Source organism: Manis pentadactyla, chromosome 19, assembly GCF_030020395.1.
Source record: "Manis pentadactyla isolate mManPen7 chromosome 19, mManPen7.hap1, whole genome shotgun sequence".
Lineage (NCBI taxonomy): Eukaryota > Metazoa > Chordata > Mammalia > Pholidota > Manidae > Manis > Manis pentadactyla.
The window spans coordinates 9,353,315-9,423,251 of NC_080037.1; the positions used below are offsets into that span (position 1 = coordinate 9,353,315).

At 51.6% G+C, this 69,937-nt stretch overlaps 2 protein-coding genes across 12 annotated transcripts; both read right to left on the reverse strand.

Moving 5' to 3' along the window:
* Nucleotides 1–2,490: 2,490 nt before the first annotated feature.
* On the reverse strand, nucleotides 2,491–19,098 carry LOC130678853 (SLAM family member 9-like). 11 transcript variants are annotated; one of them, XR_008994912.1, is made up of 6 exons: nucleotides 11,031–11,173; nucleotides 6,499–6,849; nucleotides 5,580–5,876; nucleotides 3,917–4,054; nucleotides 3,121–3,472; nucleotides 2,491–2,926 (listed from the first exon to the last, which is right to left on the reverse strand). XR_008994912.1 is itself a non-coding variant. In XM_036922617.2 (6 exons), exons 1-5 carry the CDS (start codon nucleotides 11,065–11,067, stop codon nucleotides 3,655–3,657), a joined length of 891 nt encoding a protein of 296 aa, XP_036778512.2. In that variant the 5' UTR covers nucleotides 11,068–11,172; the 3' UTR covers nucleotides 2,491–2,926; nucleotides 3,631–3,654. The 11 variants fall into 11 exon arrangements, 10 of the variants coding, with proteins under 10 accessions (XP_036778512.2, XP_036778511.2, XP_057350977.1 ...); XM_036922617.2 differs by lacking the exon at nucleotides 3,121–3,472 and adding an exon at nucleotides 3,631–3,722 and having other exon boundaries at nucleotides 11,031–11,172; XM_036922616.2 differs by adding an exon at nucleotides 3,631–3,722 and having other exon boundaries at nucleotides 2,491–3,472; nucleotides 11,031–11,172.
* On the reverse strand, nucleotides 5,298–41,945 carry LOC118930736 (uncharacterized). Its single transcript, XM_057494999.1, has 4 exons — nucleotides 41,844–41,945; nucleotides 33,165–33,515; nucleotides 31,216–31,571; nucleotides 5,298–5,530 (listed from the first exon to the last, which is right to left on the reverse strand). The coding sequence occupies exons 1-3, from the start codon at nucleotides 41,914–41,916 to the stop codon at nucleotides 31,228–31,230; spliced, it is 768 nt and encodes a 255-aa protein (XP_057350982.1). The 5' UTR covers nucleotides 41,917–41,945; the 3' UTR covers nucleotides 5,298–5,530; nucleotides 31,216–31,227.
* Between the last annotated feature and the right edge of the window lie 27,992 nt (nucleotides 41,946–69,937).

Genomic DNA, 69,937 nt, shown 5'->3' on the forward strand with positions numbered 1-69,937 from the left:
CATATGTGACTATATATTTAGAATACCAGCATAATCCTATACACACTATTCAACAACATAATATTTAATGCAAGCCTTTTAACTTAAATATGCAAAGTTGTTCTTTATCTTTTTTCAACATGTGGGTAGATTACAATTCATTAACTAAGTATACTGTACTGGTCAAGAGTCTGGGCTTTCTAACTTCACTTCCAGGTTGAACCCCAGCTCTGCCATTTATTACCTAGGACCTTGGACAAGTTCACTACCTTACTGGTGTTTCAGATTCTTGGGAATAATAGTGGTATCGGCACACTAGGATTTGCAGCTTACTCTCTGAGGCCTCAATTGCACATTGTCTTTCAAGGCCAGACCAGATCATATATACCCTGCCCCACATCCCTGTGTAAGTGCTATGGAGAAAATCGAGCAAGGAGGAGGAAGGTGGGCACAAGGAAGAGGATGCAATTTTAAATAGGGGTGTCAGGAGAGACCTCACTGAGAAGACAACATTAGCGCAAAGATCTGAAAAAGGTGAGGGAATGAGACACGCAGGTACCTGAAGGAAGAGCAGTCCAGGCAGCAGGCAAGGCTCTTTGGCAGGTGCAAGTCTGGCGTAGTGAAGGAATAGGCTAAAACCCAAACCCAGGTCCTAGGGTAGTTTAAGGGAAGAGAGCGGCACGGGAAATGATGCCGGATGATGCAGACCTCACAGGCCCTGGATGAATTTGGCATTTGCTCTAGGGGAAATGGGAGCCCTGGGGGAGCGCTGAGCTAAGGACCAATGTGCTGCAACTTACATATTAAAAGGATTACTCTGGATCCTATTTTGACAATGCACTTAAAGGGACTAGGTACAGAAACAGGGAGTCTGTGAGGATCTTGCAACAGTCCAAGTCATTCAGTCAGGCAGGTGGTGAAAGGTAGTTATATTATGAATTCATATATTGATTGGAAAAGATATCAATTTTGCTGATAGAGTGTAGGTTATGAGGAAATGAACGAAGCCATAAATGACAGCAAAATTATGTGGCTAAAACAAATGGAAAGATGGAGATGACAATTACTGGGATTGGAAGACTCTATGGGAAGCACGATTAGGGAGTTCAAATTTGGACATGTCAAGGTGGAGATGTCCGTTAAACATCCAGGTGGAGATGTCAAGTGAGGGGCTGGCTGTTTACAATGTGGAGTCCAGAGGAGGGGTCCCTGCTGGAGACTTCGGAACAGCCAATGTATTTACCCATGAGATAGTAAAGCTGTATTGGTTTTTCTATTGCTGTCCTAAGAAATCACCAAAAACATAGCGGCTTAACACAGATTTATTATCTCAGTTCTGAAGATCAGAAGGCTGGTGTGAGCCTCACTGGCCTAAAATCAAGGTGTCCTCAGGCTGTGATCCTTTCTAGAGGGTCTACTGGAGAACACAGTTTTTTCTCATTCTGGTTATTGCCTGAATTTTGTTCTTGGCAGTGGTAAGATGGAGGTCCTCATTTTCTGCTGGTTGTAAACAGTGCCTTCTGCAGCTTGCAGAGACCACTAAATGTCCCCTGCTTGTGACCCCCTTACTGCAGCTTCAAAGCAGCCGTGGTACATCAAGTCCTCACTTCATGTCTCTCTGATCCACTTTTCTCCCTCTTCTTCTTCCACATTTGTGGATTTATGTGATTAAAATGGACCCATCCAGATAACCCAGTTCTTAAGGACCTTTCCTTAAACACACTTATGAATTACTTTTGCCATAAAAGGTCATATAGTCACGGGATCTGGGGATTAGTGTATAACCATAACATCAGAAGGAGGATGAGTGCAGATAGTGAAAAGAGGTTGTCTGGTCTGAACCCTAGAATATTCCAGAATGCAGAGATTGGAGAAATAAGAATAAAAATGAATAGAGGCAACAAGGGCACTGCCACTGATTAGGAAGAAATGAATGGTGAGTAATGAATGCGAGGTGAAGAGAGGGATTCAAGCAAGGATAGGTCCATTGCTGTTGAGAGGTCCAAGGAGATGAGAACTGAGAAAGTCCTTTGGATTTAACACAGTGGAGTTTCTGGTGACCTGGACCAAAGCAGATTCGATGGCGTGGTGGAGGCAAAGCATGATGAGAGAAAATCAGAGAGAAGAAGATTAATCCAAGTAATGAATACAAGTGGTGAACATGCGTATGAGAAGATGCTCAGCATCATGAATCATTAGAGAAATGCAGTTCAAAACCACCATGAGATACCACTTCACATGCACTGGGATGGCTATAGTCAAAAAATAAGAGTCATGTGGAGAAATCCCTACATTGCCAGGGGAAATGTAAAAATACTGCAGTTGCAGAAGGAAAATAGGAATGAAAGGATGAGAGAAGGATGGGATATAAGAAGCATTGTGAAGGATAACCCAGTGGAGCATGTGGCTGCACCAGCATCTCGGATGACACAAAAGGAGTGAAAAGAGTGAAATTTCAATCTCTGTGGACCCAAATCATGCCTACTGTACTTTAACAGAGGAGTGCTAGTGTGAGGTGTTTAACATTTCTGGATTTTATTTTTCCGTCTGTACAATGGAATTTTTCAGTATTTTTCCATCTGTACTTCGGCCTCGCAAAATTACTGAAGGTTTAAATGTGACACTTATGTAAAGCCTGGTATTGATCAGAGTGTTGAATAATAATGCCAGAGGAGCTGGCTTGAAGAGGGTGATGCCGAAAGCCACACCACACCTTGTACACAGAGGAAGAAACTTCTAGAAGACCAAAGAAGGAGAAACTCGTCTTCTTGGAACATCTAATCTGTACCAGAGAACAAGGTCCAGCTATTCCAGGCCAGTCCACTGCAGGTATCCCATCCAACAAGACACATGGTCCTCTTAAGAGCTGATTTGTCTCTCAACCACCAGCTGATCCATCACCAGTGAGCTCAGCCCAACTTGGGGCTCCTGATCAGAGACCAGGCTCCTATGAAGAGTAATAAATGGAGGAAATGCCCATCGGAATATTCCAGGATTCCAAGATTTCCAGTGACCATGTAGAGAACTGATAAAATGTGAACACTGAAATCATTAGGGTGGGATGTAAGGTTTTTCTCTGCCATAAGTTATAATCTGGGGACCATAGTCATCTGTCCTATAAAATGATGAATAAATACCTACCCTAGAAGATGCTTGTAAGAATTAATAGCATTTGTAAAATGACCAGGACCAAACTTGGTCTGTCATAGGCTGTTAAAGTATGCTTCCTTTCCTTGTGGAGGTGAAGTCACAAGGGTCACAGCAGAGCAGCAGGCGCTGGACCAGAGCTGGATGAAGCAGGTGTCTGAAGGATGTCAGGATCAGCATGGAGGCATCCCATGATCGCCAGATTTCCCCACTTCCTCCAAATAAGTTATCTTCATGGCTGGCCTGTGTTCTGCTCCTCATCATAAACAGGATTGGGAGGCCACTTTTCTTCCAGATGTTGCCCCCTGGTACCCTGGCAATGGAGCCCAGAGGCCTCCTGGGGGAGCTGAGGGACAGACGCAGAGGGAGCCACATGGAGCCAAGCTGCTGGCACGCACTGCATGTGATTCCACAGAGGCCACAGCGCTCCACTGGCCGCAGGTGTAAATTCTCTCAGTTAATAGTTAATAGGTCCCCAGACAGGGCACCGATCCCAGCTCTCACCTCGACCCTGCCCTCTTGTGACTCCTAGCGGCTCAGCTCTGCCCAGTGGATGCCACCATGGTGGTCCCTGTGCTCCTCCTGCAATCCTGCACCTGAGTCACACACAGAGCAGAGCTTGAATCTGGACCCTGGAAACCTCTACCCTCCCCCACTGCTATGAACCCCAAGGTCATGGCCGCACCCACTCTTCCCTCTGCAGGAACATTCCCTGAGAAGCAAAATGCAGAAGGGAAGGTGAGGTGTGTGGGGGAAGGGAGGTACCCGGGCTGCAAGAAGTGCCACCCACCTCTCCCAGGCTCCATCTTCTGCTTCTTGTCACGGGTCTTCCAAAGGCACAGTCCAGCCCCCAGGAAGAACAGCACAGCTATGACAGCCCTTAGGAGGTGTGCCAGGAGGCCAGGACCAGTCACTGCATGGGAATCTGCTTCCCTCACACAGAGAGAATGAAGAAGGTAAGAACTCACATACCCATTGTCAAGGACACAGAGGGGGAGCAGGTGAGAAGCCTGATGGGTCCTGGATGAGAAGCAGAAGAGGGAGGAGCATGGAGCTTCGTGCATTCAGCCAGGTCCCCAGCTCCTGCTTGGTGCAGGGACGCTGAGATGTAGGCGATGGGCAGGTGCATGTCCTTGAGGAACTCATCACCCAGAGGGGGAGATGGAGAAAATACCAAAGTCTGCAGCCAGAGGGATCCCAGCACAACAGAGGCTTACTCCTTGTGCACAGGTCTTCAGGGAGGGCCTCCCAGAGGAGGTGATGGATAAAGTAAGTGTTGAGGGAGGAGTAGGAGTTCCCCAGATATTCAGGGCGGGCAGGCCATTCCAGGAAGGAGGAGCCGCCTGTCAGGGGATCACATCACCAGCCCTGGGAGCGGCAGCTCCCACTGGGGCAGGCAGGAGAGGGACGGGCAGGGGGAGCCAGGCCAGGGGATCAGAGGAGGCAGGAGTCTATTTCCAGGGCTTGTGGGTCAGGCTGAGTTTTAAACGTTATGTGAGACTCAGGATGGGGCTGCGGGGAGGGGAATGGGGGTTTTGCGTGCTGCTGACACATGAGGTGCCCCAGCAGCTGGTGGATGGGTTAGAGGAGGGGAGCTGCACGTGGGGAACCAGTCATTCATTCACTCAATGAACACTGACTGTGAGCAAATTTTGCCAGAAGCTGGGATTCAAAGGCGAACAAGACATGTCCCTAGTGTGCCAGGGCACAGAGGGGAGAAATCCATGAACAGAGCATTGCTCCTGAGTGTGGGATGACTCTGATGGCTCCTCAAAGGGGCTGATGCCTGAGGGTAGGGCGGCTACAGCGCCTGCAGGGCCCTGTGCAAAGGGAGGATGTGGAGGCCCTTGCTCAAAAATTATGAAAAATCTGAAGATACAACTGTAGGATTATGTGACAGCATGGGTCACACACCCATGAAGCCAGCCTTTCCTGAGGGGAATCCTACAATAAGAATAAGGAACTGGAGGACATGGGTGGGAGAAAGGAAGGTAGAGGAAACAGCGTGTCCTGAGACTCAACGCTTTCAGGGGCAGGACACCCTCAGGAGCTCCAAGCAAGCAGCCCAGTGTGCACTGTGGAGGTGAGGCCAGAGACACGGGCAGAGCACCTGAGCCCTGAATCTCACAAGGTGTCACTGGAGGTAGAATCAAGCAGACATCACAGGACAATGACACGATCCGAATTCTATTCCAAAAGACACAGTGAACACACTATAGACAATGGATGGACGTGGAAGGACTGGAGACTATAGCCGAGACAAAAAGGACAAGGGGTAGGTGAGGACAGAGCTGTGACAGACATTTAAAAGCAGCAGCAACTTAAACGTGCCTCCCAGACGCCTGTATGGGGTGACCAGGTGGAAATGGTGCTAATAAGCATGGTGGGGAGAAGAGCCCAGAGCCTTTTCCCCTGTGCTCCGAGAGTGCCCTCCCTGCTGGCAGGTGGCTCACCAGGGACACAGATGGCCCCAAGGTCTGTGGTGGCAGTTTTCTGGTCAAGCGGGTTGCTCAGCACACAGGTGAGCCTGGGGTTGGGCTGGCTCAGGGGCAGGCTCAGATCCAGGGTCCACGAGTTGGGGGCTGGTCCCGGGGTCCCTCTCTGCTCCAGCTCCTCGGGGAGGCCTTTGCTCTCCCAGGTCACCTTCAGGTCCTCCATGGCCCCCTGGGCCCTGCACTCCAGGGTGACATTGCACCAGCCTGCTGTGATGGATGAGGAAGTGACCCAGATCTGGGGAAGGGGCACGGGTGCTGGGAGGGAAGGACAAAGAACGGAGGCTCACATGAGTGGAGGACATAACAATTCCTATTGGTCAGGGGGATGCAATGTGATGACTCATCCCACCATCGCAGATTTAGAAGGTAGTGGAAGGTGGCCACATGCTAAGGAATGCAGGCAGCCTAGACATGGAAAAGGGAAATAAATCCCCAGATTCTCCAGAAAGGAACAGAACCATGCCAAACCCACAACCTTCCCTCAGAGACCCTGTGTGTGACTTCTGACCTGTGGAATGGTAAGATAATAAATGTGCTTATTTTGAAACCATGATTTTACAGTAATTTGTCATAACAGCAGTAGAAAACTGCTACACAAATTAAGTAAACTTAGCCCTATACAGAAAATAACTATTGCAATTATTCTAAATACAATAATTCCATTGCTCCAAATTTCCATTCACCTCTGCCAAAACACTAATTTGAGACCCCATGTGAACCTCAGCTCTGCTCTACATTTGTGAAAAATTGCCTTACTAAAAATTCCCTAACTAAAGAGGAGAAAGGAGTCTGAAGGTGGCATCAAAAAGGAATAAGTAACAATCTTATGGAAAAAGCAGGACATCACCAAGGAATGGGGTGAGGGGCTGTCACATACCATAGACAGTGAGGTGGAAATTCATGTTAAATTCTTTTCCTCCGGTGAAGCTGATCCGAGCCCGGTACTGCCCGCTGTCCCCGGGGGTCAGGTTGTCGATCCTCAGGGACGTCATGTTGGGCACGTGGACCCTCTGCTCATACTTGTCCTGCAGGCTGACCCAGGTGGGGGGGTCTGTGCTAGAGCAGACTGTCAGGATGACTCTGTAGTCGGACTCAGGGCCGAAGCCCCACGAGATCTCCTTGAGCTCAGCTCCTGCCTCCCGGGCCGCGTGAAACAACACACAGCCTCCCTGGGTCCTGTTCAGATACACGTGGGCTCCGGAGCTGTTGGCCACAGTGCTGCAGGCACCTAGGGCATGAACACGGGAAATGGGAGCTTTTTTTTTTTTTTCAGAAAAAATTTGTTTTAAAAACCAGAGAACCCATCTTCTTTTAGTGAAATCCACCCAGCACATTTTCTTTCCATAACAAGTGCTTATCTTCAGGAGGCAGCTGCTAATGTGGCCCCAGAACCCCTCCCTCCCCAGGGCCACACCCTCCCCTGGGGAGTGGGCAGCGCCTGGGGACTTGGCTCTAAGGAGCAGAACACAGCAAAGGGAGGGGACGTCCCAGCCGTGCAGGTCATACAGGCCCGGGACCTCCGTCTTGTTCCCTCGCCCTCTCCTTTACTCTCTCTTGCTCGCCCTGATGAAGCCAGCTGCCCGGGTGTCCGCTGCCCTAAGGAGGGGCCCACGTGACAGGCACTGCGGGCGGCCTCCTGCCCACAGCCAGGGGGGACCTGGGGCCCTCAGCCCAACAGCCACGGGCACCCCGCCCCATCAGCAGTCCCACCAGGGGCTTGGAAGCAGACCCTTCCCACTGCCCCGGGAGCTGCCTGCAGACCCAGACGAGACCTTGATTCAGGCTGAGAGACCCTGAGCCTGAGGCCCGGCTGAACTGCCCCGGGGACCCGACCCACAGAGGCCGTGAGACTGTCCGTGGTGTGGTTTGAAGGCACTAAGGAACTAAGGCACCGGCAGCGTCCCCAGCAATAGGTAACTAACGCAGTGGTGAAGGGGGCCCTCCTTGCCCGGCGCCCGCAGGCTGGGCCGCTGTAATAATACTGCAGGGACTTAGAACGAGGGGGTGACCTCCCCTCCACATGGCCCGTGACGGAGGGCGGGAGAGGTCCTGTCACCCATGGGGCTCCGCCACCTTGGGGCCGCACCACGTGGGCCCTCAGCCTCCTCACGGGCTCTCGGCCCCACAGCAGGGAGGGAGGCAGGGGAATCCCACACGGGGGTCACCTCATCGTCCAGAGGTAGCTGATCTCTGCTCCTGCTCCCTGGCCAGCAGCAGTCACAAGGTCCTGGCTCACTACCAGAAACAGAAAATGTTGGGGAGCAACCAACTGTTTGATGAGCTCCACTGGGCCCTCCACCCAGACAGCACTGTCCCCCTCCCAGGCCCTGAGAGGCCGGGAATGTCCCTCCTGGTCACTCTGCAGAACTGAGACCAGTGGACACAGCCCCTCAGGACCACCCCTCCAGAGCCCATCTCCCCTTCAGACACTGTCCTGGAATTGATACCCTCTGTCCCTCTAAGGACCAGGGAAAGGGCCCAGAACAACCTTACTCTGAAGGAGGAACAACCTCCGTCCAGCAGGTCAGGGTGAGCTGGGCTGCCAGGGCCCGAGGCTCCTCTCCACACCAGGGAGTCCTCCCCAGGCAGCCTGCCCCCCTCCTGCTGTGCGTGTCCCGTCCTGCCTCCCGCTGGACACAGAGAGCCGCCCACCCAGTGTGCATGGGCAGAAGTGTCTCAGGTTCCTCTTGCTGTTCACTTAATCACTAACTCATCAGTCGGGCGTCTCCTCCGGGTCAGGCCTTCACCCCCGTCCCTTCAGCTCCACTCACGGGACCAGGGCCCCCACACCAGGCTCAGCAGCCCCCAGGCCCGAGGCCACAGCCCTTCAGGACTGCCTCAGTGGGCAGGTGGACCCTCCCTGCCACCCAGGAGATAGGAGGCATCCCTCATCAGGCTCTAGCCCAGCTCCTCACAGCTCCTGCTCTGCCCCTTCCTTCCACACCACACCCCCGGACCCCAGCACCCCAGTGCAGGAAGAGGTGTGCTGCAGACGCCACTCTGTCCTGCAGACTCACACCTGGGGTGCAGGACCGACAGCCTGACCCGGCCCACAGGAGGTGGACACCAAGGAGCAGGACGAGACTGTGCCACCAGGTCCCTCTAACACGTCAGGACACATGGCATGGCCAGCAGGTCCCCAGGACACAGTGACTAGCCCTCTCTCACCAGAAACAGAACTGGGAAAAAATTTCTCAAACTCAAACTTCTCAGCCTTCATAACTGTGGGAAAACAAATTATGAGGCACCCAGTCTGTGCATCCTGTTTGGTAGCTCAAGCTAAATAATTCACTGCCACAAGTTTTAGGGGGAACAGGGCCTGCTCACACTGATTCTGGACTTCTGGCTCCAGAACTCTGAGAGGATAGATTTTGGTTGTTTGAAGCCACCCGGTGTTGGGTCCTCCTGATGAGACGAGAGCTCATGAGAGGAAGAAGGGACGAGTATCTCTGTCTCTCCACCTCTCTCCCTTCTGTAATCTTGAAAGACCAATGCTTATGGGGAAACTGAATTGTTTAGCATATTTCTGCAGTTACATACAATTGAAGAGAAGAGGAAGCCCACACGTCACTGTGACCCAGTCCCCAGGTCAAGGGGCCTTATGTCTTGCAAAGCTCCCTGTCATTCAGGCCGTCCTGTGCCCCAAGCCCTCGGCCCCATTCCATTTCACAGCCCCCTGCAGTCCCACAGGGGCGGGCGCACGAACACCACCATCCCCCAGTGAGGCTGACCGGCTTCCCCAGAATCATGATTCACGGGTCTTATTATTTTATTATACATAAGCATCATCTCCAATGAAGTCATAGACTGAAATTTGCCGTCCTTAGCACAGAAAGAAGCGCTTTGCCTTCTTTCTGCTTGTGCTCAGTCCCATCCTCTCACCATCCCTCCTCTCGCCTCCCCAGGTCACCCTCTCCTGGCCCCCAGGAGGCAGTCCACCCCTTCCTTCCACTTTTCTCCATCTCTTAGAACACGTGGGTGTATAGATACCCTTACATTTGGGAGGTGCTGTTCCTCTTACACAACTGGAATGTCATTGTGCAAAGGATCCCGCATCTCGCCCAAAAGCAGGCACTAGAGTTGTTCCAGCTGGGACGCGGGTGCCAGGTGGGCCCCTCCTCCACACCACAGCTGCAGGCAGTCAGGTCCCCTCTGAGCTCAGGCCAGGGGTGCGCTTTTCCCACCCTCTGTCCCAGGACCCGGCTTCTTTACCCCTCTCCATCGCTCCGCCAGGCAGCTCCAAGCCCTCCTGGCCTTCTGCGGTTGCTGCAGAAGCTGCCTCACCCCTGGTAATGGTCCCTTAATGCAGCCAAGGCTACAGGGCCCCAGAGCTCAGAGGTCCCAGCCCCCCAGAGCCAAAGGCCATTTTGTTCTTCTGGCCACCCTGGGGCTCTAACCCAAATGCACTACATTTGCTAAATCGTAAGAGTTGTCTTCTCTTTGTATTCACCAAAGACATCAGAAGGGCAAGGGGACCCCTGCCTCCCAGCTCCCCCAACAGCCCTCCTGCCGGCACCCCGGGCCACTCACTGAGGAGGAGGCTGGCGCATCACAGGAGCCAGGTGGCCCAGCAGAGGCGGGGGTCTCCTGAGCAGGACCCCATGGCAGGCTGCCTGCCCGCGAGCTCGGCTGCAGAGGAAACATTAGGAGGAAGAGGCAAGAGAGGAAGAAAAGCTTCGCCCGAGTGAGCTCCGGCTCTTCCCACCCCGAGGCGGGGCTAACCGTGAGCTCTGGAAGGACGCTCACCAGCGCAGCGAGGCCAATGGATCACGCATATTATCCCAACACCTACAATAGGATGCTATTAAGTCGTTGCAGAGAAAAGATGAACAACCACATTCCATGGTATGCCTGACGCTGTGTTGGAGAGGCCCCCTCCCTGTGGTCACAACCCCTTCCCTACACCCACTCATGTCCCGTTGCCCATTTCCTTGGGTTAACAGCTCGGCCCCAGGCAGCCCTCCTTACCAATGCCACCCTATTGTCAGGCACAGGGGTCCTGTTATTACAGCCTCGTGTCTGGTCCTTTCTTGTCTTTGGTGGCTGTCCTCTGTCCCTACAGCATCTACTAAACCAAATTTTCTTTCTGATCTTCCATGAAGTTCTAAGGTCATTTTCCCAAATAAGAAGTTGTGAGTGAAAAATAAAGCTCTCCGTGGGAAGTGTCGTCTCCCCACTTCTCCACTGTAAGTGTTGGCTTCACCTGTTGCTGGCCCTGCTGTGGCTTTCTCAGCCGCCTAGTGCTATTCATGCCCCCTGCACACAGGGCAAAGCCAAACCCCACAGAAGCTGCATCACACCCAGCCCTTCCCATGGCGCCTCTACCAGCCACGCTCCTGCCATCACTGAGCGGCAGGGGTGGGGATGTGCCCACCCCTCCCACCCCAGCCTCAGCTGCCTCACACTCACCACCAGCTACTGAGCATCCAGCCATGGCCTCTTCCATCCTGATTGGATACCTACATCTGGGACCTCTTACCTCCCATCCCTTAGGGGAACAACACCATCTGCCTAACACCTTCTCCTTCCCACTGGGGCTTCCCTGTTGGCTGCTCAGATGCCCAGATGGCATTCACAGGCCCGGCCCATGGCCATGCACTAAAAGTAGTCAGATCTCTGCACATTAACCCAGTTTTGTGGTTATGAAACCTGGGACAAAGATGGGTTGTGCAACCTGTGAAAGGTCAGTCAGCAAATGAAGAGTCATGTCTGGACTCTTAAAAACACTGAAGGATTACCCAACATCTTTTTCCCACTCTGTAGCATCAAGCCAGTCACCTGGGTCCAGTCTGTGCAATGTCTCTGCAGCATCCTAGACAAGAGAATGTTCGACAATGGCTTATTCCTATGACCCCATCTGGTAACAGGGAAATCGTCTGGAAGGTGGTGCAGGAGTCCTATGACCAGGAACTTCTCATATGGAGTCAAAATCCTGGCAAATCACCCACTGCCCTCTTTCTGATGATAAGGAGGAAATCTGGTACACTGCCCTCCCCAATATCCCTAGTGTGAGCATTTTGTGGGCATCTTTGTGTGAGGACTGTATGATTTATGGAAACTATTTCCTTAGTGGGGTGGAGAGGTGAAGCCTAGAGAGGGGACCACGAATGCTGAGTAAGCAGAGACACTGGGAGACCCAGCCAATGGACTTTCCATGCTGGAAAAACACTTTAAAAAATCCAGGCAACTACCTCATTTCAACATGACAGCCACCCTGTGCTAAACAAAACACATGATAAGGACTCACACCAGCTGGAGACACATTGGTAAGAGTCTCCTGCTCACAACTTCCAGGTGCCAGGAATACTTGAGGAATTCAGGGAAAGCATGGTTGGATCTTGTGCTTTAGGAAGAGCCAGAGTAAAGGTCAGTGAATGCAGAGGTCAATGGAATGGAGAGAAAGGAAGGAATTCTGAGAAGAGACCGGGAGGACAGAAGCTCCTGGGAATTCACTGAAATGCCCCAACTCTCTGGAGCTCCATGGGACTGATGGGTGGTCCTTTCTACTTTATTTGAATTCCAGGGAAAAGTGCACAAATACTGTCCACTTTAGCCGTAATTAGAAAACAACAAATAATTGAACATGTATATTACATTTGAAGAGTAGAAAATGTCAAGTAAGGATATTCAAAAATTATCTCCATGAAAGCAGGGAGAAAACCTGCCTACGTTTTAGAGAACTTTTTCAGAACTTGAAACTAGCTATAACTTGCAGTGATGTGAAGAAGCACGTAATCAAGAAAAATGACTGAACATCAGTAAGAACTGGGAGTTTTTGGGGGTTTGAACTTAGTTAATTCCCTATTCTCCAGCAGCACTAGAGGCTTGAAAAATGATGGCCATATTACTGGTGAACATGAGAAGCATTATAGCCATTGGAGGGAGCCCTGTCAATGCCTTGTTCCCAATAAGCTGTCATGGTTTGACATGTCTGGTGGTAATTACTCAAGGGTCCACTAGCAACAAAGTCTGTATCGCACCTAACTTTGTGTTCTCCCGCCATGAATAGCCCTTCACCTAGCAGAATTTGACAAAATCAATTACAGGTAATTGTTCAACTTTGGGGCTGTGGTGGGTAGGGGATAACAGTTCATACAAACAATAGGCTAGTTAAAAAAATTATAAGGAAAACTGGGGAGTGAGATATCCATAAAAGCTTTGGAAGTTCTGACATATTCCTGGGAATCTAGAAATCTCAGCATACAATTATGGCTGAATATACAGTCTCAAAGAGGCCTGGGAAGACAGTAAATAGAATCCATATATAGAACATGTAGAACAAATACCATATTTGCTCCAATGAACAAATGACACCCCTAAGGTCATTAAGTAGAGGCTCTGTGCAAGCAGAATTCAAGCCAAAGGCACAATCATCAAATACAAGGATGAGTGTGGGACACAAGGCCAATATGTACACACAGACCCTCAGCAGAGACTAGCAGACTTACGAAATCCGTACATTTAAGGAAATACCCACCACCATTAACTGATTACTAACTTCAGGAGATACACACATCAAAGAATCCAAATGACCAGAATTAGTTCAGAAATATAACTAAACAAACAAGAAAAACTACGACAAACAGCAATAACTACAAGCCCTAGAAAGGGAAAGAATCTGATCCAGAGTTGCCACATTATATTATTTTAAATGACCAGTTTTAAACAAAAACTTACAAAATATGCAAAGAAACAAGACTGTGTGATACATGACCAAGAAGAAAAAGGCAAAAGCCCTGGGGAAACACAAAGTCTTACTTGAAAGACTTCAAATCATCTATTTCACACATGTTCAAAGAGCTAAAGGAAATTATGTATGAAGAAATAAGGAAACAAAATCAAAGTATCCCCAAATAGGTAATATCAATAAAAGATATAGAAATTATAACAAAAAAATTAAAAGTCTGGAGTTGAAGAATATAATAACTGAAATGAAAAACTCACTGGAGAAATTCAACAACAGATGTGAGCAGGAAGAAAAACAAACAGTGAACTTGTAGGTATGTCAACTTAGATTATCCATGTTGAGGAACAGAAAGAAAAAATAATGAAAAAAAATAAAACGACATTCAGAGATCTGTCAGACACTATCAAACACTTCACACACCTGATCATCTACATTTGCTCTCTTACAACACTAAACTATGTTTTCTACCTTTATCTTGTATCTACCTACCACTTCAGCATTTTATTAGAAATAATAATAATAAAGAGAGAAATGTGGTATCCACATATAAATCAAGTATAAAAACCAAATGAGTATTCATATTTGAACTGACTGTTTATAGTTCATAATGCATGAGCAAAACCGAAAGTTTCTGTGATGACTGCCCTTGTACTGTTCACTATGTAACTTATTCATTATGTAAGAATTTGTTCTCCATGTAAGAACTTGTTTGTTATGCCTCAGAAGATTGGAGACTGACGAAAATTAGGCTTGGGGTGTATTAATGATTGTGCATTGAGCATTGACTCACCTATACAGAATTTTATTGTCGTTAACAACCATTTGATCAATAAATATGAGAGATGCCCTCACAAAAAATAAATAAATAAATAAATAAATAAAAATAAATAAATAAATAAATAAAGACAGACTTCCAATGGTAAAATAAATAAGTAACCGGGATGTAATGTATAGCATAAGGAATATAGTCAAGATATTGTAACAGCTTAGTAGGGTGATAGCTGGAACCTAGAATTATGTATATAAATGTTTTATCACTGTGTTGTACACTTGAAACTAATGTAATGTAATACTGTGCGTCAACTACCCTTCAATAAAAAATAATTATTAAAAAAAAAAAAAAAAAAAACACTTCAACATGTATGTAAAGGATTTCCAGAAATAGAGGACAAAGGAATAAGAAAAAACTGCGAAGAAATATTGGCAGCATATTTCGTAAGTTTCATTTAAAATAATAATAAACACTCACTGCAATGCACAGTCTAGATACTCAACGAACTGCAGTTGGGTTAAACTCAAAAAAATCCACATTTAGGCATATCATAACTAGATTATCAAAAAAAGCAAGACTAAGAGAGAATCTTGAAAGTAGAAATAGAGAAGTTGCTCATCACATACAAGGGATCCCCAATAAGACTAACAGCTGTTTCCAGAAACCATGGAGGCCAGAGGCGCTGAGATGATATATTCAAAGCTTAAGAGAAAAAAAAACTGTCAAATGTGAATTCGCTATCCAGTAAAACTATCCTTCAAAAATGAAGGATAATTTAAGACATACAAAGATAAACAAAAACTAAGAATTCATCCCCATCAGACTTGACCTATAACAAATACTAGTGGGAGTCACTCCAGCTGAAATGAAAGAGCATTAGACAGTAAATAGAATCCATATATAGAACATATAGAATAAATACCATAGTTGCTCCAATGAACAAATAACACCCCTAAGGTCATTAAGTAGATAAATAAGAAAGAAAATATGAATCGTTTTTTGTTTTTATTGTTTGTAAGAGTTTTTCTCCCAACTGACTTAAAAGAAACTTACTCCAAAAAAGACATATAAGTGGCCAAAAACCACATGGAAAGATGTCCCACATCATCAGTCATTAGAGAAATGCAAATCGAATCCACTTGAGGTAACACTTCATACACACTAGATACAGTCTATTTGTATTTTGAATCCAAAAATCAGAAAATTAAAAGCATTGACAAGGATGTGGAGATGTTAGAACCCTCATTCATTGCTGACGGGAATGTGAAATGATGCGGCCACTTTGGGAAATAGTGTGCCAGTCTGTCAGAATGCTCATCGTACATCTGTCATATGACCTAACAATTCCACAGCTGGGCACACTCTCAAGAACATTGAAAACATGTTTACACAAAAACTTGGTATTGTTTATAACAGTCAAAAAGTGGACAGGAGCAAAATGTTCATCAACCAGTAAGTGCACAATCAAAATATTATGTATCCATACAATGAAATACTTAATTTCCTGGCTTTGTATTTGGTTTGCTCTTCTTTCTCCAGTTCTTAAGCTCAAATTTAGATTACTGGTTTGAGATCTTTCTTCTCTTTTAATATATGCATTTATAGCTATAAATATTCTTTTTTGTGCTACTTTCAATATACCCCATTAGCTGGAGAGTGTTAATGTTTCCAGTGTTTTTCAACTCAAAGTATATTCTAATTTCCTTGTGACTTATTCTTTTACTCTTTGGTTTTTGAAGAATGTGTTATATAGTTTCTGCATATTGGTGAGTTTGCTAAATTTCCTATTGTGGTTAGTTCTAATTTCATTACATTGAGGTTGAAGAACAGACTTTGCATGATTTCAAAACTTTTCACTTTCTTGAAGCTTGATTTACAGTCTAATATATTGTGTTTTCTGGAGACTCTTCTACATACACAAAAGAAGAACGTGAAAAATGCAAAACAGTGAAAAAATTAATAGACGAACTGTGGAGAGTTCACTAGATATCTGGAGATTCAATTATTTTATAGTACTCAATTGTTTTTTATTTCCTTGATGATCTCTCTAGATTTTCTATCCACTAAAATTAGGGATGAAGTATTCAACTACTATTGTTGAATTATGTACTTTAACCAATTCATCTGTCATCTTTTGCCTTGTGTGTATGTGCATGTATGTTTATAATTGTTATATCTTCTTGATAGATAATTCATTATCATTATAAAATATATATCTTCTCTAGTTACAATTTTTTTGTCCTAAAGTCTATTTTGTCTGATATTAGTATAGCCACTCCAGCTCTTTTGTTACTATTTCCATTGCATATTTTTCCATCTTTTTGTTTCCAGTCTATTTGTATATTTGACTGGAGGGTGTGTATCCCCTGATGGCAGCATACAGATGGATCTTGCTTATGTTTATTTATTCTGCTAATTTATGCCCATTAAATGGAACATCTAATCCATTTACAGTTCATGTAATTATTGATAATTAAGATTTACCTCTGACAATTTTAAGATTTACATCACCATTTTCCTGTTCATTATCTGTATCTTATGTATTTTTTATTTCTCCAGTCTGCCATCTCCATCTTCTTCGTGTTAAATAACCATTTGCTGTCATACCATTCTAACGCCCTTGTCATGTCACTCTTGAAACATTTTCTTTTTAGAGTATCTATGGAGAATATGAATTTCCAAGTAAAAACTTTGACAAAGACAACAAATATCAAAAACAGTTTCTGGCAAGAGAATCCAAAGGCAAATTCAGTACATCATTCTCTATTTCAAAAGGGTAGATTTGAAGCCCAGAAGCATGTACTATATCTTAGTTTACTTATTTTCCATAATATCTGAAGAGAACATAAAAACAGCTGCATCATTCTAGGTAAAACAGGGAACTACAACTATTTTATAAGGCTGAACAGCTTGTTGAAACCATTCCGGTGAGGGAAGGGCCCCCACGGTGGTCAACAGAAGGACCTGTGTCCAGGTCACTGGACAGACACCTGTCCCCATAACACTCAGTGGGAGCTCTGCCTGGGGGGATCCTAAAGGGCAAAGACAGGAGAAGTCTGACCCGTGGATAAACGGGACACCACGTCATGTTTCCTGCGACATAACTAATTACACATAGTTTCCCATGGTCTCCAGTGTGTCGGGGCCGCTGGAGAGCTCAGTCATCAAAATACTTCCCACTTATCCAGCACTTTCCAGTAAAAAAGTATTTTGACCAATGAGGATAGATCATTATGACTATCTTCCCATCATACAAATGAGGAAAAGGAGGATCCAAAGCAGTTAATGAATAAACCCAGGCGGGGAAGCCAGCGCGGGTCAGGGCGGGCCGAGGAGCAGCTCCCAGGCCCCAGACCACGGCCTCCGGCTCCCAGGCCCTCACAGGCCAGTGACTCTCCCCCACCAAGAGGGCCTCAGACCCTGAGAAGCCACACTGAGGGGAGGGGGGCCGGCCTGTCCAGGGCAGACGCTCGCCTCCCTCACACACCCCACGCAGAGGCCTGGGGCTGCATCTCGGGTGCCTGTGAGCCCCAAGGCGGCCCTTGTCCAACCGCAGCCACCTCCCCTGCCCTCAGGGCCTCACACACGGGCCTGCGCCCCCAGCCAGGCCCAGGCCTGCAGAGGCTGCTGCCTGAGAGCCTCAGCTGGGCTCCCAGCGGGGCCCGGGGACCCTGCCATCTGCGAGGGAGCCTGGGCAGCCTGCCCCCTCCCTGGGCGGTGAGCGCTGACACCCCAGGGAGTGTCCTGGTCCAGCTGTCCCAGGGCCGCTTCATCCTAGTCACCCACCATCCGTCACTCATTCCAGACACACTCCCTCTAACCCTGAGCAGCCCCGCTGGTGGGGAGAGGGCTCCCCCATGCCTGTGCCCAGCTCCCGGCAGGGGTCCTGCCCCTCAGCTTGGGGTGATGCTCACCCCCACAGCACCGCCCCTTCCCTGGGCTTCCGTCAGCACCAGGGTCCCTGTGGCTGCTGGCTGGACAGGTGCCCAGCCTCTCCCTTCCGCCCCGCGGTGGGGACAGACCACAACCCACAGCACAACCGTCTGCCCACCCTTGGGCCTCAGGACACACACTGCACCCCACAGGGAGGACGGTGGGCCCTGCAGATCCCCCTGCAGCCCCTGAGAACAGCCCACCGGCCTTTGGGACCCTCCTCAGGGGGGCACCGGGGGCAGGGGGGCCCCGGCAGGAGCAGGTACCTGGAAATAACTCCCCACCTACAGGCGTCAGTCCCCTCCCCTCACATACCCAAGGGCCCCCGGCCCCCAGCCTGCACACCTGCTCCCAGACCCGGAGTGAGACACGCCCTTCCGGCCCCTGTCCCGTGTCTGCTGAGCCCCCACACGCAGCCCGAGTGGCCGTCCCTTCCCCTCCTGGTCACCACCTGCTGCAGTCACTGGGCCAGGAGGTGGCTTCACACAGAGCATGACGGACACCCGGCCCAACAGGCCCAGTAGCACAACGTTCTGTGGGAACACAGAGGAGAGCTCCTCTCTGCCAGGCGTGCCCTGGGCCCTGAGCAGTCTCGGGGGTGCCTCCCTCCGTAGCTAACCCTCAGCCCGCTCTGCCCGGTGTTGGTGCCCCACATCTTCAGGGCCCAGGCAGAGCCCACTAAGGCTCGGACCCACAGGAAGGTACCAGTGCAGCTGGACTGCTTCCAGTGGAGGCTCAGCATATGCACGTTTTACGATTCAAATGCAATTACTGGCCCTCAAAAATAAAAGAAAAGAGAGAAAAAAAATATCACTTAAACTGCACAGCAGTTGTTCTCTAGTAGAATCTACCCTTTCATCTGAGGCGCCTGGAGTGAGCTGCGCTGGAGGCCCTGAAGCCGCGGCTCCCTCGGGCCCCTGGTCCGCCTCCCGCTCCCGCCTGCTGCCCGGGGGCAGTGCTGGGCTGGCACCTGCCCCACAGCTGGCTCTTCAGGAGGAGGGGCCCTGCTCTCCAGCATTTGCCAGTCCCGTGGCACGCACTCCCACTGTGGCGTATTTCAAACCAGCAGCGTGATGACACGGGACAGAGGGCAGGGAAGGGCACACAGGCCAGGGCCCCAGCTGGCTGCAGTGCGCCGCCGTCCGCGGGAAGCTAGTGCTTCTATGCGCAGGACACGTGTTCAGGCACCATGGCCCCAAAACACGAGCCAACTGCCTCGTCAGAAACAAAAGCCCGTCTCCTCCAAAGCAGGAGGAAGAACTTGCCGAGGGGGGCGTGTTGCTCTGCAGAGCAGCGGCTTCCTAAGGGAGTCACAACAGCAACTTCAGCTGTATTTGATTGGCACCTTAAACCTGACAGTCCCTCAATAACTAAATCAAAGGCTTGGTAACTCCCCACCCACCCTCCTCCTTCACTAAATGGTACCTGGGCTGGTTTAGACCCTAAGTGGCGTCTCCCCACCACCATCTACCTGCCCACCAGACTGGGCACCCGAGGGCACAGAATGACTTCCCTTGGCAGCCCAGCAAGCTTGGAGGCAGGACACTGGAGAGAGACAGACATTGATGCCACCCCTGCTTCCTCCACTGAGCCCTGTAATCATGGACAGATCATTAACGGCTTCATTGGTGAAATGGGCTCACACCCACTGTGCAGGGTTGGTGGGAGGCCTAAATAAATGCTGTGCAGAAAGCACCCGGCCCACCGCAACAGCAAGAACACAGCACCTCCTCCCTGCAGCCACCTTCCCAGGGGCGTCACCCTGAGCCCCAGGCAGACAATGGCGCCTCTTAGTGGCCATGCTCAGAATTGCCCAAAAGGCCTGCAGGTGTCCTGGATTTGAGGCAAACAGGGAAACTGCTAAGAGAAAGGAGACTTGGTGGGGATCAAGACCCCGGCGTCTGAGAGGCCATCTGGGATCATGGGAAGAGATTGGGCACTGCCATCAGGCCAAGTCCCAGCTTTTCCAAGTATTAGCTGTTTAACCTTAAGGCGAGTTATTTAACTTATTCAGAACTCATTTCCCTCATCTGTAAAATGGGGATAATGATTTCTGTGTCATTAGATAGACTCTCAGTGAATGTTTCCCTGCTCTTTAGCCTGATCCTCTTCCACCCATTTTTCCCCAAGTCCTAATAAATATCCCCTTCCTGCCTCAGCAGCTCCCTTAGTAATTCTTCCACGTGCTCATCTTCACACCCGGTTTTCACAGTTTCTCACATTCTCTCCGGATCCTGCCACCCCCAGAGGAATCTCTGGGTCCACAATCCCAAAGTCCACAATCTTGTCCTCAGTACTCCACATCCCAAACTACAAATTTTAAAATATTTAACGACATCCAGACTCGGTGTACACTCATTCTGACAGATGACGTCAAGGACAATCCATAGGGTAGAATGCCAGCTTCTCTGTAATAAAGGACAATGGTCGCAGGTCCCAGAGAGCAGCGCAGAAAGAGCCTGAGCCCACCCGCTCCACACACACCAAGACTGCACATACACACGAGCAGCTCAGAGGAAGAATCGAGGCCTCAGTGAACACCTTCTGCCAAAAGGAAGATAAAAAGACCACATAAAAAACAGCAGAAAATACAGACACACGGTAGTGGAGGGATCCCCACACCCAGGGCTGCCCGGCCATACATAGTAATATCATGGAGTTATCTGGACACACACTGACCCACCCTGGGCACAGAAAGAAAGCTGCCAGTCAAGGGGGTTAAAGCAGATCACAGCTCTAATCGAAGGACACTGCCCTTCAGAACTGAAGCACCCACCAAACAGCAGGGAAACTGCTGGAACTCTGTCTGGGACCAAAGTTATTAATGAGCACCACTGTGTACATTCTCCCTGGACACTGCTAGGGCACTCAGAAGAGGGGTGAGCACCACCATTTACATTCCCAGGGATCCTGCTATTGCAGACAGAAGCTGGGTGAGCTGCATGGCTTCTGTTATCCAAGCACATGGCTAGTGCTGAGCGGAACAAAGGGAGTATTACTGTGTACGTTCCCACATGCATCAGCTGTGTGGATAGGAGCAGAGTCCAGGTAAACACACAAGCTCCAGGTGTGAGGGTGGCAACCCCCAGCCACCACCCACATCCAGACATGCCTGGCAGAGATCCCGCCATCCCACCAGGACGGTGCCATGCTCCCTGACAAGCTTGGGGATCCGTCCTGCCTGAGCCCCTCTGCCTCCAGCCACCTTGTATGCGTGGCCCCAGCTCAATGCTGGCCCAGGAAACCCCAGATGGAGCAATCCGACCATAGCCACTCCATTAGCGTGGCCCTGGCTTGTGCCCTCCCAGGGGGCCCAGAGATGGTGCTCCTCCCTGCCAGCCACACAGCCCAACAGGCCCCAGCCTGATGCCCAGTCAGGGGCTCCCTGGACCATGCCCATGTGACACTGACCAGCCCGCCACCCGGCAGCCACACGGGAGACCCTGACCAATGCCCTGGGAAGCCTGACACTGGGACCCCTTAGTCCATGCCCACCTGGCCTCCTGCCAGACAGACAGACCCACACCACATATGCCAGTCTACCCAGGGGGTGCCCCTACACAAGGGACAGGCAGCCTTTTCACCTAACCTACAGACACAAACAAAATGAAGAGATGGAGGAATATGCTTGAAACAAAAGAACACAACAAACTTCAGATAAAGAACTAAATGGCAAACAGTTGAACAACATACCTGACAAAAAGTTTAAAGTAAATGAGCCTGTGTGATAACCTGGACTTGCTGGACAGGCGAGGAAACGAGGGGGCAGGGAAGGGAGCGCTCCCCAAAGGGCACTGGAATGGAGTTGGGCTCCTGAGGAGTCTTTCCCAAACCCAGCTCTGGCTGCAGCGGACCTTGCCTGGGCGCTGTGCAGGGCTGCGCTCTCCCCTCTTCCCCAGGGCCCAGGAACGACTGCCCACGTGGCCACAGCAGCAGGCCCGGGAGACCCGGCTCAGGGCGGCGGCCGCCGCAGCACTGCCCGCCAGGGGGCGCTGTCCCAGCGCAGCCTCTCCGCCCGGGAAGCTGCCCGTCCTGGCTCCCGGAGCGGCCCTCTCCCCACCTGCCCCTGCCTCCAGCCGCTCCAGGCTCCTGCCCACCTGTGCATGCCCTTTACTTTAGGTACCCTTACCCAGGCTATGGAGTGGGAGATCCCAGTACCCGATCAGCTCCAAAAAAGGGGCTTCAGCTTTAGTTTCAAGGGGCAGAGGTGGGAGTGTTACCCAGTCCAGGCTCCTGCCACTCACCACATGACATGCCAAGAAGCAGAGACAAGGCGCTGGGGCAAGGAGAGTGAGTTCATTGGAAAGCAGCCGACCCAGAAGATGGAGGACTGTCCTAAAGAACCACCTGTCAGGGTTGATTTCCAGCTTCTTTATGTTACGAAATGGGGAGCAGGTTAGGAGGTGACTGACAGTAAGGGGTTATGTGCCAAAATCTCAAACTGTAAGCAAAACTCCTTTTGATGATTAACAAGCCTAAGACTGAGCCGAAGCCCTGTTCCCTTTTTTCCCTTTTGTTCCAAAGGTTAAATCAGCAACAACGGAGACAAATACATAATGGAGGCAGATGCCAAACTGCTTCTGTCTGTTAGAGGAGGGGAGATGAGGAAAGGATGGGCTGAGAGCCAGGATGTGGGCCAAGGTGTGGAATATACAGTCATGGGGCGAATCCCCGCTGTCCAGCCTGGGTCAGCCTCCAGGACAAAGTACCGCAGAGGTTCCAAGTGTCCAACAGGCCATCCTGACGACTGAGAACCTGGCCTGTGGGGACAGTGGGCAGGACCAGCCTCCAGCAGGTGTCGCTGGAGAAAAACAAGTCAAGTTTCCACCTCGCTGCCCGTGGTAAGTGACGTCCACGCTGCCCTTCCAGGACACCCCCCTCCACCCTGCCTCCGCTGGGGGGCCCAGGCCTACGGGGGGGCGGGGAGGGCAGCTGCTCTGGCTCTGCTCCTGCTGCGGCTCTTGCTCCCCTTCCTCCTCACATCATGTGGAGCTCAGCCAGGCCGGAGTTCCTCTCCTGTCTCTGGCTCCACATCAATCCCTCTCTCTCTCTCTCTCTCTCTCTCTGCCTCTCTGTCTCTCTGTCTGTCTGTCTTTGTCTCTCTCTGTCTCTGTCTCTATGTCTCTGTCTCTCTATGTCTCTGTCTCTGTCTCTCTGTCTGTCTCTGTCTCTCTCTCACACACACACCCCACACATTTTTGCCTGCTGCAATATCCTACTGATGCAATCGGAACTCTCTCTTTAGACCTCAAACATGTTGTGATGTGTCTCAGAACACTTCTTGGAGGTAATCTTGTTTTGAGTCTTTTGCCCTTCATGTACCTGGATGTCCATATCTCCCTGCATTTGGGATGTCTTTGCTTATTAATAATTTAAGTAATCTTTCTGTTCCATTCTCTCTTTTCCTTCTAGAATTCTCATAATGCACATGCCCCACGTTTAGGCAGCCTTTCTTCACTCGTTTTCATTGTTTTTTCTCTTTGTTCCTCCAACTGCCTGATTTCAAGTGACTTGTCTTCCAGCTCGCTGATTCTCTCTTCTGCACCTCAAGCCTGTTGTTGGCTCTCTACTGAATCACTCACTGCTGTCACTGTATTCTCAGCTCCAGAATTCTGTTTGGTTCCTTTTCATGGTTTCTATTTCTTTATAAGACTTCTCGTTTTGTGCATGCCTTGTTTTCCTGATTTCATTTGGTTGTCTATGTGTCATCTTACTTCTTAAGACGATTACTTTGAATTCTTTGTCAGGTAATTCATAGATCTCTGTTCCTTTGAGATTGGCCACTGGAGTTTTACTGGTTTTTTTTGTGTGTCTTGCTTGCCTGAACCTTCATGGTCCATGTAGCCCTGTATTGGGGTCTGTGTTTAAATGAGCAAACACCTTTTGCAGTCTCTACAGAATGTTTTCGGAGGTAAAACCCTTCTCCTGTCTGTTCCCTGGACTGATGGGATTGGCCCCGGAATCAGTCACACTATGCTGGAGCTGGTTATGAGGCTGTTCCTGGGTTCACAGTGGGACTGTGGTTGGCAGTCTTGTCACCAGAGGATCAGGCCAGCATGGATCTTGACTGGGCCTTGCGGGGACAAAACTACCTTGTTCAGTAGGGTGGCATGGGACAAGCATCCATGCCAGGGTCCAAGTTGAGGCCTCAGAAAGGAGCGTATTACAGGGGCATGGCAGGTCTCTCTCCTGCCAGGTCCCTGGGAGGGCTGCTATCTGGACACAAGATGGATGCTGGGTAGGCAGGACTGGCCTGGACCATGGCTGAGAGGGTCTGGAACCAACCCCCAGGGATTTTTCAAGTTAGATGACCAGGCTTGAGGTCAGCAGGTCATCTCTGGGGGCACAGATGGATGTTTCTCCTGCCAGGTCCCTGGGAGTGGGAGGGCAGCTGACTTGGTGGTTCCCTAGCCACGAATGGAGGGGCCAGAGTTAAGTATTTGTCCCTCCAGTATCTCCTGGCTGGGGAGTGGGCACAGCTGGGTGTATCTCAGCTGGGTTCTGTGCCAGCCAGCAGGACTGTTCACAGACTGGGAGAAAGGAGCTGAAGCCTGAATAGGGTCCTTTCAGAATTTCCGAGGATGCAGGCAGGACTGTGTCCCATTGGGACCCTGGACCTTCAGGACTGCTGGCCCCCCGGCCAGTGGGGCTATGAGGTGGCCGGAGCCCTATATGTATAGGGCCTTTCAGGATCCGGTGAGTGCAAATGGGAGTTTCTCCTGCCTGCTTGGTCCCTTTGCCAGCAGGCCAGCTCCCGTACGGCAGCATGGCGGGCGGCAGGTGGGGGAGCAGAGGCCTAGCACAGCACCCTTTCAGGACCTCCGGGGCACAGACAGGAATCCTCCCGCTGAGACTTTGGGCTGCTGGAAGCCTGTGGATGGGGAAACTGGAGCTGCATACAGGAGGACCTCTGGAGTGCAGACAGGAGTGTCTCTTTCTGGGTCCTTTGCCATCAGCACTGCTGTCTGACTGCAGCTGGGCTGGGCTAGAGCCCAGTTACAGGGCCCTTTCATAATCTACATTCGGAATGACTTTGGCAAGCTCACCTCAAGGGGCTCCCATACATCAACAGGTGGGAACAAGGTCTTTATATTTATTACCCAATACAGGTGGGCAGGGCTCCTCCCTACATGTCTTGGCATATGGTGTTGATAACAACCCTAAAGCCATATGGGGCTCCATCTAATTTGCAGGGATACATATTCTGCAGCCGGGACGAGAGTGGGTGAGTCAGCCGCAAGGGTGCAAGCCGACCCCCTCAAAACACCACTCCTCAGTCTTGGATATGCCAGGGCTCCACAGTCTCCTGCCTGGATAACAAAGTTCCCAGGAAGACAGTTTGAAGAACAACACTAAATGATTGTTATTGAGTTGAGGAAATTCATGCTGGTCTTATTCAAGCATTTGGTGACACCTCTCTTCTATAAGATTATAACTTCATTTTTTTCCCCAAATATTTGGTCTTTTTACCCAACATCATTTATTGAAAAATTCACCTATAAACCAATAACTTCCAAATTTAAATCTCCAGCTCACACTTCCTTTAAGCTCTAGGTGTAGAGATCTTTGAGTTCTAGATTTGCAAACCCAACTTGTAACTTGACACCATAATATGAAAAGGAGAATGAGTGGAGATAGTGAAGAAAAGTGGTCTGGGTGACTGGGTCCCAACCCTGGGCTATTCCAGAATTTAGAGGTTGCAGACAGGAAAAAGAAACCCACAAAGGCAATTAGGAGTGGCCACTGAGCAGGGGAAGTGGTGAATGCAAGGAGAAGATAGTGATTACACCATGGGTCCACTGCTGCTGAGAACTAGGGAGAAGATGATTGAGAACTGACCACGGGACTTAACATCATGGAGCTGCCTCGTGACCTGGACAGGAGTGGTTTCATTGGTATGGTGGGGACAATTCATGACAGGAGAGAATTAGAGAGAAAAGGAGATTAATCCAAATATTCTAAATAATGGTCAGTATGCACGTGAAATAACGTTAAACATCATCACTCATTGAGGAAATACAACACAGCACCACAGCAAGACGCACCACTGCACAAGCACCAGGGTGGTTCTAATGAAAAAATGGACAAGAAAAAAGTAACAAGAGTTAGAAGTATGTAGAGAAATACACATAGATGTAAAGTCGGTGCAGCTGGAGCTGTGTGGATAAAGTGATTCTCACCTGGCCCTGGTCGGCTAGCTCACTACACATGTGTGGGCAATGCATTGTTATTGATTCTATATAAAGAGCTCTGCCCAGTGCTCTGGGCGACACGGTGGCATGGCTGCAAGGCTGCAGGAGAGCCGAGATGAGACTGGAGTGGCCGTAGCACCGAGGACAGAGACTGAGATGGCTGTGGGCAGAGGGGCCCAGACGCAGACCAGCTTGCTGCCTGCAGACTCACTCTGAGTGGACGGGATTCTAGTGTCTGACTGGCCACCGTGGGAATAAAGTTGGGTATGACCCTTTCACCCCAAGGATGTTCTACTGTCATTTCTTTGGTCACATTGAATCCATAGTGGACTCTCCTGGGGCTGAAGCCCATTGGCAAGACAAGCTGGGAAGCTGGACGCAAGGAGGAGAGGATACAAGACACGTTACGAAGGACAACCCAGTGGAGCGTGGTGACTGATTCGGAGTCCGGGGTGAGAGAGAAGGATTCAAAATGGGGGCGACGATGATTCTCGATGGGCCCAAGTCATGCCTCGCCACTTGAATTTGGGAGAGCTTGTCTGGGATATTGAGCATCTCTGCATTTCATTTTTCCATCTGTACAATGGTTCTACCTCACAGAATTCTAAGAACTGTACATGAGAAACCTATGTAAAAGCTCATTAAGTAATACTATGGACACTAATGAAAAGAGGGAGCTAATTTGATGTAGGGGTGCTGATATTTGCAACACCCCTTGCAGGAGAGTAACAACTTGGAAAAAGACCCCCGAGGTCTCTGAATGTCCCATCTGCACCAGAGGGCAAAGTCCCTCACTCTCCACCTCCCGCCCACCACGTCCCCACTGAAGGGAAAAGGCTTCTTTCCACCACAGCTGCTCCCGCCATCGCTGGATGCGCTTCCTGCAAGCTGGGGCTCCTGAGTCAGAAGACCCGGCTCCTGGGGCGAGGAACCAACGGAGGCTGTGCCCGTCTGAACACTGCAGACTTCCGGGGTCCTCAGCGACGATGCGTGAAGGGGTAAAACATGATCATGGGAGCCTCCAGTGTTGGATCTAAGGCTTTGCTCTGCCACCAGCCAGCCTGGGAAGCCAGTTACCCGTCCTGCAAACTGGGGATAATAATGCCGACCCCAGAGTGTGCTTGTAAGAATTAGAACAAAGAATATTTCTGAAGTGCCAAGAACAAAATTTGGTCCAATACAGGCCCTTGGCAAAGTTTCCCGTCTTGCTGGTTTCTTTGTTTCCTTAGGGGAAGAGCACTGGGTGGTCCCTTCTTACACTGCTCCGGGGCTCATGGGCTTGGTGCCCAGTGTGACCAGTCACCTGGGAGCCAGAGATGGCATCCTTCCCCCCCTCAGCGATATGCTCGGCCTGAGGGGGAAGAGGGCACCCATCCGATCAGCCAGCAGGATCCTAGCAATGACTGACAACGCTAGAGCCTCACAGGGACTCTGTTCAGATATTTCGCTCTCTGAGCTCAGGGAGGAAGCACCTGAACTGAGCTGGGAGGGGAACAACCCTCAGGAAGCCAGGCGGGCAGGCAGACCGTGAAAGCTCCCGGCACAAGAGGGAGGGCATCTCTCACCCAAGAGCTGGGACCCGAGGCGGGAGGCACAGGCTTTGAGGCCTGAGGACCCCAGGAGGGCGAACACTCCCGCACCCCTCAGTGCAGGCCGCTCAGGTCCTCAGGCAACCTGCGGCTGCAGGAGGGGCGGGGAGAGCCCACCCGGGACCTCGGGGCCAGGCAGGGTCACGAAGGTCATCCCATCCACCCCCGCCGACATGAGGGCTCACGAGACTCTCAGCAGCCTCTGTGCGCTGGGGCTCCGTCTGCCGAGGCCCCCGGGGAGTGGGAGGGGGGCGGCCCAGCCACTGGGTGCTGGTCTCCTTGACCATGGCTGTCATCAGCCTTCTGGGGAGCCCCGGGTGCGTCCAGCAGGGAGACGGGTGGCCAGTGCAGGGCAGACTGTGGCCTCGGTTATGCCCCAGGTGCTTGACCCACTCCGATGTGGGAGAGACCAGTTCCAAACCCTCGGGAACTAGATGGCATCCATGGAATGCAGCGCTTGGAAGAGGTTTTGGGCAGGATGGTAGGATTCCAACAGAAAAGGGTGGGAGCAGAGTATACAGTGAGGGAACCTTCACTCCAGGCGGAGGGACGCGAGCGAGCAAAGAGGAGGCTGACCGAGGGTCTGAGGCCAGCAGGGCTGTGGGGGCCGAGGGTCAGCGGAAGGGCTGGCGAGGGCTGGCTCACACCCTCCCCAGGCTCACCCTCACACCCACAGCAGAGGCAGGAGGACACCCCACATCCATCCGCACCACCAAGTGTGCATCCCAACAGGGGAACGTCTGAGGCTCTTTTCCTACAGCTACTACGGACTCTGAGCTCCTGGGCTCATTCTCTGAGAAGGCTCAGCAGACCCTGAGAGCAGACGCATCCCCCACGCACTCCGCAGGAGGGCGGGCTGCGGCCGAGGCCCGGAAGGAAGGCCGTGGCCTGTGTACAGTGTGCACTGGACACTCCTCCCAACGCAGACACTGCCCCCCCTCCCCGGGTTGCTGTGCACAAGGGGCAGAGCGATCCCGGGCCAGTCCCCATGGGGGCCCCACCTTCCCATGCTGCCTCCACGGACCCCCAACTCTGCATCCGGAAGCCACGTCCCACCTCCCTCCTCTGTGGACAGTCAACATCTCTACAGTGCCCGTGCCTGGGCTCACGTTCTCAGAAAGACACGCAGCAGAGGCCGTGGGGGCTGCCATGTGCAGTCAGGAGGGTCCGCATGGGGAGCTGCAGGAGGACAGGGGCCAGGAGCCGAGTCCACGACAGGAAGAGCCCTCGTCCTGCAGGGCTGAGAACGCTGAGGGAAGGGCAGCTTGGAGGGATCAGAGGAAGTGGCCGGGCCACATGCACACAGGGATCTGAGGACTCCAGGGTCACAGCACACAGACCAGGAGCAGCTGGAGCTGGACCAGAGCTGGGAGAGGCAGCGTCTGCAGGGATCAGCTCAGGGTGCAGGTGTCCCAGGAGGACTGGATTCTCCTGCATCCTCCCCTTAACTCATCTTCATGGCCTGGCCTGGCTTATGGACCACACTGTAGATAGGAGTGAGAGGACCATTTTCTTCCAGATGTTGTTCACCAATAGCCTGGGAGTGCGAGTGTTCCCAGAACAGCTGCATGGTGCAGGGGCCGCAGAGGGGCCCACCTGGAGCCTGGGCTGCTGACCGCACTGCATTCGTTCCCCCGGAGCGCCCAGCACTCCACCAGCCCCAGGTGTGAATTTTCATGGTTCTACTATGTTGTCTAGAAACAGTTAAGTGTGGTGGGGACAGAAACAGCAGGTGGTTGGCTTTGACAAGCCCAGGCCCACTCAGTGAGGGGCGGGGAAGCCCCAGCGGGGCACCACTCCAGCTCTCACCTTCTCCCTGCCCTCTTGAGACTCCTGCTGGCTCAGCGCTGCCCAGTGGATGCCACCACCGTGGTCCATGTGGTCCTCCTGCAGTCCTGCACCTGCATCACACACGGAGTGGAAGGTAACCTGGGCCTTGGAGATCTGTGATCTTCCCCATGGCACTGAACCCCAAGACCATGGCCAAGCCCGCCCTCCCCACTGCAGGGACAGTCCCTGAGCAGCAAAATGCAGGAGAAGGGGAGGTGGGAGCCCAGTGGGGTGGAGGAGGCATCTGGGCTGCACCGAGAAATCCCACTTGCCTGTTGCAGGCTCCATCTTCTACTTCTTGACCCACATGCGGCAAAGGTACAGTCCAACTCCGAGGACCAGCAGGACAATCACGGTGGCCCCCAGGAGGCCTCGCAGTGGGATGTCAATGGTCTTTCCACTTGAATCTGCTTCCCTCACAAAGAGAGAAGAAAGCTCACACAGGAGAATTCACATACCCACTGCCAAGGGGAGAGAGAGAGCAGAGAGGTCTAAAGGGTCCTCCTGTGTCACTTCACCAGCCCTGGGAGCAGCTGCACGCACAGCGGCCAGCAGGAGAGGACAGGCAGGCAGGAGCTGGGCAACAAAGGTCAGAGGGGGGCAGAGTCTGTTTCCAGAGGGGCTTGTGGGTCAGGCTCAGTTTTAAATGTTATGTGAGACTCGGGATGCAGCTGAGGGGAGGGGGACAGGGGCTTCATGGGATGCTCACATCAGATCCCCCAGCAGCTGGAGGACCGTGGGTCAGAGGAGGGGAGCTGCACACAGGAACCAGGTCATTCATTCATTCAATGAACATGGTGAGCAAACATTGACAGCAGCTGTGCTTGGACAGGGACTCAAAGGAGAACAAGACAGGGCCATTGTGTTGTAGGTGACGTAGGGGACACATCCATAAACAGAGCATTGCTACTCAGCGAGCCAGGACCCCGGGCAGCTCCTGAACGGAGCTGATACCTGAGGGAAAGGTGCCGAGAGCACCAGCAGGGCTCTGTGCAAAGTGAGGATGCAGAGACCCCTGTTCAAAAAGTAGTAAATTTCAAGATGAAAATTATAGGGCCCTCCTAAGCACAGGGCCCTAGGTGTCAGTGTGGGCCACACAGCCATGAGGTCAACGCTTCCTGATGAGGATCTTACAGTAGGAATAAGGTGGGAAGTGGAGGCCAAGGGCGGAAAGGGCAAGAAAGGAAGGTAGAGGAAACAGCGTGTCCTGAGGCTCAACACTTTCAGGGGCAGGTCACCTTCAGGAGCTCCAACCAAGCAGCCCAGTGCGCAGTGTGGAGGTGAGGCCAGAGACAAGGGCAGAGCACCTGAGCCCTGAATGCACCAGGGAGTCCCTGGAGGCCAAATCCAGCAGACATCACAGGACAATGACAGGATCTGACTTACTCTATGAAAGTCCAGTGATGATGGATAGGGGTACAGAGAGAGAGACAGAAGGTCCTGTCAAGGCCAGGGTTAGGGTGGGGAGGTAGACATGGCTGTGACAGGCATTTAGAAGCAGGAGCCATGTGGATGTGACCCCCCGACTCTGTGTGGGGTGACCAGGTGGAAGGTGAGGCTAACACGCATGGCAGGGAGAAGAGCCCAGAGCCTCACACCAGGGCTACCTGTGCTCCGAGAGTGCCCTCCCTGCTGGCAGGTGGCACTCACCAGGGACACAGATGGCCCCAAGGTCTGTGGTGGCAGTTTTCTGGTCAAGCGGGTTGCTCAGCACACAGGTGAGCCTGGGTTTGGGCTGGCTCAGGGGCAGGCTCAGGTCCAGGGTCCACGAGTTGGGGGCTGGTCCCGGGGTCCCTCTCTGCTCCAGCTCCTCGGGGAGGCCTTTGCTCTCCCAGGTCACCTTCAGGTCCTCCATGGCCCCCTGGGCCCTGCACTCGAGGGTGACGTTGCACCAGCCTGGTGTGATGGATGAGGAAGTGACCCAGATCTGGGGAAGGGGCACGGGTGCTGGGCGGGAAGGACAAAGGAATGGAGGCTCACATGAGTGGTGGACATGACAGTTCACACTTTCCCATCCTGGTTCTCCCTGGGCTCTGACCTCCACCCTCTAAGGATGGTAAGTACATTTTAGATAAAACCCAATTCACCCCAGAGCCAAATATACAACAGGGACAAGGAAGGGAGCCACTGAGTTAAGGCCTATGATTTCCCTAGTTTGAGCAAGACTTTAAAAATCTCCCACAAGAAAATAAATACTGGGCCTCACCTTCCAGGAATGATTGTTACAAAGAACCTGGGTCTTTCCTGCAAGGGACACGTCTGGCTCTGAAGGCCCTGTGCTGGGGCAGGGCCCTGCCTGTCCTCCTTCTGGGATGATGCCCGTGGCTGCACAGCCCCCAGGCAGGAGCATCAGCAGGTCTGGGAGCCCAGAAGGGCCCTGGCGCCCAGCAGCTGTGGGAGGCGCGGCGGCAGCGACCAGGAAGGACAGCCCCGAGTGCGTGAGCACGGGCCGCTGGGTGAGCCTCACACACAAGTGACAGACGGCAAGTCACTCTTAGACATCACTCGGGGACCTACAGCTGCAGCTGCCATTCCTCCAAACAGGAGGCCGCCCTGCACAGAGAGGAACCTGAGGGACAAGGAGCCACTCTCCGAGGCTGGGCAGGACTGCAGGGTAACCTTTCCTGCTACTGAGGGGCTCAGAGCTGGGCTGGTGGGGTCCCCGTGAGTGAGGGGCTCAGAGCTGGGCTTGTGGGGTCCCAGGGAGTGAGGGGCTCAGAGCTGGACTGGTGGGGTTCCCATGAGTGAGGCCACCTCAGGCTGGTGTGGAGACAGGGGCGGAGACTGGAGGGCCAGCTGCAAGCGGGTCCCAGCTGGGGTGGGTGAGCAGTGGCCCAGAGATGCCCACATCCTTGTCCTCAGAACCAATATCTTAGGTGACACGCAAAGGGGAACTGAGGGCGCAGGTGGCACTAAGGCTGCTGATCAGCCGACCTTAAAACAGAGACTCTGGATTATGAGGCTGGCACCCAGGGAACCACAAGGGTCCCTAACAGTGGGGACGGAGGGGAGGGGGGCAGGCCTGCAGGGGGAGGAGGGCTGGTCCGCCATCTCCGGCTTGAAGACAGGGAGGCAGCCCCCAGGTAAGGAGCACAGGCAGCCCCGAGAAGGCGGGCAGGACAGAAGCCGTTCCCTCCCCTGGAGCCTTAGCCCAGGGAGCCTGTCTGACCTCTGACCTACAGGAAGGTAGGATAAGAAGTGCTGTTTTATACTCCTAAGAACATGGTAATTTCTTATAAAAGCACTAAAAAATCATTAATCAAATTGGGTAAACTTAGTCCTGTAGACAAAATTAAATGTTATGGCAATAATTCCATTGCCCCCATTTTCCATTCTGTTCTCCCAAAGCACTGTGGTTTTCTCCCGGGTTGAATCTCATCTCTGCTCCCCATTGTGGTGACCCCACTCACCTTAACCTCAGGGGAGGGATAGAGTCTGAAGGCCTGTTCTGGAGGGAATCCCACAAAATGCGGCCTAAGTGACACTCCTGGGGACAAAAGCAGGACATCGCCCTGGGTGGGTTCAGGGGCTGTCACATACCGCAGACAGTGAGGTGGAAATTCAGGTTAAATTCTCTTCCTCCGGTGAAGCTGCCTCGAGCCCGGTACTGCCCGCTGTCCTCGTGCGTCAGGTTGTCGATCCTCAGGGACGTCATGTTGGGCACGTGGACCCTCTGCTCATACTTGTCCTGCAGGCTGACCCAGGTGGGGGGGTCTGTGCTAGAGCAGACTGTCAGGATGACTCTGTAGTCGGACTCAGGGCCGAAGCCCCACGAGATCTCCTTGAGCTCAGCTCCTGCCTCCCGGGCCGCGTGAAACAACACACAGCCTCCCTGGGTCCTGTTCAGATACACGTGGGCTCCGGAGCTGTTGGCCACAGTGCTGCAGGCACCTAGGGCATGAACACGGGAAATGGGAGCATTTTCTCAGTAAGAATAATAAAGAAAAACACATGACCCATCTTCTTAATGAAATCAAGGCAATATATGCCCTTAATTCTTGGAGGCGGCAGAGTACAATGAATGTGAAGCAATTCTGTAGTAAAGTCCTGGGTCTACTGGTCTGTGACCTTGACCAGGTTACTCACAATGGCTGATCTGCAGGCCCCTTCCTGCCTCGTATGCATAGTGGGAATTAAATGAGGTCACGGAATAAAGGCTCCCAGCACACCAACTGTGTAACTATAGGAGGCAGCTGCTAAAGTGGCCGCAAAACCCCTCCCTCCCCAGGCCCACACCCTCCCCTGGGGAGTGGGCAGCTCCTGGGGACTTGGCTCTAAGGAGCAGAACACAGCAAAGGGAGGGGACGTCCCAGCCGTGCAGGTCATACAGGCCCGGGACCTCCATCTTGTTCCCTCGCCCTCTCCTTTACTCTCTCTTGCTCGCCCTGATGAAGCCAGCTGCCCGGGTGTCCGCTGCCCTAAGGAGGGGCCCACGTGACAGGCACTGCGGGCGGCCTCCTGCCCACAGCCAGGGGGGACCTGGGGCCCTCAGCCCAACAGCCACGGGCACCCCGCCCCATCAGCAGTCCCACCAGGGGCTTGGAAGCAGACCCTTCCCACTGCCCCGGGAGCTGCCTGCAGACCCAGACGAGACCTTGATTCAGGCTGAGAGACCCTGAGCCTGAGGCCCGGCTGAACTGCCCCGGGGACCCGACCCACAGAGGCCGTGAGACTGTCCGTGGTGTGGTTTGAAGGCACTAAGGAACTAAGGCACCGGCAGCGTCCCCAGCAATAGGTAACTAACGCAGTGGTGAAGGGGGCCCTCCTTGCCCGGCGCCCGCAGGCTGGGCCGCTGTAATAATACTGCAGGGACTTAGAACGAGGGGGTGACCTCCCCTCCACATGGCCCGTGACGGAGGGCGGGAGAGGTCCTGTCACCCATGGGGCTCCGCCACCTTGGGGCCGCACCACGTGGGCCCTCAGCCTCCTCACGGGCTCTCGGCCCCACAGCAGGGAGGGAGGCAGGGGAATCCCACACGGGGGTCACCTCATCGTCCAGAGGTAGCTGATCTCTGCTCATGGCCAGAACTAGTCACAAGTCCCCAGCTCAACGCCAGAAACAGAGAATGCTGGGGAGCAACCGACCCTTTGTGCGCTCCACTGGGCCCTCCACCCAGACAGCACTGTCCCCCTCCCAGGCCCTGAGAGGCCGGGAATGTCCCTCCTGGTCACTCTGCAGAACTGAGACCATTGGGCTCAGCCCCTCAGGGCCACCCCTCCAGAGCCCATCTCCTGATTCAGGCACAACATTGGAACTTGATACCCTTTGTCTCTCTAGGGACATGGTAGGACAGGACAGGACCAGGGATAGGGCCACAGAACAACCTTATCCTGAAAGCCTCCTTCCAGAAGGTCAGGGTTGGCTGGGCTGCCATGGGTGCCAGGGCCCCAGGCCCCTCTCCACACCAGGAAGTCCTGCCCAGGCAGCCTGCCTCCCTCCTGCTGTGCGTAGCCTGTTCCTGCCTTTCACCGAACACAGAGAACCGGCCACCCAGTTTGAGTCGGCAGAAGTGGGTTGCAATTTAAGCCACCCAGTCTGTGCGTTGTTTTTAGCAGCCCGAGCTAACTCACCACCACAGGTTTTAGAGGGATCAGAACATGATCTTGGCGACACCTAAATTTTGGACCTGTAACCTATAGAAATAGGAGACAATAAATTCCTGTTGTTTAAAGCCACCCAGTTTTTGAAGCCTGTTATGACAGCCTTAGGAGCCCAGGATAAGTGGCTCCCACAGTCACATGATGACCCACGGGAGCGTCCTGATGCTCGGGGCTGGGCTTGTGGCCAACAGATCAATGAGATGTAAGCTCTGAAGTGAAGCAGACCTGGGTTCAAGTTCCACATCCACCCTTTACTGGCTGAGGGATCTTGGCAGGTCCCTAAACTGTCTGAAGGCTACCAGGTATGAACAGCTGGGATGGACTGTGAGTGTTCACGATTCCTGGGAGGATTAAGTGAGATGATATACACAAAGCCCCAACACTGAGTATTTAGCTGTTATTATTACAGGTAGGGACTCTTATGAGGGCCCACCTGCTATGGAAGTGCCAGTCCTCCGGCTTTCACCTGGTGTTTGCACTGCCACGGGGAGAGGTGCAGCCCAGCCCCCATGAACACACACCCAGTCCCTACGTTCCAGCTGCTCGGGCAGGTACCCAGTGTCCGATGATCCTCAGGACAGCCATCGGTGCTGGAGCTTAGAGAGTATTATCCCCATTCAAAGGACGAAGAGATTTCATTTCAGCTACATTCACTGGCTTTTAATTTTTTTAATTTTTAAACAGATTATAAATTCATATGGTTTAAATTAAGAAATGGAAGTAGAACAGTCAATCTCCTACTGCCTCCCACTTTCCAGGCCCTTTCCCACAGGCAGCATCATTACTAGTCTCATATATCCAACCAGAGATAATCTGGGCACATAACAAGCCCACACATGCGTCTCCACGTACAGGTACACACCCCGCATGCACTGCCTGCTCCTTGCCTTTTCTCATAACCACACACGCAGAGCCCGCTCTGGGTCTGCCCACCCAGAAGGGTCTCACTTAAATACGATTTCATGTGGGGCTCTAGTTCTGGCCCACTTCTCACAGAGAGTTAGTTTGCTTCTTGCCACTACAAACAACACTGCTATGAACAGCCTTGGATCTGAGTGTTTGCAGACATGGGTGTGTGTATATTAGGATGAACCACGGGGTGGATCTACTGGATCAAAGGCATGTACGTCCAAGATTTGATATTATTGCTAAATTGTCCTCCTGAGAACATTCCTAGCTATACTTCTACCAAAAATATTTAGGTTTCCCACCGAAAGGCAATGTATAATGATCAAACATTTTGCCCCTCACCAAATTGTTAGGGGAAAATTATATTATTTTTTAATGAGCATTTCTTATATCAATGAAGTTCATCCTCACTGCATACAATTGTTGTTGTGATGTCCTTTCTGTTAAGTGTGAACTACCTACTTATGTCCATAGTCCACACAGGGGTTTTTGCTATTCGTTTATAGGAGTTAGACATATTTTAAGAAAATTAGCTTGTTTCTTGTACAGTCTTCCAGCACCAACCAAGGAAGAAACAGCAAATCTGAACAGACTAAATGCTAGTAATGAAATTGAATTGGTAATCAAAAAACTCCCAATGACCAAAACTACAGCACTACATGACTTCACAGGTGAATTCTACCAAACATTTAAAGAAGAGCTAATACCAATCCTTCTTGAAGTGTTACCAAAAATAGAAGAGGAAACAATACTTCCAAACTCATTCTATGAGGCCAGTGTCACTCTAAACCAAAAGAAACAAAGAAATACAAAAAAGGAAAATTATACATCAATGCCCCTGATGAACATAGGTACAAAACTCCTCAATAAAATATTAGCAAGTCAAATTCAAAAATATATCAAAAGGATTATCCATCATGACCAAGCAGGATTTATTCCAGTGATGCAAGGCTGTTACAATATTTATAAATCAATTTGATACATCACATTAACAAAAGGAAGGATAAAAACCATATGATCATCTCAATAGGTGCTGAAAAAGCATTTGACAAAATTTAGCATCTAGTCATGATTTAAAAAAAAAAGCTCTTAACAAAATGGGTGTAGAGGGAACATACCTAAACATAATAAAGGCCACATATGACAAACCCACAACTAACATCATACGCAACCAGAAAAGGCTGAAGGCTTTTCCTCTAAGACCAGGAACAAGACAAAGGTGTCCACTCTCATCACTTTTATTCAACATACTACTGGAAGTTCTAGCCATGGCAATAAGATAAGGAAAAGAAAGAAAAGGCATCCAAATTGGTAAGGAAGAAGTAAAACTGTTACTACTTGCAGATGACATTTTACCCTATATTGAAAACGCTAAAGAAACCACCAAAAAACTTTAAGAACTAATAAAAGAATTCAGTAAAGTCACAGAATACAAAATCAATATATGGAAATTCTGTTGCATTCCTGTATACTAACAATGAATTAGTAGAAACAGAAGTCAAGGAAGCAATTCCATTTACAACTGCATCAAAAAAGAATCAAATACCTAGGAATAAACCTAACCAAGTAGATGAAAGACCTCTACTCTGAAAACTATAAGGCACTAATGAAAGAAATTGAAGAAGATGCAAATACATGGAAATCTATCCCATGTTCATGAAGAGGGTTCTCTTCCCAGGAACAGGATAGGTTCCAGGGAGTCACAGCCCCACGGGGGACGTCCCCCAAGAGGTGCAGGGAGTTGGGTGCCCTCCTGTTTCCCAGAGCCCTGACTGAAAGGAAGCTCAGTGCTGTGTCCACAGCTGCAGGCTTCCCCGGCCACTGTCCCCTCTTCTGTCACCAAGTCCCTGAGGCCATCTGTGCCACTGGGGAGAGTGGAAGGGATGGAGGGAAGGACAGGCTACAGGCTGTCCCAAGCTTGGGCTGGAAAAAAATATTATGGACTCTATTTGGTATGGGCATTTTCCCATTTCTTTAGTGGGTTGCTTTGTAATAATCAAAGTCTCCTGTGTTCATAAAAACTGTTCTATGGTCATGGAGTTGATTCAAGTCAAAGGTCTAAGTGTGTCTCCTCCCAAAGGTAAGCAGTGTGAACCATGTGAATCCTTCCAGACCTGTATCTGTGATTCCACAAACACCCCACACCCACATCAGCGCAGACTCCATTTGTAAATGCATTTCAGCATTCCTGATGAGCCAAGAATGTGTGGACTTGGTTCTTTTGAAGTACTTGTAACATCTTACTGGTCCCCTCATTAATTTATGGGCAAAATAAAAGTATCCTTTAAGACCCAAAGTCATCCTCAGAATCAACAGTCAGTGATAATCTAATGTTGAAATATGCAATTTTTGCACAACAAAGGACACTAACTGTTAAATAAAAGAAACAGCCCTTTGTCCCAACAGGCGGAAATGTGAGTCAGCACCGACTGAGGGACAGCATTCAGCCTGCAGCGCGGGGCCTCCCTAAGGGCTTTTCACCACTAATTCTGACCACTGTCTTATTTCTGCCCGGCGCTGGTCAGAGTGGCTCAGCACCAGGAAAAGGAGAAGAAAACTGATATTTTCTGCAAAACAGACATGACCAGCAAACCTCCGGCCGAGGCTGTTGGTTAGCACTTTTCAACAGCAGAGCTGCGGCACCTTTGTGAGCGCTCTGCAGACCCAGGTGCACACTGTGGGGAGGAGAGGACGGCCTTCAGCAGGTGGGCTGAGCGCTCCTCTCAGGAGCAGGGACAGAGGAAGCAAAGGGCCAGGTGGGGGAGGCTGGAGGGGCAGGAGTCCCCTCCCAGTGGAGGGCTGAGGAAGTGCCAGGGGGCTGCAGGGTTCTTCCCATTCCAGGGGTCCTAAGGCTCAGCAGCCGGCAGTCCCGCCAGGACCCAGGAGTGGGACAGGACAGGGCGAAGACACAGAGAGCAGGCCTTGAAGTAGCCCAGGGAGTCCTGTCTGGGGAATCCCAGGATGTCACCCCAGGGAGGGCCTGAGAGGGGATCCCCCAGGTCCCTCCTTTCACAGGGGAGGAGGCTCCCTAGGGGAGAGCTTCTCCTGGGTCACAGGCCGAGGTGTCCCCTGCAGGGAGCCCCCCACCAGCCTCCCCCTTTCCCTGCCCCTCCCCCGGGAGCAGCCCCCTCCAGCGCTGCTGTCTGTCACCAGGACCTGAGAGGTTCCTGGACTCTCAGCCTGCAGCCTCCCTCCTGGGAAAGGGGACCAAGTTCTCAGAGGGCTCAGCAGGGCAGGGGCTCCCAGCCCCCTGAGGGCCCCACCGCAGCCCAGCCAGACCCCCACCCTGCTGGGCAGGAGGGAAGCAGGCAAACAGGGGGCTCAGCCCTCAGGCTGCAGGGGAGGGTCCCCCAGGAGCTGAATGGGGAGCAGCAGCTGCGAGGAAGAGAAGAGCCAGAAAGAGGAGGAAGGCAGCACGGGCTTCAGATCTGCAAAGATCTAAGCCCAGAGGAGAGAACAAAGCCAGGCGAGGGCATGTGTGTAAGCAAGGGAGTGGAAAAATTATTCAAATAATATAAAATTTAACACTCAATAATCATAATTTTGTCCCATTTTCTGACTCTGTGTCTCTTTCTTATGTAATCTTCAAACCTGAGGGCCTTTGGAAAAAGCTCTATATAATTTAGCATATTTCTCCAGTTACATAAAACTGAAGAGAAGAGGAAGCCCACATGTCACTGTGACCCCGTCCCCAGGTCACGGGGCCTCGTGCCTTGCAAAGCTCCCTGTCATTCAGGCCGTCCTGTGCCCCAAGCCCTCTGCCCCATTCCGTTTCATAATGATGGAGGGCAGAGACAGGAGACAAGCATCATGGTTAATTTTCTAAAAAAGCTGAGATATAAATAGTATAGTAAGAACAGGAAGGACTCCATCTTAAAGCTAAGATTCCATTTCAAAACCAGGAAGTTAGGAAGTAAGATTCCTAACATATTCTTTAGCCAACAGACAATAACTCCATCCACTCTGGGGGCAGGGCAGGCGGTCTTGATCGGTATGTTCCCAGAGGGAAGTCGCTATCCTGGAAAGGAACCAGATCAGTAAATTTCTTGTGTTAATTTTGCAGAATTACCTGGAGGACTGATAATAGAAGAGATTTACTGTCTCTCACTGGAGATAAGCATTTTAAGAGCACTTTACAAGTTTATACCCCCTGGCCCTTTGGAAAATCCTTAAAAGAGGGAACCCCCAACCTTTTAGGACCTCCTCTCTGAGGGCACCCACACTTTTTCTCTCTTTAAGTGCATAACTTTAAATAAAGCTTTCTCACTGCTCAACTTTAACTGCATTTTGTCTCTCTGAGCTTTTCCACTGGTAATATCTTTGCGTCTTTGCTACTTCATTCTATTTCTAAGTCTTCACTTAGTCTCCGCTTTACTCCTGATAAGTAAGGAGAGGCTGCTGAGAGCTCAGTTGTGGGCCTGCATGTTCCTCTTGTCTGGATGACCAGGACAGAACTGCAGCTACAGGAGCCTGCCTGAACACCTCCCTTCTTTGGGAAGTTCTCAGAATATAATCTCACTCCTCCCCATGCTCCGCAGCTCCCCAAATCCTGGGGTGGTAGGGGCTAGCCCCCATGCAATGCAGATCCAAGCAGACACGGGGTGCCAAGTGACCCTGGCTTTAAGAGATGGCAAGGGAATCTGCCCTATACCAAGAAAATGTTCAGCGAACTTTCTCTCTTTCCCTCTGCACTTTCCTGTTATCAGCTGCCTACAAGGCCGCTGCCACTCATTTCTACTCTGGCTCTAATGAATTCCTTCCTTACATACAGGCATCAGACCTGCTCGAGAATTCTTTCTCATTCTTAGTCAAGAACCCTCCCCTGTCCAAGTTAGGGTTTCACCCGGTGCACAGGGAGAGACGTTCCAGACGCAGCTGCCCACAGGGGCAGGTGCATGAACACCACCATCCCCCAGTGAGGCTATCCAGCTTCCCCAGAACCCACGATTCATGGGCCTTATTATTTCGTTATACATGAGCATCATCTCAGATGAAGTCATGGATTGAAATTCGCCTTCCCTAGCGCAGCCTCTCTTTCCCTTTGTGCTCAACCCCCATCCCCTCCCCTCCCCTCCTCTTGCCTCCCCAGGTCACCCTCTCCTGGCCCCCAGGAGGCAGTCCACCCCTTCCTTCCACTCTTCTCCATCTCTTACAACATGTGGGTGTACGGACACCCTTACCTTTTGGAGCTGCTGCTCCTTTTACACATTTAGAATGTCATTTTACTAGGATCCTGCATCTTGCCAAAAAACAGGACCTAGAGTTGCTCCTCCATCTGAGACACAGGTGCTCGGTGGGATCCTCCACACCACAGCTGCAGGGCTGTCAGGACCCTCCAAGCTCAGGCCACGGGTTTCCGTTCCCACCCTCTGTCCCCGGACCCGGCTTCTTTGTCCCTCTCCATCCCTCCCCCAGGAGGCTCCAGGCTCTCTGGCTTCCCTGGTGTTGCTACAGAAACTGCCTCACCCGCCCCCCAGCAATGGTCCCCTTAATGCAGCCAAAAGTGCCCACGTCAAGGGTTCCATGTGTCCACAGTCAAAGAACATTTTGTTCTTCTGGCCATCCTGGGGCTCTAAACCAAATACACTACATTTGCTAAATAATAAAAGTTGTCTTCTCTTTGTATTCACCAAAGACATCAGAGGGGCAAGGAGACCCTGCCTCCCAGCTCCCCCATCAGCCCTTCTGCCCGCATCCCGGGCCACTCACCGAGGAGGAGGCTGGTGCATAGCAGGAGCCAGGTGGCCCAGCAGAGGCGGGGGTCTCCTGAGCAGGACCCCATGGCAGGCTGCCTGCCCGCGAGCTCGGCTGCAGAGGATGCGCAGGAGAAGATTCACCCGAATGAGCTCAGGCTTTCCCCACCCCGAGGCGGGGCGCAGCTCTGCAGTGACAGCTGGCCAGTCTAGATAAGCCATTCGGTCCCTCATATCATCCCAGCGCCTACAGGAGGACCTCCAGGAGCAGCTTCAAAGTAAACATGCAAACAACCTCCCTCTGTGATAGGCCTGGCACTGTGCCGGGGAGACCCCGCCCCTCTGGACACAACCAGCCTGGGGGAGTCTCCCTCCCATCCCTCCGCCCTCAGCCGGCTCCCTGGGTTTACAGCGCTGCCCCAGAAGCCCTCGTCACCAAGGCCAGTGGGTAACACCCAGGCGTGTGTGCCAGTCACACTATTACAGCCCGAGCAGGCAAGGCTCCCGCTCTGGGTGCTGTCCTCTCTCTTTACACCACTTAATGAATGAGTCAAATTTCCATTTTGATTTTCCATAAACATCAACTGTCATGTTCCTAACTAAGAAGCTATGAGCAAATAAACAAAGCTCTTTGCGGGAAGTGTCCACTCCCCACATGCCCAGTGCAAGTATGGGCACTGGCCCCTTGCTGGCCCTGCCATGGCTTTCTCAGCAGCCACTAGTGCTATTCATGCCCCCTGCACACAGGGCAAAGCCAAGCCCCACGGAAGCTGCATCACACCCAGCCTTCCCGTGGCACCTCCACCAGCCACGCTCCTGCCGCCACTGAGCAGCAGGGGTGGGGATGTGCCCACGCCTCCCACCCCAGCCTCAGCTGCCTCACACTCACCTCCAGCTGCTGAGGGTCAGGTCTGGCCTCTTCTCCCCCAACTGGGTACCCCACAGTATCTGAGAACTCTCACCTCCCAGCCCCTAGGGCAGCAGCACCATCTTGCTAACTCCCAGGTGGGCCCCCTTCCCCTGCCCACCGGGGCAGCCCCTCAGCTGCTCAGATCCCAAGGTGGGCTACCCAGGCTCACCCCAGGACCGAGCACGTAAGGCGGACAGGACCCTGTGTATCAGATCCGTGTTACGGATGTGAACCCGATGTCCTAAGGGGCTGGATGACCTGCAGAAGGTCACGCAGCAAATGCAGAGTCAGAGTCTGGACACAAGAACAGCTCTGCAAAGCCGCCCAACACCACAGCTGCCGCCCCATCCACTGTGCGGCCCCAGGAAGTCACCTAAGTCCAGTCTGTGCTCCCCGCCACGGCTCTGCGGCGTCCCGGGCAGGAGAACACTCAACACTGGCCTATTCCCTGGACCCAGGCTGGGCGGGGAAATCACCTCCAAAGGCGTCCGTCCTGAGGCCTGGGGTCGGAACATCGTGTACGTGTACGGAGTCAAGACCCAGGAAGGTCCCCTGCTGCTCACGCTCAGGGGCACGTCAGCTCTGCCCTCCCACGCCCCCCCACCCCTGGTGAGCACCTCTGTGGGACAGGGGTTTGCTTATGAAAACCATTGCCTAAGGGGGTGGGAGGAGGGGCCTGGAGAGGGAATGAGCACCGCGGGGCCGGCAGGGACACAGGGACAGAGCCAGCCCACGCGTGTCCCTGCTGGAAAACACCGGGACGTCTTCAAATCCAGGACTCTACCTCATTCTCATCAGCCCACCTTCCTCTGCAGGTACAGGGCTAAGTCATCTTCGGTCTGTCTAGTTCTTCCACTTCATACATAAGAGGCAGATAAGCATCATCATGACTATCTTCCCATTTTTCAGATGTGGAAACAGAGGATTCTAAGCGGTTAATCAGTGAACCCAGGCGGGGAAGCCAGCGCGGGTCAGGGCGGGCCGAGGAGCAGCTCCCAGGCCCCAGACCACGGCCTCCGGCTCCCAGGCCCTTGCAGGCCAGTGACTCTCCCCCACCAAGAGGGCCTCAGACCCTGAGAAGCCGCACTGAGGGGAGGGGGGCCGGCCTGTCCAGGGCAGACGCTCGCCTCCCTCACACACCCCACGCAGAGGCCTGGGGCTGCATCTCGGGTGCCTGTGAGCCCCAAGGTGGCCCTTGTCCAACCGCAGCCGCCTCCCCTGCCCTCTGGGCCTCACACACGGGCCTGCGCCCCCAGCCAGGCCCAGACCTGCAGAGGCTGCTGCCTGAGAGCCTCAGCTGGGCTCCCAGCGGGGCCCGGGGACCCTGCCATCTGCGAGGGAGCCTGGGCAGCCTGCCCCCTCCCCGGGCGGTGAGCGCTGACACCCCAAGGAGTGTCCTGGTCCAGCTGTCCCAGGGCTGCTTCATCCTAGTCACCCACCATCCGTCACTCATTCCAGCCACACTCCCTCTAACCCTGAGCAGCCCCGCTGGTGGGGAGAGGGCTCCCCCACGCCTGTGCCCAGCTCCCGACAGGGCTCCTGCCCCCTCAGCTTGGGCTGATGCTCACCCCCACAGCACCGCCCTTTCCCTGGGCTTCCGTCAGCACCAGGGTCCCTGTGGCTGCTGGCTGGACAGGTGTTCAGCCTCTCCCTTCCGCCCCACGGTGGGGACAGACCACAACCCACAGCACGACCGTCTGCCCACCCCTGGGCCTCAGGACACACACTGCACCCCACAGAGGGGACGGTGGGCTCTGCAGCTCCCCCTGCAGCCCCTGAGAAGAGCTACAGGCCTTTGGCACCCTCCCCAGGGGGGCAGCGAGGGCAGGGTGGGCCCCGGCAGGAGCAGGTACCTGGAAATAACTCCCCACTTACAGGCGTCAGTCCCCTCCCCTCACGCACCCAAGGGCCCCTGGCCCCCAGCCTGCACACCTGCTCCCAGCCCCGGAGTGAGACCCGCCCTCCCTGCCCCTGTCCCGTGTCTGCTGAGTTCCCACACACAGCCCCAGTGGCCCCAGAAACCCCCCTGTCCTGCCCCAGACAGAATGAGGTGCTCTCTGTGCTGGCTCTACAGCCCCTCAGCAAGCTGTGTGTCACTGGGGATGTCCCCAGGGTCACTGCTCTCATCCTGCCCCTTCTGGTGGGGCCCAGGCCCTGGGAGCAGGGGAAGGAGGAACCCCCTGGCAGGCTGGTGCCAGTTCAGGGTGGGCACCTGAGTTGGGGGCCTCCTATTGTCTCAGCCTGTCCCCAGCGAACCTGTGAGGACACTGGGCTGTGTCATGTGCTCCAGAGCAAGACAGCAGCTGTCAGCTGCTCTGCACACGGCTGCCATCATGGTTCTCCATTTACTGAGCAGATATTTACTGAGCAAGCCTGTGCCCCGGTCCCACCAGGGCCTTCCTTCCTGGCCTGGGCACCATCTGCTGTGGTCACTGAGCCCCCAGGTGGCTTCACAGAGAGCAGGGCCTCACCAGGGCCACATAGATTGAGGGGAGAGAATCCTGGAGGGGGTGGAGTGTGGATAAAATGAGAGTTCCTGTGGCCAGGATTCTCACCTGGCCCTGGTTGACTAGCTCACTGCACACTTGTGGGCAATACATGGCTGTTGACTCTATATAAAGAGCTCCGCCCAGTGCTCTGGGCACAACACAGTGGCAGGGCTGCAAGGATGCAGGAGAGCAGAGCAGAGGCTGGAGTGGTGGCAGTGCCGAGGACAGAGGCCCAGAGGATGACTGTGCAGGACGATTGTGCAGACAGAGGGGCCCAGAGGACGGCTGTGCGGACAGAGGAGCCCAGAGGCAGAGACCACCTTGCTGCGTGCAGACTCGCTCTGAGTGAACGGGATTTTAGTGACTGACCTGCCACCTGGAAATAAAGTTAGATATAACCCTTTCACCCCAAGAACGTTTTGCTATCAATTTCTTTGGTCACAGTGAATCCATAGCGAACTTGCCTGAGGCTGAAACCCTTTGGCAAGACAGTGTCACCTCCACTTGCCTCCAGTCCTGGGGTGGGGCCCTTCAGTTTCTGGAAGGCAAATCTTCTAGGTAATCTTCAGGAAATGTGAAGAGTTGTTGCCAAGGAGGTTTTAATGATGCTTTTCAATATTCTGACCACCTCCTTCAGGTCACTGTCTGGTGGCATCATGCCTAAGGAAAGGACCCAGCTCTCATGGCTTGGAAAATATCACCAGCTTGCAGAAATCGATGTTTAAAATGAAATCTGGACAACTTTGGAGGCCTCCATATGGCAGACCTCAGGCTCCCCTAATTCTAAATCCAGACCAGTCGGCTGGGTATGTCCCAGAAGGTCGCATGTGTCCCATGGCTGTGTTTGGCGCACATAGTTCTGCCTTCCAGGATATTTGCTTCAAGTATAATTTCCCAAGGTCATAGAGATGCTGCTGACCAGTATCCTCATCTATCCACACTTACAAGATTCCAACATTCCAGAAGAACAGGATTTAGAAACTCTGACATGACAACAGTCTATGAAGGCCATCTTTAGGGGCCACTTCAAAAGTATCACCCTTTCCTGTGAATGGAACCACTTATGGCCTGAAAAGACCCTGCCCTCCATATCTCTCTGCTGTCTTTGGTCTACTGGGGCTTCCCTGGATCCGGGCCAGCATATATTTTCACAATTGGAATCTTCAGTGAACATATTAAAGGACCCCAGCATAGAGCTAACAGGTTGGTAGGAGGATGCTGGTGGCAGGTGGGGCTGGCGTGGGGAAGAGGAGAGGGAAGGGCATGGGAAGACAGGACCTAAAGAAGCTTACTATGCCTGCACACAGATCTCCCCTGGTTTGCTGCAAACCGCATCCAGGATGAACTCCCTTCGGACACTGAGCGGGTCCACCCAACAAGCCCATCCCTGGCCAGGCCAAGCCAAAGGGCATGAAATCTTTGCTGCCCGGTGTCCCAACCACAGACCACCTTTCTAGTGACTTTTTCTTTTTACGGAAGCGTTTTTTTCAACTTTGCCTTTTCAAACTTTCATTAATTTTTTTGAATAGATTTTCTTTTCTAGAAATAGTTTTAGATGTATGGAAAAACTGTGATAACACAGAGTTCCCATATACCCTACACCCAGTTCTCCCTATTTTGGCATCTTACATCAGTATGGTACATTTCCTAAGCTAATGAACCAAAATCAGTACATGGCTATTAACTAAAGTTCATTCTTCATTCAGATGTCCTTGGTTTTTACTAATGTCCTCTTTCTGCTACAGGACCCCATTCAGGATGCCACATTGCATTTGCCTTAGCTGTGATGATTTCTCAGTAGTTCTTTGTTTTTAATGACATTGACAGTTGGAGGAGTATGGGTTAGGTGGTTTTTTCTGAAGTATGATTGACAGATAAAAATACGGGTATTTAAAGTGTACAAGGTGATGATTTGATAAATGTATACAATGTAAAATTATCACAAATTAATGAACATGTCCATAGTTTTTTGTTTATGTTAAATTGTTTTGTCACCTCCCCTGCCCGGGCAACCTGCCTTCATTCTCAGGGTCTGTCTCAAGGTGTGATGGGCCCCTGTGAGGCGTTTCACCTCAGATGTCTCTGATCTGGATCAAGAGCTGGGGTCTGAGACACAGGACCCCCTAACGCCCCCATTCCCAACAGCAACCAGCCCCACTCCCAGTCCAGTGCTGCCTCTCACCTGGGTCCAAATCCAGCCCAAAGGATTCTCACCACCATGCCCGCCCCCCAACATGGAGCCCCACCCTGGCTTCTCACCCGGGATCACGTTGCCCAGGGACTTGGCCCCTAATCACTGAATCGCAGGTCATATGTTTACATCTGACACTCCACCAGTCAGTCTGCAAACCCCTCCCAGTGTGTCTTGTTCTAACCTCACCTATATGCCCCCAGGGCCAGTGTTAAGGGATGAATATTGGTGTCCCCACAAAATTCATGTCGTAGCAGTATTAGGAGCTGGGACTTTGGGAGGGCATGAGGGCAGGGCCCCATAGTGGGACTGGTGCCCCTGGAAGGAGGGAAGAAGTACCAGAGCAGCTCCTCTCCACCCAGGAAGGATACTGGAGACGACACTGTGTGCATGTCAGGAGGAGCGCCCTCGCCAGGAGGGAGTCTTGATCTCACACTTCACAGCTTTTGAAACTATGGGAAAATAAATTTCTGTTGTTTTAGTCACCAGTGTAGGGTGTTTGGTAACAGCAGCCCGAGAAAAAGAAGACGGTTGGGCTGGAAGAGGAAGGATGTGAGTCCAAGACCCAACGGCACCACCCACGGCCCATGCACATCCTCAGAGGCACCGCGCGCCCCGCGCTGGCAGGTCCTGGGCACTGGTGCCATCTGGCGGCTGAGGGACGAACTGCCGCTAGGGATTCCTGAAAGGATCCTACCGCAGGTCACACCATTCAACAGACAGGTAATGAGCGTCCACAATGTGTGGTTCTGCTGGAATACAATTCCCCATAGCAACCCACCCCTCTCCCAGATAATTCTTCCCCAGGCAGTTGGAGACATGGATCTCGACATCCCCCGCCATAATCCCGAGCCTGCCCCTCTCTTGCATCAGGACCTCGTCCCCGGATTCCTCACCGGCGCTCCACTCACTTGCCTGGAATTTAGCCCCTAATCGGTTATTCCCGGCTGCATGTTTACGCTGTACTGATGACCCACCTATTGACCTGCCAACCCCTCCCAGTTTCTCTGGCTCTAACCACTTCGACCTGCCCCTGCGGTTAGTCTAGGGGTGAAAGGATAATACGCGGCGAACCTTAGCACCACCTGCCACCAGCGCCTAAGCCTCTCCCAGGGCCACCGCCCACCCCGCGCTGGCAGGGCCTGGGCACTAGTGCCACCTGGCGGCTGAAGACCGACCTGCCGCTAGGGATTCCTGGAAAGAGGCCTTCCAACATCAGGCATGTAAGGAGCGCCTACTGTGTGCAGCACAACGGAAGCAAAGACAGGGACCAAGTCACTGTCCCAGAGAAGGCCACAGTCCAGCGGGAGGCAGAAGCAGAAATCATTTCAGTGCCGGTTGTAAGTGCCCCGGTACAGAGGCTCGTAAGAAGCATCTTCTTTCATCAGGGAGACAAGAGCAGCACCTGTGGAAACTGAAATAAAGCAGGAAGGCTTCCTGGAGGAGGTGAGCAGGGTGACCTGCAGAGGGCAGGCGGAGCACACACAGCCACCAGGAGGGGAAGGGGCTGCAGGGTGGGAAGACATGTAGCTCAGGGCCCTGGGGCCCGGGGCTCTGTTCCTGATGGAGGCCAGGGCAGTTGTAAACTGGGTGAAGGGGGTGCTTGCCCCCCAGTCCACCTGAGAGTGTGCTAAGGGGTGCTAGGAGCTGCCCACGGCCGTGGCCTTACAGTGACGTTAACAAGGACACGTGAGCTCCTCGTGCATGAGAACTTACCAGTACCTGCCAGTCTGCGGGGAAGGACCAAGGGGCGGGAGGGGCCCATTGCCTGCCTGGGTTGTCCCCACATCCTCTCACAGGTCTCTGGGGTCTCAGGTAAGGTTGGGGGTGTCAGCACAGGGGACGGAAGCAAACAGGACTCGGGAAGGGAGAATGGACTCCCTCCCTGGCCCCCCTTCCAGCCGGACCAGCCAGTGTCCAGGGGGTCGGTGTGAGTTGGGGGTCGTGTGGCCAGGCCTGAGAGGGGGGACTTGGACGCCAGGAGCCTGAAGGCCCCTGACGGGCTGATTTCAGCAGCAGGAGCTCCTGATAAACCACCTGCTGAGCACAGGTCCCAGCCAGCCAAGAGGAGGGGTGCGGAGGGAGGAAAGCCCGCGGGCAGGGGGGCCGAGCCAGGCCAGCGGAATGGGGTGCAGGTGGGAGAGCAAGGCCAGCCAGCATCCAGGAGGAGGGCAGCGCCGGGTCCCAGGCCACGCCAGCGTGATGACATTACAGAGGAGCAGCAAGACCGATGCCTGCCCCGCCCCCCACCCCGACTTGGGTCCTGTCCTGCTGCAGTCTCGGGCGGGCTCCGTGGCTCCACAGGAAGTGGAGGCCCCTGAGGCTAAGGACAGTCTTTTCCACCGTGTGTCCTCAGGCTTCGCACAGGCCCTGCAGCTAGTGTGTGTGAATAAACACTGCCTGGATGTGAGGAGGATTCAGCTCCAGAAGCTCTCAGGGTGGAGCTGAAATCCTCCTCCTCTGGAGGCCAAACTCAGATGCAGGTAACACTCCGCACCTAAAACGACCAGAGAATCCCCCAGACGGGTGTCTTGGAAGGTAAGGGGCCTGAGGCTTGGGGCTGACGCCCCCCCCAGAAGACTCCTGTCCTGGCAGCTCTGAGGCGCCAGCCTGCTGTGCACTCTGCTCCTTGGCCTTCCAACCACCCACTTCCCAGAGGTCCTCCTGGAAAAGGCGGCCTCCTCCCAGCACCCCTGGCCTGGCCAGTGAGCCCCCCATTCCCTGAGGTCATCAGCTCTCTTCCCTGGGGCAGGACATGTATGCATGTCCCACATCTCCCAAAGCCCCGGTGCTAGGCAGCCTGCACTCCCAGGAAAGCCCTACAAACTGCTGGCACCCAACCCGGACTCTGGGGTCAGAGGTCCGCCTGTCCCCCCGCTGTCCAGGCTAGTCCCACCCCTTGGCCTGTAAGAGGAGAAAACCTGGGAGCAGGGTCCCGCTCTGGACACAGCCCCACGCTGTGCGTCCACCATGGATGAGGAGAGGGCCCGGGTCCTGTTCCTCTCCTCTTCCTGCCAACTCCTTGGTAAGTCTCCCCAGGGAGGCCTGCTCCTTGACCCATATGAGCTCCCAGGAATTCTTCCCGAGACCCGGGATAAGATGGGCGCAATCACAAAAACACCCACTTTGCAAAATGGTACCAGATGCTGGAAGCTGAACAGTGGGGCCTCAAAGGTGATGTTTTAAGGACAGAGCGTCCAAGGGAGGGGCGTTAAGGCACCAAAGCTGTTTCTCGCTCCCCCACCCATCCCCAGGCAGCCTTCCCCACCCCCATGCCTCCCACCCTGCACATCCCTCCGGCTCCACTTTCCAGATTTCATTCTTCTTTGCCTCAACTTTGGAAAAATGTCCCAAAGGCCTGAGTATCCTTCTTCCTCTGACACCCAGAAGGGCTCTTCCATCTGCGCATGAAGTGCCGCCTGCGGAGACGTGAGGCCTCGCGGCCCTGTCCGCCAAGGGTCGCGGCGAAGGGGAGGGTGGGAGACGGAGGCTGCGCTCGCCTGGGCGCCTGGAAGGAGATCCGAGGGCACCCTGCCAGGAGCGGGGAGCCTCGTGGAGAGCAGAGAGGGGGAAGTGCTGGGACGCCTGTGTCTGCGCAGCCGGCTGGGGAGGGGGTCCGCGGTCAGGGGTGGCTGCAGGCCGGGGAGCAGTCGGCACTGGGCCAGGTGCTTGTCGGGGAGGGTGGGAGGCGAGCTCGTGTGCGGTGCCCACCGCGGGCAGGGACCCCTGCCGGGGGCTGGCACACCTCCTCCCACGCCATCCCTCTGACTGCACAATGCTGCCCCTGACTACCTGGTCTGCAGAAATGCCCACACCTGCGCTCCCGGAGACCCATGGCGAAGGCTCCTGTACTGTTGGGTCCCTCTATGACTTCCTGGGGTGAGCCCCTGGGCAGGCAAACTAAACCCATCGTGTTCATGGGCACTCAAGGTGGCCAAGCTATGGAGAAAAGAGGACGTGCTTGTCTCTGGGAAGGGGTCCTTGTAGTTTGCAGGGGACACGCAGAGACTCCTGGGGGCTGGGGTGCCACCTCTTCTCCCCTGGGCTTATGCTGGGTGTTTCTTTATAAAAATGCATTTAGATATATGTTCATTGTTATGTTCTACTGTGTACTGTTTTTCACAATTAACAAGGTCTCTAACAAAAGAATATTGTGGACAACTTTTGAGCATATGTGTTCCCATGATTTTGGAGGTTCATCGTTTATTTGCAGAAATGAGTGGTGAGGCACGTGGTGTGAACATTTGACAGTTCTTGATGCACATCACACTTGCACTTCTATGACTACTAGTAACTTCGAACTCATCCCAAATATCAGTGGAGAGGCAGAGACGAAGGACACCATGGGGCCCGCAGAAACGGGAGGCAGCCGCCAGGACCCTCCTCTTCTGGAACCTGTGACCAGCCGGCGTCCCTTCCCCAGGTGCAGATGCAGAGCTGGGTGAGGCCTTTCCATTGGGCTCATTCACCCTGCGTCCCCTGAAGCAGCCCGAGGGCCTGGACCTGGGGGTCAGAGTGAGCCGACTTCATATGTGCCCCAGAGGCACAGGTGCAGAGGGACAGCAGACCGAAAGCAGGGCGGAGTGAGCACAGTAATGGGTGTAGACAGCACACAGGCAGGGGTGGGAAAGGGGCCCGAGAGCTGGGCCAGGAAGGGACTTCGGAGAGGGGGCAGCAGCGGTGGGGGTGTGAAAGAGCCACGAGCAAACAGACCTGCAGGAATGGGTGACACGTTAGGCGTGTTTGAAACTTGCCTGCAGAGACAGGAAGAGACCACAGAGGCCTTGGACACTGTGCTCAGAGCTAAGCTTCACCCTGTAAGTCGGCATTTCCCCAAGTATGGGATGATTCAGAACACGAACTTAGCAGGAACTCAGTAGGGCTTTTGTTTACAGAAAGGAAGAGGGCGGTAAATCCCAAGGTCCAGTATGTTGTGAAACACCAAAGTGAAGAATTACTGAGGTCCCACTGGAGAGGGGATGTGAGGATGGAGAAGGGAGCAGGGCTGTAGCATTTCCCAAACTGCTCTGCCCTTGAGCCACACCCCCTTGTTTGAAGGCATCTCTCACGGATCACACCGAGAGTTTCTGCTGCAGGTCAACTGGGTGCCAGGCTGCAGACATGGTGAGTGCAAGAGCCAGGCCTCGCGGTGTCCCCCCAGGGCCCTCAGCTTCTCGATCTCCACACCTGGGACAGATTATCCACCTCGTGGTCCCTCAGTGAAACCCCATTTTGGTCTCTAGAGCACAACCACATCTCTGAGCTGAGCATGAGCTATTTAGGGCGGACCTGTCTGCCCAGCCCTGAGCCCTTTCAAGGATTTCCTCATTCCTTCCATAAAGAGCCGATGAGCACCTCCTGAGCACAGGGCTCTGCAAATAGCAGGGTAGGAGGGTCAGGACCTGGGGAGCAGTTTCAGTTTTACATCAAGAGGTCAGACAGGCTTCATGGAGGAGGTGACTTTTGAGGAAAGGCTGGAAGGTGAGGAGGGAGTGACCAGGTGCACATGGGGGAACAGCTTGCGCAGAGGTGAGGGCCCGCCTAACGGCCCTCAGGCGGCGTGCCTGCTGTGTTCCAGGTGCTGGAGGTCAGTGTGGCTGGAGCAGAGGTGAGTGCAGCTGAGAGGGAAGGAGACTCTGAGATCAGAGGGGTCATGGGGAGCCCGATCGGGTCCATCTTGACCAGGATCTCGGGATGCCAGACAGATGGGGCCTCGGAGCCTGTGTGGTAACCTGGACTTGCTGGACAGGCGAGGAAACGAGGGGGCAGGGAAGGGAGCGCTCCCCAAAGGGCACTGGAATGGAGTTGGGCTCCTGAGGAGTCTTTCCCAAACCCAGCTCTGGCTGCAGCGGACCTTGCCTGGGCGCTGTGCAGGGCTGCGCTCTCCCCTCTTCCCCAGGGCCCAGGAACGACTGCCCACGTGGCCACAGCAGCAGGCCCGGGAGACCCGGCTCAGGGCGGCGGCCGCCGCAGCACTGCCCGCCAGGGGGCGCTGTCCCAGCGCAGCCTCTCCGCCCGGGAAGCTGCCCGTCCTGGCTCCCGGAGCGGCCCTCTCCCCACCTGCCCCTGCCTCCAGCCGCTCCAGGCTCCTGCCCACCCGCACCTGCCACTTGGTCTCAGCGTCCCTCTCTTGCCTCTGCCCCAGGCCATGGGGTGGAGGAGCCCTGCCGCAAGAAGAGCTGAAAGCGGACCCCCATCCTGGTCTTTGGGGGCAGAGCGGGGGAGCCGAGGAAGGAGAGCCTGAGGGCGGGTGTCGGGAAGGGCGGAATGTGCATAGTCACCAGTGTTGTCTCCTGACGCCCTGGGGCGGCTCTTGCTCTTTCCCTGTTGTTTGCTGCTGGAGGGTCCCCAGGGGCTCATTTGGAACTGGGGAGCAGGGCAACCGGGAAAGGGACAGAGGCCAACTCAGAAAGCAGAGAGGAGTCCCTAGTGACTGGGGGACCTTTACCCCCGTGGCCACTGGACGAGGAGGCCAACCCCAGGCCCCACTCACGGAGTTCATCCCTTTCCAACAGCAACCACCCAGAGAGGGGAAACTGAGACACCAGACATAAAAACCAGCTTTCAGGTGTGCTCCTGCCCAGCCCCTAAGTCCTGGCTGTCTCGGGATGGGGCCTGCGGGGCCAAGGCCCACACCCTCGCGCTACTCTCTGGCACACTGGGGATCCCATGAGGGCAGGGAGGGCAGCGCTGCCGCAGGCCCCTTATCAGCACCATGCCCAGGCCACACCCACCTGGCACAGCCCCCCAGCTGGGAGAGGAGAGACAGTCCAGAGTGCCCCCACCGCACTGCCCTGCAGGCCGAGCTCGGGGAAGCCGGGACTGGGGTTGGCATGGAGTCTCCCTCGCCCACTGCCTCCAGTGCCTCCTGCTCCGTCTCGTCCCCAGCCCTGACCCTGCTCTCCGGGCCTCTGGGACCTAAAGCCCCAAACCCGAGGAGCAGAGGTCAGCGGGAGTCCCCAGCTGACCAGGGAAACAGGCTCCTCCCCTGAACTTTGGTCTGGCTCCCATACCTGGACTGAGGCCAAGAATAAGGTTTCCCTCTCCAAGCAGACTTCCTGCTGGCCGCAGCTGGGGAAATCCCAGCAGCTGCCCTGTCCCTGCCCCCCAGGGACTCACAGCCAGGGCAGGGAGCCGCCTCTCCTGAGGGCAGAGGGGGCTCGCAAAGGGTGGGCGAGGCTGGGCCACACCTAGGGGGAGGAAGGGCTGGGAGAGGGGTCCAGGAGATAGCAGGGGCTGGGGCCAGCCGCCCAAGAGGGACAGAGATGAGCTCGTCCACCCCCTCACCCCTCACTTCTAGGGTGTCAGTTTAGCACCACCAGCCAGCTCAGGGGACAGGGTGTGGGCAGGGGAAATGGGGGGGGGCGCGGGAGACCTGGAGGGATGCCGGGTTTGCCAGCCCAGGAGGGAGGGAGCGACGGGCTGACGGGGGGAGGAGACAGCTGGCAGGGCCCACTCTCCCCACACGCTGGGAGGGGGAGCCCCTCCTCCCCACAGTCTCCTGGGGCAGAAAGTTGGGAAGCGGAGGAATGAGTGAGTGGTGGAGCGAGGGGTGTCCACATGGCAGAAAGCAAAGCCCCCGCAAGCAGAGAAGAAAGCGCCTGAGCAGGCATGGTGCTGGGCCCTAGAATGGTTATTCTTGTCCTGTTTCCCTAGAGATCTCACTCGGCACCCCTCACAACAGCTGAGACATGTTCTCCCTCCAGCTCTCCCACTGAGGGATTGGGGGCCATGCCCAGAACCCCAGCCCTGGGCAGGAGCCTCATCTTCCCTCAGTGAGCGCCTCCCCTGTTCTCTCCCTCCTTTGCAGCTAACTGCCCCCTTCTGGCCAAAGCTGAGCTTCCTCCTTTTCCTCCTCCAAGAAGCCCTCCTAGACTAACCTCTCCCCACCCGACTCACTCCAGGGCTCCTCATCCTCCCCAGAATGACCAGACTCCTTTTTCTTGTCCGGACACTGATAGATGGCTGTGTAATGTTCTAAGCACTGTGGCTTCCTGGGTGTGTCTCAGGTCTCTCCCATCGGGAGCAACTCCGGGGCAGGACCTTGACATCGGTTCACAAGCCAGATGGCAGGGAGGGGGTGCGGGAGCTGGCAGTGGATTTTCACAGCACAGAATGCTAGTTAAACAGCCCCGTCTCTCCATCACCACCTGTCTCAATCTGACCTTCACACCTCCACTCCCCCCCGCCTTCTTCAAACCCAAGCCATCAGCTTCTCCCAGCTTCCCGCTCCAACCAGCAGCTCCACCTTCTCCCACCTGCAACCACAAAGCCGTCTTTGACTCTTGCCTCTGACCCCCTGGGTACAGGCTCACACGGATCCCTGCCTTCTCCAGGCTCCAACCCCAGTCACCTCAAGTCAACGAGCCCTGTGAGCACCTTCCGGGGCTGGCTGATGTCAGGGGCTTTGCCCAAAGGATGATTAAGGCGCGGCCTTGCCTCAAAGGAGTCAGCACGGGGGCCTGGCTTTCGTCAGCCTGCACTAAGCCTTCTCCCAGAAGCCCGGAGAGCTTTGGAATCAGAGGTGAATTTCCTCTCGGGCACGGGCTTGAGGAAGGTGATCTGGGCCGTTCTGTTTTCCCTTCACAGAAGGGACGAGGTTGTGGCTCACCAGTGACTGGCTGCCTGGCCTGGGGCAAGTTTCTCAACTTCTGAGCCTTGTTTCCTCAACAACAATGTGGGGATGATAAAATCCGTTCCAGGATTGGGGTAGGATGGTAGCTAGCCTGTATTAGCTCCCACTGTGCACCAAGCAGCTGTCCCAAGTGTTTTATGCGCATTGTGTTATTTTATCCTTGTGCCCCCTGTGAGGCAGGTGACATTACCATCTCTTTTTTCAGAAGAAGAAACTGAGGCTCAGGGAGATTGAATAAATGGTCCAAATCAACCCAATTAAAAAGCACTGGAGTCAGGATTTCGTGCAAGGCAGTGTTTCAGAATCCAATGCTACTCACCTGTGCACTTTATCTTTAAAATAATTGTAATAATATCCCAGGTTTTTTTTTTCAGTTCTACTCTTTGCCAGGCTCCATGTTGATTGCTTTACTTTCATCCTTAGAACAACCTTGAACGGCAGACATTATCATTTTATGAGAAAATCAAGGCTCAAAAAGGTTAAGTAATGCCCAAGGTCCCTGAGCTAGTTCCCTGATGATCCAGACTTAAACCCAAGTCTGTCCCACTCCAGTTTTCTCTTCTGCTCAGCATTGGGCTGTGGCTTAGCCTGTCTGCTCACCTCCCAGGCTCCCTCCGTCACGATGCTGCCTCTCCCATCTCTCATCGCTAACCTTTCTACCCACTCTCCACACCAGCTCTGTCTTGCTTCCTCCCCTTCTCAGATTCCTACCCACCCTCAAGGTCCACCTTCAAGGCCCAACTCTCAGGAAGCCCTCCCTGCTGATTAATTCAAGCCTGACTTCTCCAGAGAGCACATAACGGGTAACATTTGTGGCATATATTTTGGCACTTGCTCCTATTTGGTTGACAGTGTGATTATGTATGATCTGGTAGTTTTCTAATTATTAAATGTTTAAAAATCTTATGTCCCCATTCAGAGAGCAAAAATTTCTTGAGGGCAAGAACTCTGATTTCCCCTTCTCTTATGCCATCTCCTGCCCTCATCCCTTGGCAGCGGGCTAGGCACAAGGCAAGAGCACCTTCAGTAAACAGGGACTAAAAGGGCATTGAAGCGGCAGAAACTCCCGGAGAGCTAACCACCTTCAGATCTTATTATCTAGATAGGTATCTGCACAATGTGGTACCCTGGCTGTGTGCAGCATAAACCTCACCTGAAGGCGGCTTCCCCCCGGGCTTCTGGGAGCAAGGGTTCCTTTCAGGACAGATCACCCAAAGGACAGCTTTCCCCTCCCTGCTCCAGCACCAATTTCTTGTCCTTCCCTCCCTCCGTGTCCTGCCTGAATGAGAGTGCCGAGAGATTCACCGCAGGTGGGAGACAGTAATGGTGGGGGTGGGAGGGCACACAGGGCTGGCTGATGGTTCTTAAGCCCAGTGTGTCTGAACCGCCCGTGTCTCTGCGACGACCCACACGATCAGGCTGTTTCACGAACATACAGTGCCAGTGGCACAGGGTCCTACACTCAGCAGGACCCCACGCTTAATCATTTTTGAACGAGGGACCCTACATTTTCACTTTGCACTGGGCCCCCAAGTTATGCAGCCAGTCCTTTACATCCCTTCCACGACACGCGATCCCTTCCACAGCGCCAGAACCCATGCAGATGGAAGGGAAAACACAGCCTGGGGTCCAGCAGCCTGGGACTTCCTGGCCCTGCCACTTATGAGCAACAAGGGACTCATGGGGCAAATTGTCACACCTCAACCTGCTCCCAGCTCTGTCGCACAGTTCCACGGTCTCCTCATCTGCCCAGTGCAGATTTCCTTAGGTTTTCCAGGAGGATCCCAGGAGAGAATGCCTGACGCACAGTAAACACTCAACAAGCAGCAGCTCTTAGGAGCTCTGTTGTGATTATTGCTGAGGCAGGAGACACAGAAGGGAGTTGAGAATGTAGATGGAACTGGAAAGAGCTGGAGGTTTGGCCTTGGGGCCAGATGCCTCATGCTCCAGGTCCAGAGATCAGAGATGGCCGCCCTCCATGATTAGTAACCCTTCCCCCGCTCCACTTTCCTAATCCTCTCTCCCCAGCCTCCTCCACTTGCGTCTGGGCTCTATCTCTGGCAATTTTCTTATCATGTCTTGAACATGAACACTTCTTGTCTCTGCTTCCAAAACTTTGTGCAATGCCCCTAAATATTCTCTCTCTCTTCTGCTTCTCAACTCATGCCTATCACCTCCTCCAGGAGACCTTCTATGACTAGCAGCTCTCCCCTCCTCTCCTTGATTCCAGGAGCAGCATTACATTGCAGCTGCTCAGACCTCGCTTAGTCATGGCTTCCTGCCTGCCCCACCGACTTGGAGGAAGCAGATACCATATCCCCATCTAGAATGTAAGGGCCTGAGGACAGACACGTGGCCCCTTTGAAATTCTCCCCACCACAGCAGAATGCCCCTTACTGAGCAAGGAGTTCTGCGCGAGCCCACTTCCCCGGGCCCATTTTTCCACGTTTGGCAGACACGGTGGGCCATTCCTGCCCCTTCTCAGAGTGACGGTAGGAACCACTCAGAAAAGGAGGCTGAGCCTCTGGGAATCTGGGCGCATGAGTACTGCATGAACATCACTATTTCAGGGTGCCCCTGTCCTCAGCAACAAGAGCGAAGGAGACGCCACAGTGAGCAGGAAAACCCCTTGGGAGAAGTTAGCCCCGGAGAGCCCGGATCTGATGTCCAGCCTTACCACCACCCTGTCGGGTGACCTGAGCAAGGAATTTCCTGAGTTTTTGAGTGTCGGGGACAAATTTCAGGCTGGGTATATGACTGGCTACTCCAAGAGACCATGGGCGGAACTTTTATTTGTTCACTTACGATTGCTGGATGAGGAAAGCAGAGCTGGCCCCAAACAAAACTGTTGAGTTCTGGAAACTTGTTTTGTGGTCCTCCTTCCTGTTCTTTCAGCCCAGACCCCTTCCACCATCTTCCAGGACTCAGTGGGAGGAGAGGGGAGAGCCTCCTCTCCCAGACAGTTCCCTAAATGGTTCCACCTACAGAGGAACCCTCACACCTGTAGGAGTGAGGTCTCAGTCAAATGCCTTTCCCAGGTCAATTGAACTTGAGGTTCTCCATCGGTAACAGTGGCGTGATTGACTGTGTTGCATATTCCAATAATGATCTCTAAGCACATTTTGGTGGTGAGATCATGGGGGGAGGGAGCTTCTTATCCCTGAAATCCCTCGCACCCACTGAAAATATTGCAAACAAACCTATTTTGCTCTTATTTGGTTCTGTTACCTATATATGCTATATAATAAGCCTGTTTCCTTCTTATTCGGTTCTGTTATGCTTTATAATAAACTACCCCAAAATTTAGCTGCCCACCACGTGAGTCATTTTATCTCACGATTTTGTGGGTCAGGAATTTGGACAGGACTCATTGGGACAGTGCACACGGCACTGAAGAGTCACCCAAGGGTGTTCAGCTGGTGGCTCAGCAAGGCTGGACAGTGCAGGGTGACTCTCCTCCTGTGGGTGGCACGTTGCCTGAGGTGGTGGGAAGGCTGGGCTCTACTGGGTGCCTCTCCCCTTCCCTGTAGGTAGTCTCAGGGTCTTTGTGCATGCATCCTCTAGTTGGGCTGGCTCAGGGTTATGGGAGGAAAAAGGCAGAAGCTGCAAATCCTCTCAAAGGCTAGACCCAGTGTCACTTGTGCTGTCCTCTGCCGGTCAGAGTAGTCAAAGGCCAGACAAGATTCAGGAGAAGGGTTTAGGTCCCAGCTCTCCAGGGAGGAGTATCATAGAATTTGTGGCCATCTTACGATTGCTGGATGAGGAAAGCAGAGCTGGCCCTCAACAAAACTGTTGAGTTCTGGAAACTTGTTTTGTGGTCCTCCTTCCTGTTCTTTCAACCCAGATCCCTTCCACCATCTTCCAGGACTCAGTGGGAGGAGAGGGGAGAGCCTCCTCTCCCAGACAGTTCCCTAAATGGTTCCATCTACAGAGGAACTAATTTAAATAGAGTCCATGCCTGTAGGAATGAAGTGAGTCTCAGTCAACTGCCTTTCTCCTGGTCCAGAAAAGATACATGGACCAGGAGACCTGGGAGGGAAAAGGCTAGTAGAGTTTCTTGATAAGAAAATTAGAGTTTCAGACATGGCTGAAGTTCCAGCGTAAGGTAAGAAACACCTCAGCCTCCTGGATATCTCCGCTCTTCATACCCCACACCTAGCCTCGCCTGGTCAGATCCCAGGAGTTACCCTCCCTGGATGACTCAAAATGCAGCCTGTGGTCTAGAACCCACTCTACCCAAACACCTAACCCTCTTCTGGGATCCTCTCCTCCATCTCCTAACAGCTCTGTTTTTTCCCCTTTTATCCTTATTCAGACCCTGGACCCCCTCAGCCTTATCTGCTGCCAGGACTGGTTTCTCTAGCCAGCACCGCCACCTTCTGTCTCATGGACACTGATGTGTACCAGGGTCTGTATAAACGCCTCATCGGCATTATTACAGTGACTCCTGGCAACAAGGCATTACTCGCATTTTATAGATGAAGAACTGGAGACTCAGAGACATTAGGCACCACACCTAAGTTCAAGCGCTCCAACTCAAAAGTCCAGGCTTTAAGCACTGTGCTATCTACCTACTCATCTAATTACCTACTGTTCAAATGAACTTCCATATCCAAATGCCTGGGTCTTATATCCCAGGCTCCCACATTGTAAAAGGCTGGAAGTCTCTCAACGTGCTAATCAAAGACCCATTTAGATGACAAGAGAAGGGAGGAAGGAACTCAGGGACCCTGAATCCTTAAAGGAAGGAATGCAAGAAATATCTCTGTTGAAGATACAGTCAAGGTTTTTGTCTTATTTCAAGTCATAGTGTGTGGGTCAGTGGTGAAGATAAATCTCTACATGATATCGTAGAAATCTAGTTACAGGGAGATAAAAGAGAACTAACTAAGCAGGAAGAAAAAAAACTGAACAGTTCATTTGGCAGTATGAGCACTGTAGTCACACCTTGTTTAACTGGAAGTCAGACTCCCACAACCCCAGTTCTGTGGAATGCAGCACCAAATCCGGAAGTGAAAGAGGCCTTTGAGCACCCAACTTAGCTAACATTGATCTCTTGAATCCAAGCCTGATCCTTAGGCCTCCAGGCAGAGCTTTACTGAGTGCCGGTGAACAAAGGACTTAAGAGGCTGACCTCTGGCTTCCCAGCCCATGGCCCTTGGGGGACAAGGCTGGGTGTGGGCAAGTCCTGCCACACAGGGAAGGTTCTGAGAGCAAAGAGGCAGCAGACCATCTATCCGAACAGGACAATAGGGCTCAGAGGTAGACACAGCATTGTGCTGCAGGGTGCTTCGCTTTAGAAAAAGATTTATAATGCCTCACTGCAGGGTGCCTGCTGGCTTAACAAGCCCTTTCACTAAGATTATCTCATGTCCTCTCCACAGCAAGCCTAAGAAGCAGGCAACCAAGGAGAAAACAAATACTCAGAGAGGCTGAGTGACTTTTCCATGATCACACAGATTAGAGAGTGGTGGCCCTGGGCCTAAGCCCAAACCTCACCTGGCTGGCACAGGCCCTTTCTTCTGCATATGACTTGGCCCTGGCCTCTACACCATGACGCCTCCTTTTTCATAGTGATGACCATGAGTCATCGAGAAAAGGTTAGTGTACAACTAGTCAACTCTGTTAGAGAAGATAGGGAAGTAGCTAATACATTTTTTTAATTTTTCATAAAAAATGATACAAACAAAGGATAAAGTTCAGCTTTCTGTTCTGAGCTACATTAACAATTATAACCATTCACCTTCTGCGCCTAATTGCCGCACGGCACCCTAACACTGATGTGCTTCCTCGTCCAGCTCCTGCCTCCCGAGCTCGCTGGCATGAGTCCTGCCCTCCACCTCTATGCCACCACTTGATCCTCTCCCCTCTCTCCTGAATGCTTCTAAAATTCCTCAGTGGGATCCAGGCCTCCAGTTCTGACCCCTGAGATTTATCCTCCATTCACATCATTCTGACCACGTCCCTGGTGGCTTCTGCTCTTGTTCTGATCCTCTCTTTCTGAAATGCCCTTTGTCCAGCCACTTACTTGATTGATTTCCATGTATTTTTAAAGACCCCAGCTTAGCTGTCACCCACACACCTCTTCTTGGTGTCCCCACAATATCCTATCTGCATCCCGCAATGCCTCTTTCCTTGCGTCTATCAGTCAGGATGCTTGTGGTTTGGGGTAACAGAACTCCCACACCTAAAGCAGCTTAAGCGAAAGGGGCTTGATGTCCCTTTACAAGAGGTCCAGAGGTAGGTGGTTCCAGAGTGGGGTCAGTAACGTCAGGGTTCTAAATTAGCATCTCTGCAATTCTCTTGGCCCCTCTGCGAGATGGCTTCAGCAGCTCCAAAGTGTAGGACAGCATCCAAAGTCAGGGAAAATAGATCAGTTCGCTAGGACCGCAGCAATAAAATACCGTAGACAGTGTGGCTTAAACAGCAGGGTTTCATGGCTTCATTTTCTCACAGTTCGAGAGGCTAGAAGGGTGAGATCAAGCGCAGGCAGGTTTGGTTTCTCCGAGGCCTCTCCTCTTGGGTAAGGTGGTCATCTTCTCCCTGTGTCCTCACATCATCTTTCCTCTATGTGTGTCTGTGTCCAAATTTCTTCTTCTTTACAAGAGTGCCAGTTGTATTGGATTAAGGTCCACCTTAATGGCCTCGTTTTGATTTAATCACCTCATTAAAGATCCTATCTCCAAATACAGTTACATTCTGAGGTCCTGGGAGTGAGGACTTCAGCCTACAAATTTGAGGAGGGGGCCACAATTCAGTCATAACAGAAGGAGACGCAGGTATAGGAGTTTCCCTTTGGGAACCTCTGTTTTCAGGTGAGAAACCTTTCCCAGAATCCTTCCAGTTAGTTCACAGAACAGGATTTGGTAATGTGCCCTTTTCCTGAGTACAAGGGAGGCAAGGAAAGTATTTTTTGCCTTTATAATGACTAGAAGGCTCTGCCAGCCAGAAAGGGCTGGACGTCATTCACGGGTAGGTTAGCAAACTGTTGCACTGCGCTCCCACACTGTGTCACAGTTGTCTGCTTATTACAGTTTCAGCTCTTTGGAGCAGAGACCAGTGATTCAGTCATCTGTGTACCCTTAGTGACTGGAACAGTGTCTGGCTCATAGTAGGTGCTCAGCCAAAATCTACTGAAGGAATGAACGAATAGAACTTAACAAACAAGATGAACCCATTTATGTTTTGCGTGATCACATTAAACTCTGCCCGTATGTTTGGCTTGCATAGTCTGTGGCTCACACCTTTAAATAATCGTAGAGAGCATTGCTAATGGAACTGTTATTGTAACAAAAGAGACCAAGCTCAAAGTCTGGCATAGTGTGTGGTACATCGTATCTGCTGCATGGATTGTTCTGGAATGAATAATGGATGAATACTTCAAATATTTAAATTGCTTTTAAAAAAATATTGTATATCACCTATTTCCATTCTACTCTAATAAAATATGATCCTGATGGACTTTTCCAATAGGCTAATAATGCTCAGAGCAATTGCCTCTGAGAAGTAAAGATATACTAATAACTGTAAGATGAGCTGCTAAAAAGTGTTTGATCTGGATTCTGTGGAGTTGCAGGAAGCATATCACAAATCCACACGAAGCACAGCTGGGCTCTAGAATATCACTTTTGCTCCACAAACCCCCACATATCTGGCCTTTCATGTTCTACATAATAGAGAAGAGCCGAGTGCCTAACTAATGAACGGCATTAGTTGTGGGAGTAAGTGACAAATTTGGTAGGAGTTCCCCAAATTCTGGGCTCCCTCAATGTTAGAGATTCCCATGATTTCCACCTAATTCCTGCTTTCCCCTCTGCATCAAGGTGAAAGGACTCAGGCAGTTAAGGTGTGAATCACACAGAGTAAATGAGAAGCAGTAGAGGTAAAAAAAAAATCAGAGTTGCCACAAGTAACTGGATTCCCAGAGGCAGCGTATTTTGGCACCATGAGACAAACTGTGTAACCGCGAGCTCAGTCTCCTCTCGCCCTATTTCAGACCCAAGGGACTCACATCTCCCTTACACAGTTCAAGTAATGAGGCTCAATTAAAACGTTCAGGTTCAATTGGTGTTTCAGGGCTTCAGGGGCAGTCTCAGGACAAAAATATTTTCCACGAGGAACTGAAGAGAAACTGGCTCTGTTCTGGACCAGTCAGCATGTAGGGGCAGGAGAGGACTTGGCCTGCAACCCACACCTGCATAATGCAGAGGCTGGACAAGATGGCACTTGTATGGGTATTTGTGCTTCTGCAGTGTCTGTGTCCTAGGTACTTTCCCAGCAGCCGGGAGGAGGTGCATGCTAGGGTATTTTACTTCCATGTTGTGAATTTTTCTTCTTTCCTTAAAGTCTTAGCAGTCCAGATTTTTGCTGCAGAATCAAGACCTGTTATTATAATGATGGTGATTTTTTAAAATCATGCCAATGAACCTGGTCTTAACATATTATTGCAACCACATTACCCAAGCCCATCACAACAATCTATTGTTAGAGAAAAATATCCTGGCAGTACTTGTATCTAGAAGTTCCGCCTTCTGATTTGATGCCAAAATATGACAGATTCACAGTTCCTTATGATGTCCAACTACTGTACATGAACTCCCACTCCCCTCTCCCTGCTGCCAACATAATGACTAGCTTTACTTTGATGTTCTCTGCTTTCCACAGTGGTTTTAACTCTCTGCCAGAGTCTTATGCGCTAAGCACTCTGCTGTTTGGAATCCCATTACCTGCAACTCTAACCGGCATTCCACAGATCAAAAGTACAATAATTAAAGAGATACTGTGAGATCCTACAGTGACTTCTGAACCATTTAGAAAATATTTTATTGTGTTTATAATAGTTTAACATTGGTGTTTCCATGTATTCAGAAATTTTTTTCATGCTTGCTCCAAGTAGAGTCTATCAATAAATTACACAATAAAGCATTCTAATAAACCAAGATGATATAGACAGACTGGAATGAGTAACAGGCCAAAATCAACCAAGTGAAATTGACAAGACAATGTAATTAACATGAAGTCTAGCATGTAGATTTTAAAACTACCTAATAGAAGAGACCTGGTTAACAGTCCTCATAAAAAAGTCATGGGGATTTTGCCTATCTATTCAGTAGTGTAGTATGGCCTCGAAACAGTCAATCCTATCCAAGGCCATCTTAAAAAAGAGTGTGTATGTCCAAATCAAGGAGAGAATAGTTTCATTCCATACTTGGCTGGTCAGATCAAGTCTTTGGAGGATTGGAGGACTGTAAAGTTTGAAGCCATATTTGAAGAGCAAAGGAAGAATGTTTCTTCCAGCAACTTCTTACAGAAACCATAATGCCTGTCTTCAAAGAGCTGATAGACTGTCACATGAAACATTAAATCTAATCTACTAACTCAGGTGCCCAGAGGTCATGGGTGGTCATGTCAGTGGAACACGTTTCAGCTCCATATAAGAAAGAGCTTTCTACTAGGGTGACCTAAACGTTGAACTTGGATGAAGTATGGAGGGGCAAAGATGATGATTTTTTTTTTCAGTAACTTCTATTCTTTGCCTGGGTGGTAGGTAGTTAAGTACTTTATTGTTGTTCTTCAACCAATACATATATTTTTTCAAGTACTTTTCTGTAGGTATGATGTATTTGAGAATGAAAAAACTAGGTTGACTAGGTGTTGGTCAAAGTAGTAAACACATCATTGTGAGGATTCAAGGGGAGGCTGGTGGCACTTAGTGAGAGGATGGGATTATGACTTCTGACATTCATTCCATCTCTAAGATGCTGCGCATCCAAAAATACATGGGCAATTATTAAAGAAAATCTTTTCTAAAATATTCTTAAGGTGATTGCCTCTTAATTACTTTGGTTTGAGGCTTCGTGCCATTGTTCACTACCACCATTACTGGTATTTGTTAGACTCTGATCCCCAAGTCTCTATTACAGTGATTATCATTTTTATTGGCCATTATATAATGAGAATTAGACACAATCTCTGCCCTCCCAGGATGACAAATGATGTGGACAGTCACAAGGAAAATACAGTGAGAGCCGGATATGAACAGTGAATAAATACAAAAGACAGCAAAAAGGTTTATGTGGTAAATAAATAGGTCAAGGTTTCAGGTCTTGCAAGAGTGGGAAACAAACACACAAGGGCCTTGGAAAACACATCCTAAATAGGTTAAGACCAGGAGAAGCTAGCCTTCTGCTCCAAATAATTGCAGCAGGATTCCTGGAAAAGAGCCTTCAGAAATACACAAATTCTGGCAATCTAACATTTGATTAGGGGAACCTTTCTCTTAGGCTACCAGGAAAGAAAAAAAAAGCCAAAATAGCTTAAATGGCCATTTCCTCATGTTAATCCTGTTCTCCCATTCTGTTCCTTTGTGATCTCTCACTACCCTCTCCGCTGTGCTGATTTGAGATGGGGGAACCAAGACCTAAAAAAGGGAAATGAGAGGAAGGGGTATTTGTGGACTGTGATGGACGTGGAATCAGGGAGAGTCCTTGCATCCCCAAGTCACTACTGAATAAACAGCCGGGCTCTTGGCTCCTTCTGGCTGAGCCGTGACTTTGGGCAAAGTTACTTCTGCTTTGGACTCATTTAACCTTTAATCTGGGGATCCCCTCTCATATTACTGACATAAACTCCTCTATCCTCACAACAACTTGGGTTGATGGGAAAAATAAACCAAAACACAAAATCTTATGAACTGCTTGAGTCAGTGTGGCAAAATGCAAATAATACTTACCAAATTTATCTTATTATCTTATACATACACACATATATTATATATAATAATATATCTTACTATCTATAATTTATCTTCACTTTGCTCAAGGGGAAACTGAGTCCCAAAGAGTGGAAATAAGTCAATTTGGGATACACCCTTCAGTCTTTGACTTCATCAATATGAATAGTGTTTTAATGTTACAACATTTTTCTTTCTGGAAGTTCTTATCATAGCCATTTTAGGAATGGGGAAACTGAGGCACAGAGTAATTGAAATATATTGCATCAGAGTAGGCCTCAAAAAATAGCGCTAAGAATCTCAAGAACCCAAATCCTCAAGACAAAATTGTTTTTCCGTTAGACTCCTACCCAAGTTTGAAACAGTACATCCACTCAAAAGTTTGAGAAATAGGTGGTAACTGGTATAAAATTTGAGTTCTTGATACCAAGAGAACAGTGTAGGGTCCAGGGTAGTAGCAACAGGAATCATGATTCTTGACCTTTGTAAAGGATGTCATAGCTTACAAGCTCTCCACAGACGTTATTACACTCTGTCCTTATCAAGGGCATCAACAGAGCCCCCCTTTCACAGCTAAGGAAGCCAGAACTCAGAGACATTTAGCAGCCTATCAGAGAACTCAGTTAGCAAAGGGCAGAACTGGGGCTGAACTTGAGGTCTTCTGACTCCCAACTTCAGTGGGAACACACTGGACAAAAGAGGCTACCCGAATTTCACCAGGAGACTAAGAGGAGACAGAGGGAGGTAGGAAGCAGCCAGTTTTGGCAGCAGCACAGAGCCTGCGTGTTAGCGGAAAAGGAAATTATCATCATTAGGCATTTGAAATGATGACACAGAACCGCTCTGGGCACTGTGGGGATCTACTACACCTCTAACCTCTGAGGGCCTGCAATGTAAGACAAACACGCTAGGAACAAATGATATCCAGAGGTTATCTTCTGTAGTAGATCTACTACAAGAGCAGAGAGGAAAGCGTTTATATCCTATACCTGGCCAGGGAAGTGGGGGATGTGGAGAATGTAAGTGTAGAGATGAAAATGGGAGCAATAAAGAAGAGTGAGCCAGGAAAGGAAGAAACACACACACACACCAACCCAGGAAGGGTTTGGAGGGAAGAAAAATAAACTTTAGCATAGTTTTTTCTTTTTTTAAGTTAAGAAATAATGGAGTAGCTGTGTTGTGACAAGAGCGGAGTTGAAAGGATAAGATTTAGAACAGAAACTTATCCTAGGCATATGGAACAATTATAAAGATGAGTGGGAAGGGGGACAAAGACAAGCATCGGTGTGGACAAAGAAGGCTTTGAGCAAGATGGAAATTCAGGAGCAATTACAACCTGTCTTGACACCTAGACTGTTCCCAAGTGTTCCCACCCTCGTGCTTTCAGAAAGCTCATACTCTCCGTATTTCAGGAACAAGAAGAGTCTCCATAATGTGAAAGCCGGCCTGCAGCAGACAAAAGGCAGCAGCACCATGGTGAAGGAGACAGTGGACAGGGACCTTGGGTATGCTGGGCAAGAAGTCCCTAGCCATCCCAATCTCCCCAGATCCTACCACCACAGGAGAGGCACCCAGGGCAAAACTCATTCATCCAGTAATTGTTAGCCAGTTCCCAGTCTGTTTTATCAAACCCAAATTCACCTGTTGAGTTTCAGGCCGGTGATTAGATTCTTAATGTAAAAATTCTGTTGAGCTCTTCAGGCATAGGCATTTCTCCATGTATCTGTTTAGACTCAGGCCAGGCAGAGACCTGTTTTCTCTGTTAATTGTGTTTACTCAAGTCATCGTTTGTGACCTTAATTAGTCAGAGAAGCAGCAGTAGACAACCACTAGGAGACTGGGGTGAATAAGAAAATACAGAAAGAATCCCTATACTCTGGTCACTGGCCCTTTGTAGAACACAGGGTCCTTCCTTGGAGGTGAAGTACTGGGCCTGATCATTACAACTTGAGCCATGAGCCAAAGGACAGCAATATCAGACTTTTGGAAGAAGCTGCTCATTCCTGATCACGAGTTCATTTCTGAGTTAACACAATTACTAAGATTTGCATGGGTGGGTGAGAATTTAAGGATTTTTATGATAATGATTCTTATGATTATTTTTGCCAACATTTGTTCATTTGCCACATTTACATTGTGCCGTTCTGTTCTAAACACTCTATGTATATTAACACATTTAATACAACCACATGAGTAGATGCTATAGGTATTATGTTCATACAGATGAAGAACTGACAAGAGACTTAGGTAACTTAACCAAGGTCACACAGCCAGTAAATGAAGGCACCGGGACCTGACTATAATTTACATCACCTAACTAAACCCCAATGTTTTAAAAAGAATGTTCAAGCAAACATCTGACATTTATATATAAGACATTGTTCTTGGTACTATGCCAAAGATACAAAGGATATATAGACAGTTCCTACAAAGAGCTCACGGTATAGTTGCAGATTAGTCCCTTTTATGACATTAAACGTTTGCTCATTTATCTACATAGTAGGATTTTTCTAATCTACCTTTTATCACAAGTGCTGTTATCCTTTCTTTTCAAACAGTAAAGATAACTTTGGGCCCAGAGGGGACTGACTAGTTAATTTATCAACAGCTAAATAGCTAGTAGCAAATCCAAATCTGAAAGCCCAACTTTTCTGACAACTAATGGGTTGTTTCCATGGTCTTTGCAGCATTCAAGACGTAAAGGTGTTATCAGAACAACGGTACAAAGGACGTTTACTCCTTTATCCCAAATTGTTCTTCAATTCTCCTTCAGTTCTCTAACTTCCTTTCTGCCACACCCTTATTGTTTATTCTAATTTAATCTGTACTGATCCTCACTCTTCCTTTATTTCTGCCTCTGGAGTGAAATTAGGCCTGGACACCACTGAGCCATATGCGGCTAGGGTTGAACCGCTTCAGATTCTATACCATTTCCAAACCTTAAAGGAAAAACAAAAATACGTTGGACAAGATACTTGTAATTGCTTGAGAAGGGACCAAAGATAGAAGAAAAAGAAAAGAGAGATGTACTTAAATGACTTATGAAGAAGACTTGCAAGCTTAGATCTGGACAGACTAAGACTAAATGCAGAATGATGGACACAAGCTGGGAAACGGAATACTCCCCTTACGGGGAAGTGGGGGTGGAAGGGG

What these genes read in the sequence shown, in the direction of transcription:
- LOC118930736 (XM_057494999.1), bottom strand. Translation starts at nt 41,916, where the DNA reads ATGGGGTCCTGCTCAGGAGACCCCCGCCTCTGCTGGGCCACCTGGCTC. An exon ending in ATGCACCAGCCTCCTCCTCG is followed by an intron (nt 33,516 to 41,843) that starts GTGAGTGGCCCG and finishes TTCATGCCCTAG; the next exon opens with GTGCCTGCAGCACTGTGGCC. An exon ending in TTTCCACCTCACTGTCTGCG is followed by an intron (nt 31,572 to 33,164) that starts GTATGTGACAGC and finishes CTTCCCGCCCAG; the next exon opens with CACCCGTGCCCCTTCCCCAG.
- LOC130678853 (XM_036922610.2), bottom strand. Translation starts at nt 11,067, where the DNA reads ATGGAAGAGGCCATGGCTGGATGCTCAGTAGCTGGTG. An exon ending in TGGATGCTCAGTAGCTGGTG is followed by an intron (nt 6,850 to 11,030) that starts GTGAGTGTGAGG and finishes TTCATGCCCTAG; the next exon opens with GTGCCTGCAGCACTGTGGCC. An exon ending in TGGGGCCATCTGTGTCCCTG is followed by an intron (nt 4,470 to 5,579) that starts GTGAGCCACCTG and finishes ATCCCCTGACAG; the next exon opens with GCGGCTCCTCCTTCCTGGAA.